Genomic DNA, 60948 nt, shown 5'->3' on the forward strand with positions numbered 1-60948 from the left:
TCCCTTCTTAAATTCTTGGTTTTCCACCAGGCTCTGTGATGTATATGTGTGACAGAGCAGGATGGAGTTGCCAGGCACAGTCTCTTGGGAAAAAAAAAATCCAATTCCTTGCCTTTTGTTAACCTGTATGATGTTTTTCAAACAGATCCCTAAGTATTTTTTCTAAATTTCTCCTTGAGTAACTTATTCATACCAGGATCCATTCTGAGGCACAGAAAATTCCAGAGAGGTGTGGCCTGTCATCAATGAGCCAAGGCCACCCTGCTCAAAAGTACACAACCCCACACCAATTCTCATATGTTGTTTCATTTTCTTCCTAATTGTCTAGTCCAGAAAATACTTCCCAACAGCTCAAGGTCAAAAAGTGGAATGCAGCTTATAGCCAAGACCCAAACCGAGAGAAACCAATGGGTCTTTTGTTCAGGAAATGTGAAATGCTGCATGGTTCCTTCCCTAAGTAATTATCTCTGTGAACCCAGTTGTGTGATCCCTTGTGATATATATATATATATATATATATATATACACACAAATAGATATATACACATGTATTACTTTCAGACAGAAGTGATGAGATGTGAACTTTTGGGGGAATGTGGGCAGGCAGACCTCTAAGACCTACTTGAGCAGTGCAGACAAAAGCTGGCTCTCAAAATTCATGTTATCAGCTTTTTCATCTGGAGAAGCTTGGTCTCATTCTGAGGTAGGTTTTGAAATGTTGTTACATTAAATGTAGGGCTCTAACAGTGGTGCTGAGCTGATAATCACAGAAACCAAAGAACTCATCCAAAAAACCTAGCAGAGGGCAAACAGCAGAAGTGGATGCTTCCCACCCTGGACCCCTCCTGGGAGGGGACACCATAGCTGCCTCCCTATTCCCAGTGGGCACCCTGCCTGCAGAGCTGCTAGTAATAGAGTATTGACTCACTGCCACTCGAAATATCTCCATGCTGATGTGGCCCAGAACCCAAAGTGTATTAGCTCTGCATTAATTGAAATGTAGCTTTCAGCAGCCCTTCTGAACGTGCTGGAGTGCAGTGTGAAAGCATTTGTTTCCAGCAGAGATCCTGATAACCAGCGAGAGTCAGGAGCGCTGGCTGACCTTTGATCATCGGCTTTCAGCTTGGCTTGCTGCCGAGCGGGGAGGAGGAAGGGAAAGCTCTTCCTTATAAAAGCCAGCTTCATGTCAGTGTCTCCTGTTAACATTTGGTTTTTGTTTACCTAAAAACACAGAGCTTTGAAACTCCCTTTGCACTGAATTACCAGTCTCCTTTTCCTAGTGATACTCATAGCTCAGAAGTTATGTCTTCATTTTCAATCCATATGTGACTTAAATTTTGATGAATATTGCAGCTGCTGCATTTCCAAGTTTGCCTGTCTCCTAGCTTTCCACTCATTTCACCTCATAAACTCCTTTGAGATTTTCCTCAAGGCTGCCAAAGTCAACTTTACCTTCTCCTCAGAACCTCCTTAGCCCCCAGTGTTTAGGGACAAAACCTCATGTTGGCTGCTGCCCAAGGGCAGCCCTGGCTGTGGTCCCCCAAGGGCTGGCACAGTAAGAGCCAGCAACCCTGCAGGCTGCTGCTTTTGCAGTCCTTGGACTCCTGAGAGAACCAGGGCCCCCATGCCTGCAGCTCCTGCAGGACTCAATCCTGCTCATCCTGCCCTGGTGCTTTTTCTGATCGTTCTTCACGGCAGGAGGGTCAAGTGACACCTGTTCACATCTAGGTTTTAGATTGCTGTCTGCTATATGACCTGGTTCCTCCTCTGACTTTGCAGCAATTTGTGCAATCTGAGCTTGACTCCATGCATTTCTCTGAAATCACTCTGATTTATCCTGATTAGACAAAACCCCTGTAGCCCATGCTGCTGGTAATGTAGCTCAGTACTAGTGGAACAACAGCAGATAAGTATGTTTGGCTTCCACCACACCCAAAACCAATACAAAAATGAAAAATTACTAACACCCACTAAGGCAAACTTAGAAAAATGAAATGCAGAAAGGTCACAATATTTAAAATAACAAAATTAATGCATCCCATGATCTGCAACGGCAGCTGCCCACTTTGAACTTTCATGTACGCTGCACTACTACACTGCAGGTAAATATTCTCAGTGCTACATAAACCACGTAAATGAAATACAACACACAGCCTCAGGTCAATGGCCCATTCAGGAGTATGCTAATTTTATACTAAGCCATTGTTAACAGGCAAGATTTAATGGAAGTGACTTTTGTTGGTATCTAGTCTCCTAAACAAATCTTAAAGCATTTTGATTTCCTTGTTAGAGGATCAGTTCAGTGTTTCTGACACTTTTCTTGTTGGAAAATACATCTCATCTTTAAGAGGGATGCTGGCTGTTGTTGCTGTTGTTGTTCTCCTCCTCTGCTTTAGTTAATTGTTTTCAGGTGTTTGACAAGGTCTGTACCAATAGATATGCAGAAATGGGGGAAGGAATGACTGAGATAGCCCTGGGATGAGTTCAGGAATGTAATAATTTTCCATTTGTGTAAATATTTTTACTATCAGCTTTAATGGTATGTACTGAATCTGCTTTGTTGTAACACATCAAAAGACACTTTGCGTTTTTCCTGAGCCAGGGATTCTTTGGCAACTTGTGTCTTCAATTAATTAATTATATACCATGGATATATATTTTCCTAGAGAGCACCACATTTTGATCTGGTGGAACTGATACAATTCTATTGACTTTACCACTGCTGCTTAATTGTTACAGTAGCATACCTTAGGGATATTTTGTACTTATGAGAAGAGGCTTGCAAAGGTCACCTGGCTGAGAATCTACTGCCTTTGTGGCCCTTCCCTTGGATTTTGCCATCTGCCTTGGGCTGTGGATCTGCTGAAGTGCATCAGGAAACATCAGGGCAAGCACCTTTACACATGCCTGTTATCTCTGAGGACTTCTGTGCCACAGCAATAGCAGCCAAACTGTGAAGCCAGAGCGCCTCGCTCTCAGAAAAGGAAAATCCAAGGACATTCAAATTCTGGATTGAGAAACATGTAATAGGTCAGTAAGCCTGCCAGGACCTGACATATTGCATATTTGTGTGTTCTGGTGACTTCACATTTTAAATGTGTGCTCACCCCAGCTTTGGTCAGTAGCTCACCAGGCTCCCCCATTGGGCTGACACCCAGCCATGTCCCATCCTTGCCTAAGTGGGGCTCTGAGCAGAGGCTGGAGTCTGACCTGAATGGCTTAAGCTATGGTAAGGCTCGGACTAAGAGCCACTGCTCTTCCAGTTGGCAAGAACATTTTGAAGGTCTGCAGCAAGAGAGCATTTAACAGGCTGAAATGAACACCAGCAGATTGTGGATTGCAAAGTGCAGTGTAATTGAATCTGATCTCTGGCTTTTACAGACTGTAGTAATTGGAAGTTGCCTTTCTTTTGAATGCATGCCTTTCCAAGGATGGCTCCTTCTTGAAACTGTGATCTGATCATTTTTGAAAGCATAAAGAAGGGAATAGTAGTGTGGAGTCCCCTTGGTACTGGTGGAGCGCGGTGGAGTAGGGACTTTGGGAGCTTCCTGCTGTGTCAGGGGTATTAGAAACTAAGTCCTGCACTGTAATTAACAGCTTAGCAAATATGAGCTTGGTCCTTGAATAGCCACGGCCTGCAGCCCAAATATCAGTGCCCTGTTTGTGTCCAAGCAGGTGACCCACAGCAGGGCAGGGTGGAGGCAGTCCCTTGGCAGTGGGAGGCACAGAACCCTTCCAGCCAGCTCCAGGCAGCTCTGGCTGTCCTGGGTACACTCTGCAACCTCCTTAATCCCAGCCTCTGGCTGAACACTGCCTGCACAGTGCCTGAGCAGCTCTCTCTACAATGCAGGGGGGTCTAAAATTCATCCTCAGACATGAAAATACAATGATTTTCATAATTTTTTGTTCCTACATGTCTAGGAGATTTAAAGGTAAGGTTGGAACTTAACAAAACAGAGTAAAACAGATGAAGTCTAGATCTGAACATTGTATTTTTTAATGTTGTAGACTTGCTGTTTAAAGTGCACACTCCTACTCCTCGTATGCCCCTTTTCTGTCTCAATATCCTTAATTTTGTGACAGGTATTTTAATTGCCTAGGTATTGATTAAAGATTTCACAGAAAGCCACAAACAGATTTGAGGCCTGGAATCTTTAGTGGAGAGCCTCAATAGAGAGCTGGTTTAGCTTCATCAGGAAGATTAAAAGCTGACTTGCTCAGTATAAAGTACCTTCATGGTAAGATGATGCTACCAAAAAAGTATATGAATGGCTCAAGAGAATGTGTGGAGACAGGAGAAGTTTGTCTTACCCAGAGGGTAAGTAAGTTCAAACTAAAAATTTGGCTTAATTTTGAAATTATTTTTATTACTAAAAAAACCTCCTAAGGAGTGACTGTTCATAAACTCTTTGTAAGACAATAATTAATATATTTTCAGAATACATGTTTTAGCCAGATATTTACTTAAAAAGATGGTTATGTGGCTCTTTATGGAGAAACTGAATTGAAATTAAATACACTGGAGATCAGAAAGGGTGATTGCAGTTGTCCATTCTTGCCTTTAACTCTCTCACTTTTTAACAGACTAATTTCTCACCTGCATGTGCCAGGTAAGTGAATACTCAAAACTGGCTTTAGGTCTATGAATTCAGTGGCCATGAATTCTAGAAATTTCAGAGTAGAATAGAGGGCAAGGATTTCTGTGAACTTTTCTCCACATCTACCTATGTTTTGCAAGGGGGGAAGAAACACTCACAGTGCTCTTACATGGTGCTGCAGGTAGATGTTGGTTATCACCTTCTCCTTGTCCTTAAAACAGTAATAAGTTAAAAGTTGTTTTGTTTTCCTGGTTGTTGATGAGGCCGTGCCACCACTTCTGTTGTTGTGCATAGTGAGTAAAAGGAAATATCCTCATTGTGAGGTGCTTTGGAGGGTCACCATGGAAGGGGCTGAGCAGCACCTACTTGTTCTAGAGGCAGAGTCTCTTTTGTAGTTTCCAAGCAGCTCAAAGCTGCCATCCACCTTCTCTGTCTGCCAGTCAGGATGATCATGTCCTCAACTTTCCATTTCATGGGCTGGGAAGTGCAATTATTTGTGGGACTGTGAAGACAATTATTACCTGTAACTGCACACTGCCAAGATGCAGTTAACAAGCTGGGTTTCAGTTTCACATTTCTTCTTTACTATAACTATTTGGACTAGCTAAGGCATTTTGCTCCATGCTTTTCCTTCATGAAATCCATCTGCTGGTATCTTCTTACTTAAAAAACATATTTTGCCTGCAAGTCTCCAAATAGCCAATGCTTCCCCAACTCCCACCTTTTTAAGGAAATACAGCTTGAGCAGCCATTTGTGCTGAGTAGTGGTGTTTGAAAAAGTGGGAATGTGTTACTGCAGTCATAGGGAAGGAGAAGAGACCAGGTATTGCCCATTGCTTCCATTATCTCAGCTGGAGTGAGATGGAGGTGTGCAAACCTCTAGCAGCTGGGTGGTTTTAGTGAGGCACCTGAAATTAGAAACCACTTTTAATAAACACTGTATAAATAACATTAGTATCAGGGATTAAAGGAAGGGCACCAAAGGAATTTAAGGGCAAGGGGTTGATGGGTTCTCCTTACAACCCTCCTTCAGACCTGTGACCAAATCTCACCATTTACCCTGCAGTATTACTTACTGTGCTGTGCCAGGGCAGTTGTCTCTTCTGGAAGAGGTAACAGTTTCACATATGTACCATATTTTAAGAATGAGTGACTGGCTTCAAGGAATCAGAGTTTTAGTTACACCTAGGTAATTCTGCTAGCCAATAAATATAGTTAGCACTAATTTCCTTATGGGTATTCAGAAGTGTCTGCATACACAGTCAGAAGGATTCTCCCTGTTTTTTTAACTGATTTTTTTTCTGTGCTCATGTCAGTGTTGGGATTCTCTGTTCTCTCAAAAAGGTAGAAGTAGCATTTGTTCTTCTTTCTAGGACACAACATTCTGCCTGCATATTTGTACCTCTGAATTCACAGCTAGGCTTCACCCAGAAGGCACTGACATAAATTATTTAATTTTATGTTTTGAAGGTTCCCTGTGATCATATAAAACACATTCCATTTGAAAGTGTTTTTCATAATCAAATTTGCTTTTAGCTTTTAAGCCATAAAGCTCTGTTGAATGCACTTGGATAGAGCATTTCCTTTCTAGTAACTTTTTTGTTAAGAGCCTTAGACCAGCTGTGTTTAAGGAATGTTCAATGAACGTGGTCTCTGCTGCTTCTGTGGTAGTGCAGTGTTGTGATATTCTATGGAAAGGCACACTGCAAACAGTTTGGACCTGAGAGTGGTGAGCAATCTGTGGAACACAAGTCAGGGGCTCTGCTGTGAATTCCTCTACAAAGCTGTTATGTGATCCTGAGGAAGCCTGCTCATTCCTGCCTCTTCCCCATGCCTCATCTGCTGACAGTACTCTACTTAGCATGTTTCCTTTGGGAGGCAGTAAATATAGCATTTTAGGGTCCAAAACTGTAAATTTTTCAACGCATTTTATACTCACACCACGCCAGTTGGATTAGACAAGACATAAAGAAGAGTTTGGTCTTCACCTGTTGGTGTCATACATTCTGAGCCAGACTCACAAAGGAATTATCTCATGCATAAACATAGGTATATAACCTTGTGAGTGTGTTTGCTCAACGGTGTGGTTTTGAAAATCCAGCTCACTGTCTGCAGGCATTGTGTTAAATGTCTTGCTCTAAATTATCAAGCACATTCAAGTGGACAATTACAAATTCCCATGAGAATATAAAATGTTACATCTTAAAAAATTTCCTACCATAAAATTCCTACATTTGATACTGTTACTACAGTCTGAAGGATTTTTTAGTTGGCCACTGACCAATTCTGCTCAGAAAATTAATTTTAAAGTACTGCTTATTTATACCTTCTGTTTGTGTGCATGATAGGAGGTAAGTTTTATTTTGACTAACTATACTGCATGTCTTGTGCTGCAAAGCAGTAATTGTGTTGATAAAGCTCCTCAGAAAAAAATCCACTATGTGCAACTTTAAAAATCACGTTGAATGATTTCAGAAGTGCAAAAGTTCGCTTTTCCTCAAGTTTAATTACAGAAACCATCTAACTGCTTGAACCTCCCCCAAATAAATCTTCCCCTAATAACATATAAAGATTCTGCTCAGTATGTATGCAATATATATGTGTGTGAATATTTGTTTACCTAAGTTGTTCATGGGAAACCTTATTTTCCTTGTGTAATGTGACATGAAATATGGTCACCAACATGTGCCAGTAGGCTGTGCAGTGGAGGCAAGGCATTGATAGCTGAAATTAGGTGGTATGCACTGCATTAGTCTATATCTGCACAATCTGCCACAGAGAGCACAAAGAGCTTCATCTACAAAATGTATTTTACAGAGATTTCCATGGGGAAGGAAACATCTAAATATCTTAGGAGCTCTGGAATCAAACATATGGCAATTCTGAGATTTTTCAAACAGTGCTGTATTTGCTTCCCTTGGAAAGTGTAGCAGGATGATGCCTGTGCCTGTCTTTCAGACAAATGGCTATTCTCTCGAGCACTGCTGATCATCTGGGTGTGATCCAACAGCAGCTCTCCCACTTGGCTCTGCTGTGCCATGCTGCAGCCAGTGATGGACTCTTCTGGCTGTGAAACCTCCCTTCTTCCGATCAATGCTGTCCCACTAAGCAAAGAGAAATGCAATATTCATCAGGAGGGAGAGAGAATGCAAGGAGCTGTATCTGTCTTTATCAATGATGCCAGCAGGCAATCAGGAATGCAGACACCAGGATTTTGGTCCCCACTTTCTTTTTCTGTATGCTACGCATGACCCAGCATCTAACAGAAAAAAGGAAATCTCTTTTCTGAGATCAGATCCTATATTTAGAAATTAGCATCAAGTCCTGTTTCTGTGCCAGGCAGCTCCTGGCTAGCTGAAGAAGCTATCTCATTACTCCCACCTGTGGATTTTCTGTTATGAAACTAGGTCCAGATTTCTTTAATGGTCTCTTTAAATGAAAAAAAAAATCTTCTGTATCTCCTAGAGAGACTTTGGCAGCTCAAACGTCATTTTCCATGTAGGATTTAGCCGAGACATATAATCTACTGCCTGCAAAGTAGTGAAAGCCTTGGGGCCTTAAAATGACCATTAAATAGTATCTACAAACTTCAATTTTTGTCTGAGATAAACATCTGTGGATGCTGCAGCTCCTACCATTTAGCAGCACGGTGAAGCACTGTATCAGAAATTTTACTGTTGCATCACCTCAACTGAGCTGCAATTGCAGAACGAGCAAGAAGGAAAGCAAAGCTTCCTCTGCAGGTTTTGCAGCTCATACACTATAAGCTTTGTGAGGATAAAATAAATTGGGGGGGAGGGGGGGGCTGGCAGTGGGGAGGGTGTATGAGGGTGTCAGCAGTTAGTGTAGCTGTAAGCTTGCTTTCTCTGTGCATTTTAATAGAGATTTCCTGCTAAGTGAAGCCTCTGTGTGGCTCGGTAATAGCTTCCTCTGTGCTGCCCTAGCCACAGCTCACCCTTTGCTGCACATCTAGTACTGAGGGCTGGACCCTGCTTCCTTACACAGAGCCTTAACCTTGCCTTGCCCTTCCAGCCCACAACAGCCGCTTTGTTTCCTTTCACCAGCAGTCAGACATCACAAATTCCTTCCCTCTAAAGCCATTAAAACAGAACCGGCACCACCCCAAGTGGTTTCAGAACTAACTGATTTAGATGCTGGAGTCTGCTGCAAGGCCAAAAATAACTCCCCATTTCTTTCTCCTTCATTGGTGAAAGTAGGAGAGAAAGTGGCCAATGACAGAGACACAAATCACCCGTAGGCATCGGAGACAAATCTATTTTGTGGCAGGAAAAAAAAAATAATGCTCCTGAAAAATGTTTCTTTGCTCAGGCCAGTAGATACCGACCTGCTGCATGCAATTTTGCTGAACCGATGGTATCACTTGAATGGCTCACGGACTACATAAAATGCATTACATAATTATATTTTTAAACACTGTCCCCAGCTGTGCTGATGCACATAAAAGCTGTGTTTACAATGGGCTCCGTACATGTAATTATTTTGTGGCACTAGCTCTGTGCATTTCCTTGATGGATGCTCCACGGTGCATAAAATTGTAGCTTTTATCATAGATTCTTGAATATATTCTTTGGCTGTTACAGCTTTAAATACTCTGTTGTCTCGCATGGGTGAGCAGGACTGATGCCTGGAAGGGCTAAATTATAGCAGCTGGGGGAACACCTTTAAGTCCTCTGGGAGGAGCAGGGAGGGAAACATGATGAGTGTTGGAGCTGAGGCACCTGGGTCACGGGAAGCAGGGAGCAGCAGAGCTGGCTGCTCCTCCAGGAGAGGCTTGCTGTGCTGCTCCTGGGCACAGAGCAAGGGCCCTGCCCCTGCCTGGCCTGCACAGATTCCTCCCAGGCTGATTAATGCTGCACCAGCCTAGCTGCTCTGTGGGACAGAGGCTCGATGATGCTCACACCTGGTGAGTGCAGGAGCAAAGGGGCTGCTGGCTGTCAGTGTGGAGTCAAACAGAGCATGGCCCGGGCTGCTGGGATCAAAGAACAGCTTTGATTTATCTTCCTCTCTGTTTGTTTACAGCCAGCGAGCTCCAGGCATCTCACTGGGAGCTCTCCCGTCTCTGTTCTCCAGCCAGTTGTGGAATACCAAGCATTTCTTTATCCTGGTGCAGTAGATGATGCATAGGAGCCAGTGAAGAGTACAGTGGGATATTTATTTTTGATCTGTTCCTGTGTTCTTGAGTATTAATAACACTGTGAAAACCTAGATGCTGGAAGGATTGGTACATAACATAGTCCAAGAATTTTGCCTGCCAAGCAATAACACTTGGAAATGAACAGAGACAAAAAGTAATACAATATCCTGAAGAACAGCTTCAAAATGATGGAAGAGCAGCACCACAGGTGCACCTTTCATTTATTTTTATTATTGCTGCAAAAAACTAGCAGACTTTTATTGTCAATAAGCAAAATGGTTTGGCATCTTACCTCTAATCCCTGGCTAGATATGAGACTCCACAAAGGAAATGAGGGAATCTGTGGGAAACCATTTTTTCATGGCAGGTGTTTGGTTGCAAATCAGATTTGCTTTCTGGTAGTAGATAACTTGAATTCCTTTGTTATCATTCCTTGCCCTTTTCAGTCCTGTGTTTAGTCGTGGAAGCTGGAAGCCTATGCTTCCCCAAGCACAGTTGCACCATGTAAACTATTAATTGGTCTAATGCCAACAGTGATCAAATTATTCCAAAGCAAACAGCCCGACTGTCGGTAAACCAAGTTTTCCACCCTCACATGAATATGGGCTTCTCCTGTCATGGAAACTCTTCAGCTATGGATGTCCTGAGCATTCCCTATGTTTGGCATGTGAAGTTTACATACCAGCTTCTAGCCTGCTGATGCATTTTGCACCAAAGTGTCAGGTGATGGAAGAACAATCTTTGGAGTGGAAAAAATGTGGAGCTGCCTAAGTTTATTGTATGTTCGTTTGCATAGCCTGCCTTTCAGATAAACCTTATCCCTGCAAGTGCACTGGTACTTGAAAAAGGGTCCTTGAACAACCTGCACAGAAGCTGACCCACCAGGGAGCTGCTACTTTGGAAAAGCAAGCAGAGGAAGGTACCAGAAGCAGCACAGAGGAAACAATTCTGATGCAAGCCCCTCCTTGTATTGTTCATGTGTGTCCATCCTGTTTCTGCAGCACAAGGAGCTGTTATTTCATTAGAGATAACATGGCTTATACATATGAAAAAAGGCTACATTTCCCACTGGGTAGGACATACTCTTTCTTGCTCACCTTGTTGAAGTATGTGATTATTATCTTCTAAAAGGGTTTATTTCCTTCTACTGCCTTACTCTAGTCTACCAGCCATCTAGGCCAAAATGTGTTTTACAAATATGTGATCATTTTATACCGATCAACATAATTCCATGTGCTTTGATATAGAGCTGTAACTTAAGCCAGTGGAGGGTGCAAGTCCCAGTATTTTATGTAACACAGATAAGCCCCAAAATTTGTGATAAAAAAATAAATATTTCTAGGTATAACATGTTTGCATTGTTAATCCTCAACATTAGTTACAGTCCTTTGCTGCAGCCACTTGTGCAAGACTTTTTGTGTTTATCTTTATGTGCATGGAGATAAGAGCTGCTCATATTTTGCAAGACATTAGGTATTGCATACAGACAAGAGTAGGAATCCACACTGAAGCTAGTGCAAGTTTTGCAGTTCAGCATGAAAAAAACAGTCCTCTTAAGACTGCTGTTTGAACCCTGATCTTTGCCTTTTGTGTCTGTGTCACCAGAAAGTTCTGTTTCCAAAAGCAAAATAATGCTTTGAGAAGTCACAGTTCAGTGTAAATTATGTCATGGCTATAGGAGTTGAGGAATCATCTTTGTTGCATTAAGTCCATCTTGGAAATGTCTGATAAAGCCAGAAGGAAAATGGGATCTATTTTACCAATTTTTGGAGCATTTAATTCCATTCTTGCTATATTATTATCTGTGAGAAGCTTTTTTCTTTTTACATTCTAAGAAGTTCCATCACTATATTATCTAAAGCAGCTGAGCACTCAGATTATGTAAGTTGTACATAATAGGATGTCTGTGAAACTTTGCTCCTAGCAGCTTTGGAAATTTCTATATTGCTCTTCTCTAGTGACTCAGCTAAAGATCTCCCATATGATCTAGGAGAATGTGTGGTAGAGTGGGATTTCCACCCTTTGAGGGAATGTATCCTAGGCCTCAGGTATGACCACAGTTGCAGCATTGCTCTCTTCCCACATCCCCTGGACTTTTTTGGGCAATCTTTAACCAGTGGATGTATGCTGTAGTCCCTGCCATGCATTTAAGGTCTGTCTTTCTAGGAATATTTACCTAATGTTTTCAAAGAAAAAAAAATCCACCTTTTGATTTGCACAGCAGGAGCATTTGCCTGTTGTGCCAGATAGCAACCTCAATATGTACTTTCACGGTCTGTTTCTTCTAGAGGGTATTTTTGGCCTATAAGAGGTGTTTTAAGAATATTTCTACCAGTACTATTTTTATGACACGTCTCTCGTCATGGTGCATTACTAACCATATGGCCAGGCACAGTATATGCAGCTACATGGTGAGGTTTACTGCCCAGCAGGCATCAGAAGCATTTATTTTGAATAGATGTGTATTGAGGGAAAAAAACATTCAGCTTCAAGGGTAGAGGCTTAGGACTTTTATTTCTTCTCTTGGTTCTCCCTTGGTCTTAAATGAGGTTCAGCATCTCTCCCTTGGAATCTCGCTGCAATAATGTGGGCTCAGAGCAGCTGTTTTTACTTTGCCTTGCTGATGGCTGGCAGGAGATGAAATATGGAGGAGTAAATTCTGCCTGGCTGCTACAGGTTGCATCACAGAATCACTGACTGGTAGGTCTCTGAGAATTGTTACTGATAGCTAGATTTTATCTTGGTAGGGGTAAGAGCTCATGAAACAGGATGATTCAAGGAATGACTAATGAAAGCTTTATGATGAAACTCTGTCCTAAGGCGGATCAACTGTGACCAAAAATTATAATCAGGATGTTATTTGACAGTCTAGGGTGAGTGAGCAGATGCCCTGAGCCCAGCCTCTTGTGGAGATGTGTCTTCAATGTAAAATCCACTAGCTCAGCTTGTATCAATTAATATCAGTGGGGAAAGGCACAAATGGTGAACTATGCTGTTACTCCTCAAGTGGCTTCACCCCTTTAGAGCTGGGCCATTTAATGAGCAGATGATATTGCCATTCCTTTGTGGTTTTTTTTTCTTTTGTAAGTAAATCACTCCAGTCAGATGTATACACACAGATGTGTACACACAGCTTTGTGTGTTCACACAGAAATGCAGGCTCCAGGTCTCTCAGGAACAGTTCCAGCTACTCAACTGGTAGCTGGACACTGATAACATAGTCATCATCAGTACAGGCATGGTAATATTTAGGCGGGCCTCCTATGCAAATGTCATGGGGAGTCCCCCTGCCTGACTCTAGTTTATGCCTCTACCAAAATATCTTTCTTCAACTCCTTGACCCCAGGCCCTGGAATTTACAGTGTTTTACAAGTATCTTTGCTTTTCTTGTGACACCAATAGCTGCTCTCCAATCCCAAATCATTAGTCACACACCTAAGTCAAAGTGAAGGTATCACCTCCCACTGTGATAGCAGTAGCTCAGTAAAATTACCTCCTGCCTTCTTATGCCAGTGGTCACATTTTCTCCACAGCAACTGATTTCCTCACTTCTGCCAAAATGCATCATTTCCCCTGGAGAAGAACAAACTCCCCCTTTTGGGCAGGGTACAAATGAGACAGGATTTGCTCAAGGTGCAGGGGCGTAGAAAGAGGTCATTTGCAAGTTTTGCTCTGGGCAGTCAGGAGATGAGATGGGGATCTGGGAAGCCAGAGGTTTAGCCTTGGCCCTGATAATGATTTTCTGTGTGGCCCTTTGTAAGTTCTTTCATGTTTCCACCTCATTTTTCCCAATCCTAAAATGGAGTTCAAAATCATCACTTCTCTTACACCTCCCCCTTCACACACACACACATACACACACACAGAGTTGTGAGGAGGTTTAATGTTTATCTTGGAGGCTTTGAACAGTATCATATACCCAGGCAGTATATACAGGCATTTAGACCCAGAATGAGCTTTAGAAAAACATCAGTAAAGAAAACAGCATTTATATTTTAATCATATTAATCATAAGTTTGGGATTGGAACAGAATAAGTGATTAACAAACTTGCAAAACAATCTTTATTTCATTGGCTTGAGCTGCTTTCTAGTTCTGTTTGTGTACGTCAAAGTGATGTTCAGTCTTTTTAAATGAGTCACAGGACTGGAAGAACAAAAATATTTGATGGTAACATATAGCAGCAAAACAATTACCCTTTTTATTCTGACAGGCATTGTAACCAGAATAGCAAGCTAGAGCTAGAGGTCTAGGCTGGTAGTTTCTCTGCACATATCAGGGATTTTAAATCAGCTTGCAAGACAGTGAAACAGAACAGAAATGTCAGAAAAAATTAAAAGATAACACCAGATTGAAAATAATAGCAAGCATGCCAGTTAGGATGCAACTATTTACATTTATAAAGGTGTTACTGATCAGTGAGTCCATGCAGTACTCTCACACAGCACAGCCCTGTCTAGCAGCTTTCTGTACCTTTATCCAGAGGAGACTCCTTTCCACCCTGCTTGCTGCATTGCACCACTGATTTAGTGAAGACATCATCCTCATAAGGATGCTCTTCTAACTCACCTCTGAAATCCGCTTGCTTTTCTCCTCTGACAATTAGGTTTAAATGTGCTGCAGTAAAGTACTCATCCTTAGCAGTCGTATGGCTTTTTAAGTGATAAACTGCATTAGCAAATTTCTTATTAGATAATCTATCAAATGAGGTCATACATAATTTTAGCAGTCTCATCTTGATTTATAGCATGATCACAGCAAATTGTGCATACACAAACCAGCATGCTGGCTGTCAAAGTCAGGTATTTTTTCTCTGCTAAAGAAGCTATTCCAGGCCAGCCCAGTGGCCTACTGGGAGGGCTCTGCATCACCACCTTGCCCAGTTTGCAGGACAGCCCTCAAGCTCACCCCTCACCTCTTACTGGGACTGACAGGTCTTGGAGGCAGTAGGCTAAATCCTTGCTTCGTATTCACAGCAATAATCCTGACGTGTTTATTCTGACAGGTTTCTGCACTCCCCTTAAGTAAGGACATAGGCTGGCTTGGAAGGATAAGCTTATGCACGGGGAAATGTGTCTGCAGGGTGCTGATCTGCTGCCTGGCTCCCTTCTGTGTTCCCAAGGGAATGCAAAGGAGTTGGAGTGAATCATCAGGCAGCACTGCGCACGGATCAGAGCCTGCTCCCAGCCCGGCTGCTCAGGCCAGCAGAGGCTCGGTGGCTGCTCCCACTGGCACTGGAGGAGGCAGAGCTGCATCTCCTGCCATCTGCACTGGGAGCCATGGCACCTGCCTGGCTGCCAGCACACAGGAGGAATGGAGGGGAAAGGGAAGAAGCTTCAGGAACAAAGGCAGATTCTGAACAGCCTTTCGCTAGCACTGTCGCTCACTGTACAGTGCTGCTCACTGTACCCGGGGTCTAAAAGTAAATTGCTCCTGGGATCCAGAAGGGACATGATTCCTATTCCCTGGCTTCCAACTTCTGCAGATAACACCTCATCCATTGAGACCTACCTGTATCTGCAATGGGGGAGCTGCAACAGGCGATCTGATCTTGCCTTTCTCTTCACCTTCTCTCACCTCACATTGCTGTTTCCAGGGTTTAAGCTGTGCAAAGAGATGAGAGTACATGTCAAAGTGTCATCTCCATGGCTCTGAATAAGTTATGTCTTTCCCACTGGACTTGTGTTCAAAGCCTGCCCATGAAGGACCAAGCGTGATGGAACAACATGTATTCCTCAGCATTCCAGCATGCCCCTTAACTGTAAAATAAAAACTAAATGAAAATCTGAATAAAGTTTCCCCAGCGAATGTAATATCTTAGAGGCCTAACTATTACATGAAAACTTGAAACAATTAGTACATAGATCTCCATGTTGTCTCCACAATAATGTTCCTGGAGTGAGAGACTGGAAGAAATCAAAATCATTTATCAAAATGAGCAAGCAAAGGGCATGCTTTCAGTGGATGGCACTGCTGTTTTGCATATGCTCTGGTAATTTTGCCTAATCCTGCTGAATGAGCTTTTCATGCATGTATATGTGTGTGTGTGCATATCTGTCATGAGTAAAATCTATCGTATCCTCAGTTGACAAGCTGTGTTTGACAGATTGCAGCAGGGTTTGGGGAAAGAAGTTCATGACCCAGGCTAAGAGTATGGGACTTCCCTCCGGAGTTCATCACCCAGAACAGCAGCACTGCCTCCCCACGCTGGTACCAAAACCAGCCCAGGGTCCCTCTTCTCTTCTCTCCTTTTACCCTGACCAGAGTGGCTGAAGATGGAGCAGAGAGGATGATGAGAAGGGGCTTGTTTCTTCAGGGCACAGTTTTACAGTGAAAATTTGGTGAGCGATGGAGCTACCCAGGCTGTGCCAGCCCTGCAGCAGGGCTATGCCACAGGATGGAGAGGGGTGAATAAGCAGGAACAGAGCTGGAAGAGGCACAGAGTCTCCTTTGGTGCAGCGGGCACCGGGCAGGACGCTCGGGCAGCCAGGGAAGGGCCCAGCACCATCTCCCCTGTCCGGGGGTCCCGGGGGCAGCCTGGCCCGGGCGGTGTGTCCCCCCAGCCTGTCCCCCCAGCCCGGCTGGCCCTGCCTCTGCAGAGGCGCTCGCAGCCACTGGCACGGGCGCTGCAGAGCCGGTTGCCTGGCAGCGGGAACGCGTCCTCTTCCCATGACAAACATCATCTTTCCATCGACCCAGAGCCCCTCCCGCTCCAAATGTCTGCCCGAGCCGGAAAGCTCAGCGAGGGGAAAGGCAGCCCCGCTTCTTCAGCGGGATACGCAGGCACTGAGCAGCCGCCCCGCAGGTGAATTCATCCAGCACCGCAAGCTAAATTCCGTGTGCTTGCCATTCAGCCCGGATTAGCACTAAGGGAACAAGCTTAAAGAAACACGTGCTAATTACATGAATATTTAGCTTTATACAAAACTGTCAGAGGAAAAGTAAGTGTGAAGCTAAACCCCGGGTCTGCCTCTTTGTGTCTGGGTTTTTGGGTCCTGCTGAAAACACACCAACGTGCTTGGTGTGCTGAAAGAAGGCAAAGCACCGTGTCTGCTCAGGAGCACAGCGCTGCTCTGGGTCTCTGTGCCTCACAAAGCATGTGCACCGTGTTTATCTGCCTGTGTGCCGCTGCATCCAGCTGCTGTGCTGTAGCAACTCTGCTGCTGATACCGCAGCAGATGATGATGGGATGATGAATTTGAAAGACACAGAAATCACCAACTTCAGAGAGATCCGTCTTCCTTAAAAGAAAGCAAGGCATTGTGAGTCAGGCAGATTATCTGCCAGCAGCCCACTGTCTTCTGCAGAGGGGTGGAGGACGGGAGGATTCCTGATGAGTGCAGCAAGGGCGAGGGCACGGCTGGCAGTGGAAGGGGAGAACACAGCAGCTGCAGTCTCCATGCCAGGGTGCCAGAGCTGTGCATGAAGCACATAGGAGAAAAAGTTAGTGGGCTCTTTGCCCAGAAGACTGTGATGTCCTGCAAGGATGTGGATTTGGGCTGCTCAAGGAGAAGTTGGGTTTGATGGGAGTGCAAGGGTGCCCAGCAGTGCTGAGCTCCACACCACCACAGCTGACCACTGCCTTGTGGGGTGGATTCCTCTATGCTGGGCTGCAGTTATTTGTAGAGACAGAGTACAATGAGCCTCTCTCTTCCTGCCTGCAGGAAAGCTGAAATTGGCGTGGCCTCAGTTATTTTCTCAATCTACTTTGAAACAGAAGATTTGTCTTGAGGAGGCTCAAGCTACATGAAAGCAGTCACACCAGGTGCAGAGACAGCTCCCTTCTGATTTGACATGATCTGAGAATAAGTATCCTGCCAGCAAGGAGCTGCAGCTTCATCCTCAGCAACATCAGCATCAGCCCACCCCACCTAGAGCTGTGGCTCCAGGGAGCCAAAGCCAGGGCAAAATGAGAGGGGCAGAGACCAGCTGCAGGGAGGCACCTGGCAGACGAGCATGGCTGCTCATCCATTTTCAGGTGAAGAAGGAAATCCTTGGTGGGTGATGCACGAGAGGAGCTGTGGCACAGGGCTAGAGCTGTCGAGGTTGGAGGAGGGTAGGGAAGAAGGGCTGCTATTTAATTGCCAGCCCTGGTTCTATCAGCAAATAGGAGGCCGAGCTGTCACTGGTGTGCAAAGTAGCAGATGGCCTAATTGTGAGATTTCTCCCTTGCAAGAGCAAAATGCTATGCTGTTTTTAACATCTTTGCCTAGAGCTAGCTTCAGATACAACCAAGATATATCGTGCTAGAAATGTGCTCTAGTGATAATCAGGAGAAAACTGTGCTTGAAGTGAGATTTTAAAAATAATTACTATGGCCTATTGCTGTTAGTCACGCGTCCCAAAAGCTGATCTGGCTAAAAGAGCTTTCCAAAGCATCTTCTGCTCGACAGATCATCTGGAAATTATTCCATCATTGTGCCACCATGTCTCGCCTTATAACCCCCAGGACACCGTCTATGTATGCACACCATTGCTTCCCTCTTCTTGGCAGAAAATAATTCTCTCCAGCTTCTGATTTCTCTCATGCAGCTTCAGCAGGTTTTGCGCAGTTTCTTGCCTTGCCATTTGGCTGGAGAGCACAGGGCTTGCTTCCCCAGAGAGAGCTATGGAGCACAGCCACCTCATCTTTCTTTGGGTAGGAGCTGGGTGCTCTGCAGAGCCCCAGGCTGCAGGCAGAGACAGCAGAGCTCGCCAGTGTCACACTAATATCAGGTGCCTGAAACTCTATATTGAAGGTGCAGGGCTGCTGCTGGTGAGTCGTTATGGCAGGTGCATTTGGTCAGCTTCAGCTCTGACCTGAAATCAGGGCAGAGGGCAGCACTTCTCCCAGCTGGCTCAGGTTTGCAGAGAAAATTCTGGTAAGGACTTGTCTTGTGTGGAGAGAAAACTTTCACTAACCTGTAAATCTGCTTAATGTCACTATTCAGTGAGGGTAAAACCCAGGGCAAGGATCAGCTTGGAATGGAATCAAGTGAATGCTCTGTTTGAGGACAGCAGCCCTTGTTGATTTTTTTGCAGGGCACTGACCATATTTTTAAGGACTTTTTTCCCTGCTGTGTATAGCATGTGCTGCCTCTTTCTGAGAGGCCTTTAAACTTTGTGATGTCTGTTGGGGTTTTCTGGTAATAAAAGGGATTTAATGGGCTATCTGTAAGCTTTGTCTCTGAAGTATGGGAATGTATTAAATCTTCTTTAAATCTACCTTTCCCTTACTGCCCATCTTCAAAAGACTCTTATCCATGCAGTAGATGCCTGTGCTGCAGCAGTCTGTCCTTCCCATCCTCTCCTCTGACTTTCTTCCCCTGCTTGCTCAGATATCTCCTGCTAAAAATCCAACAGCTGTGACACACCAGCCCATCTTTCAGTTCCCACTGATTTCATGTCTCTCTCAGCCTCCATGTAAATCTCCCTATCTTTCCCTTCAAGGTCTTCTGTAAGTTACTTTGCCTTTAATCTCATTCCTCCCACTCCTCCTCCTATTCTCCCAGTCATCTCTCTTTCTGCTCATTTTATCTTGTTCTTGGATGGTTCAATCTTGCTTTTTTTCCTTCATACTCCTCAGACCTCAATCCATCTCCCATTTTCTGTTAGCTAAACACTTTTCTTCTTGTTCTGTCAACTCTACCTTAAATCCCTTTTTCTTCCTTGCTAGCACTAACACACCACATGCCCTCATGCAGAGTCATCTGAGCTGCTGTCCCACGTGGTTTTCCTGGAGTGCATGTTCTTCACACCAGGAATTTGTGGTTCTCCTCCAGTGCACACCCCACAGATACAAACACACAAGGGTCTTTTGAAGCACAGCAGTTGCTGGAAGTGACCATGCATTATTAATCCCATTGCTTATATGGCACAGAGAAAACTTTCTCTAGCTGGCTAATAAGAGGAATCTTTTCTGTTGATGTGAAGGCACACTTTGAATGCTCCAACTAGGTAAATGCATAAAAATGAGTGTTATTAAACTTAGAGTGACTGAAACTTCTTATAGGTGGCAAAGACATATGACGGACATAAGAAGCAGCCTATTAGAAAAGGTTTGGGGTCTCACTTCAACATTGTTTTGCACTAGCACATCATCATCAGTGGCTGCATTCAAGTTGCCTTTAACATCTTTACATTCCTGCACATGACAAATAATAGGGACTAGCTCCCACAGAGCAGAGGAAATACAGCAGCAAGTGTCTCACGTCCATTTCTCAACTGTCATCAAATAGCTTTTATTCATGGCATAGCACAAGTGTCAGCCAACTGGCAAAGGCAGCCTATATTAAAAATGTTAGGGATTATTCATGTCAACAGACACAAGGGAGCTTTACTCAAGTCAGTGGATCTGCACTAGCAGAGGTAAGAAAATACAGCAGGCTCTCTACAGTAATCTCAAATCTGAATAACTTGAGAAGGAGGCCAGCAGCAGACTGCCATTTCCAAGTACAATTAAAAAATTAATCTAGCACAGTTAGATGAGAGTTTGGATAGGTGAGAGGTTTAATGTGTGGTTAGACAGAAAAGGCTATACCATAAGGATGTTATCTAGAAAGACTGAGGTGATACTTTTTAAAAAATGCTCAGATTGAAGGTGGTCTGGGTGTTGTGAGCTGGTGGTGGCTCTTCAGGTTTGCTTCTAATTACCCAATTAGCTGTTAGGTCCTTAGCCTGTTTAACTGCAGGCATTTCCTGCACTGTTTTGAGTATAATTTCTGTGAGCATGTGATTTGTCTTTCATGGACAAGGAGCAATTTGGAAATTGATTAATTCTTTCTCCTTTTTAAAGTTTAAAAATTAACAGTGTTGTAATCTGAAAATAATGTTCATTAAATGTTTGAGACTTTTAATGGGAAAAAAATAAGGTGGACATAAGCAGTAAAATTGCTTATCTTTAAAAACATCATGTAAAGGTGGAAAAGGATGGAGGTTTCAGATGTCTCAGGTTAACTATTAAAGACAATTCCCTGACTGGTATTTTGAGTCCCACTGTATTTGCAGAAGACTACTATATTCTGTCATCTCGCATCTTGAAATGGTTGCTGTTAAAACATATGGCCTGCTTCTTTTTCCCCTTGATTATTTTTGACTAGTTTAATTCTCTGAACTCCATGATGTTATGTGGATATTAAATAAGGAACAATTTAGGTGGAAAGTAAAAAATTAAGGCCTATGCAAGTCATCATGAATAAGGTGACCTGATCTGCTCTGACACAGATCTATGTTCCACTTATGCTTTGGAAAACTTTGGATACTGTATTTTTGTCAAAACCTAATTTCTGTACAAATGTGTGATGCAGAAGAAACCCAACCAGCAAAACCCTGAGATGAATCCCATTGCATCTCCATGACAACATATAGATGCATAGTCTGCTATATACATCCTTACTGGCAGACTGACTGCTCCTAGCTTTTTCCCACGCTGAGCTGAAAGGCAGACTGACCAACAGGCTGCAGAGGATGTTGCTGGGATTTAAATGTGGAAACTGAAGATCATGTTTCATTCAGGGTAAACCAGAGGCAAATGGAGCAGCCTTACAGAAGAGGTGAGCCTTGCACCACAGCTTCCCTTGTGGAGGCTGCTTGGTCTAGTAAAGGAATGGGCACTGGCAGGTCTCCACTGAGTCTGAAAATTCATGTGCAGGACCTTTGCAGGGATCTGAAAGTCTTGCCAAAAGCTTGTCAGTGTGACTTACAAGCATAATGAGATAAGAATGGAAGGTAATTTGGGTTAATAAGTTATCCTGAGAGGGTAGGTTTTTTTTCCTGCACATGTAGAAGGAAAGGGGGAAGTGATCCAGTCCTCTCTCCCTGGTGAAGAACTCTGAACTCTGCGGCAAGAGGCTTTTTTTGCACTCCCTGGCAGTGGTGTAGGAGAGCAGGGGGCCAGGCTGGTGGCATGTTTCATGTCAAACCCAACAGTGAATATGTGTCATTTACTTGCCTCCCAGCAGAGTCAGGAGCCTGTCCCTAGGGCAGGGAGTGACCCCGTGGGCTGCCAGCGCTGTCCTGCAGCTGCCCGGGCACTGCTGCTGCTCCAGCTGCGCCCCAGCTCCAGAGGCGCGGGAAGGACACGGGCTGGGATGGCAGAGCAGCATGGATTCAGCAAATCCCCCCTCCTGGCTTCCTTCCCAGCCTGTCCTTCCCCTGCCCATGCTCCTGTGCCAGGGTGGGTGCCAGGGCTTCCCTGCAGGGCGAGCGGCCGGGCCATGGTAGTGGCAGTGACGGTGGCAGTGGCCGTGGCCATGGCAGTGATGGTGGCAGTGGCCATGGCTGTGGCCGTGGCAGTGACAGTGGCCGTGGCAGTGTCAGTGGCAGTGGCCGTGGCCATGGCAGTGATGGTGGCAGTGGCCGTGGCTGTGGCCGTGGCAGTGACAGTGCGATGGCAGTGGCAGTGGCAGTGGCTGTGGCCATGTCGGTGGCAGTGGCCGTGGCGGTGGCCGTGGCCATGGCAGTGATGGTGGTAGTGGCCGTGGCAGTGTCAGTGGCAATGACAGTGCCATGGCAGTGGCAGTGGCAGTGGCTGTGGCCATGTCGGTGGCAGTGACAGTGCCATGGCAGTGGCAGTGGCAGTGGCTGTGGCCATGTCGGTGGCAGTGGCCGTGCTGGTGCTGCACGGCGCTCCTGCGCAGCAGCTGAAGCGCTGTAATTTCACACTCCAGCTGACGGGGCAGGGACTCCTTCGCCCGCCTGTCCCCGGCCCGGGGCTGGCCCTGCTGCCACAGGCACTCCCAGTGCTGCTGGTGCAGCTGTATTAGTGTTTGGGAAACATTCCTGCTGCCAACGGGGCAGTGTGCATGGAACCACCCAAGCAAAGCAGTTGGCCCTTTCACACTTCCCACTGCTGGATGGAGAAGACTTTTGGACTCCTACAGCTTTCCAAGTAAGGCTCCTAAGGCACCTTTCCCTCCACTCTGCTGCTCAGCTTTCTGAGGAAGAGAGATAGCAATATTGACCTTCTTAGCAGAGCACTTTCCCATTTTTTTAATGAGATATGTTACATAAAAACTGTTTGTCAGGTTTTGTTCAGCTATAAAAAGTCCTTAACAGTGGGGCATGGTATGTTATCAGCCATAAAAAAGCCCTTATGTTGATCTTTAGCATTTAGGGATAGACCTTTGTTCTGCTTAGTTACTTATAATCTTTGGAGTGGTTTGGCTGTGGGGTTTTTTTTTGCTGCTTTCTGTGTGCATATATATTGTGTACATTTGGTTGACTTTTGCTTCTGCTAGGGCCAAAGATCACTTGGTTTGGTTTAATATACAGATGTCAGCTGGCATCTGTTGAGTGACTGGCCTGTGATCCACCACTCACATTTCCTCTGAAATATACGGGAAGTTAGTTTGCTAACAGACAAGAAACTGGGTAAAAACCCCACTGAATAAAGGACTATGATTCCCTAGAAATAATCTGCCTTGGCATATTTCCATCTATGTATCCTCTGAAATAGAAAAGGAATCCTTTTTTTTGCCCATAGGGGCAAAAGCTTTGTTCCCATCCTGGATAGCATGGTGCAAGCATGGCAGTGTTGAGGAGCACCAGAGTTCATGGAAGATGACATCTGGACACAATGGCACCCAGAAGCCTTAGGTAGGTTCCTATTAAATAGAATTTCCAGTGCAATATCTAGAGAATATCGAGAATACCAGGAAGTTGCATATAGACAAAAAGCCATCACAAATAACATTAGCTCAAAGTCATAATCATAGGAGCAGCAAAGCCAAGCCCTAAATAGTTCCCATGGCCTAATACTTCTTGTTCTGAGAAGCTGTGTCTGGAAAAGCCAAAGGGATGTATAAAATGTGGAGAAGCCCTGGTGCTGGGCTGGGTGGTACTGGAGCTCTGGCTACAGTCCTGGGAAGGGGCAGCAGTGGTGGGACAGCGTTGACAACAGCAGTGATTGAGTTTAGGGTGTTGACCATTCTTGTCTTAACAGATGACTGAAACAATTGGAGCTGGGCAGGCTCCCTGTCAGGCTCCTCAGGAATGTGAACTCTGCAGCAGGGTGGTTTTGCTAGGGACTAATCTACCCATTCAGGCAGAGATCAGCTCAAAGGCAGCAACTTCCCTGGAGGGTAGAAGAGAGGCAGAAATAGAAGAGAGCCAAGCAGGCTCAGGGGTAGCTGGAGGAACCGTGTGACCCCAAAGAAAATCTGAGGGAGGGATTTTGGGCACAGTGCTTTCCAGAAAGACATATAATTACAAACAAAACCCCTTCTGTCTGGTTTGGCCTTGGTTTTAAAAGTTCAAGGACCAAAGAGCTTCATGCATTTGGTGTTAATCAAGAGTGCTGATATGAGGAATTACCAACTCCGATCAGCATTTTCATCCCAATGGAACCAACCCAAAATAACTCTCACTCCAAATGACTGGGGCTGCATAACTGATATGAGTTGAAAATAATAATGGTTTCTATATTTCTTAAGAAAAAGTTCTTATTTTAAAGAGAGTTGAAGGCATTCAAAAGAGTTGGATAGGCTATTATTCTCCAATCAATTCAATTTTTAAGTCTTACTTAAAGAATGCTAATTTTAAATGAGATATTCCTCTGATCATTTCTACAACTGAAGGGATGTAAATTCAGATTCATAATGAATGCTTTTTTTTTCAATATTTGATTGCAGTAATCCAAATGATCCTATTTAATATCAAGGACAGAGCTGGTATCTATTTTTTGATAGCTGCTTTGCATAGCATACTCCATACAGTTAAAATTTTTTGAGAATGGTTTTAGAAGACACAACTCTTTGGTAGGACAGCCCTGGTTGGTGGCATGAACAGGCTTCTCCTGCAGATTCCAGGTTCTTTGTCCTAATAATGTTTTACTGCCTTTTCTAACCTCCAGCATCACCTTCTTGGACTTCTAAGAAAAAGATGTGATCATTAACAACTGTCTTCACTTTTAGTTTTCATTTTACCCTGTTGTCAGGTCTTAGTTTGGTTGCCAAACTTCCTACCCAGTTGTACCCTCTCAAATCTGAAAACAACTTGCTTCAGCCTTGCAAGGTTCATTTGATTGGCTTCCCATCCTCAAGGTGATGAGTTTAAAACACCACAATCTTTGGAAGCAAAATGAAATATTCAGTTCTCAGGACTATACTTAGGAAATCCTGGGAAAACAGTTTTGGAGGGATTTTGACCAATGCAAGTCAGTCTGATGAAATTCCTTAGAACAATGCAGGTTTTATATGGTAATCACAATGAGTCAATGAAAAAGCATAAGAAATGCTATTTGTTTCTGTGTCTAATATAAATAATTGCCATTATTTGACAGAATAGGGAAAAAGACAAAAAGCAGATGTCATAGATATGTTGGTGATAATGGGCTGTTCATAACAGGAATATTTTTGTGTGTTCCATGAGGTAATATATAAATATTTCAGTCAAGCAGAGTTCTAGGTCATATATAGCTTTCTTAGGATGTATAAAAGATCAAGAATCAGATTTTCAGAAAAGCAGCAGTTGAAGAGTGCAGATGAGAAGCAACACTGTCCTTGTGACACCTCCAGGTATCCTGAGCTGAAAGTTACAGCTAGCCAAGGTCACGTGGAGTTATAGGGCAGTGGTCTACCTGCTAGCCACTACAGTGCCTTATCATGAATTATTACTGTTCAGATACTATGTTGCCTGCAGTTGGTAGACACTGAAAGAATTTTAAGAGGGACATAGTCAGAATTTCTCAGTATAACACCAGAAGTCAAGCATTTCAATTCTAACAGGTTCACGGCTTCAGACAAAATACCCACTCTCCCTTCATTCCCTTTTTAAATAAGGGCTAAGATTTGTGTCTCATGGGATGTTGTGAGATTAATTTTTTCTTGTCTGCATAAACTGTTTTGAAGGTGGAAAGGTTCAAGTCTCACTTCACAGCAGCCTTGCATTTACAGTACAAAAGGAGCAGACCCCATCTCTCCCCGGAAAAGGACAAACAGCTTGGAACTCGGCAAGTACTCTATCCAGCTAGAACAAATACAATTTTGCAGTCCATTGATTTCCATTTACAATGCCAAGTTTTATTTGATTTATTTTTTTTAATATCTATATGCCACAACACCAACCTCCTTTCCCCCCTCACCCTTTTTAAATGAAGTGTGACTGGCACATGGTCCTCATTAGCTGGGAGAGATTTTGGATAAGTTAAGGATCAGCAGACAGACAAAACAGGGCCATTTGGGGAAAGCCTTGATGATGCAGCCTGAAATTGTTTTCTGCTTATGTGACAGAGTTTAGGATTTCTGAGTGTAGTGGACTACTATGGAGCTGCATGCACTATGTAGGGCAGCCTCACACATACATACATAGGGCCAGAGTTACACACCTGCATGCTAGGTGCTGGTTTTATGACTCTTAACAAATAATGGTAGCAAATACAGGACTGTTACTTGCAGGAAATTCTGTCCTCCTGAGTGACCCTCCCTGCACTCCACTCTGTGCTGCCCAGCACAGTGCTGCAAGGCATCAAGCCAGAATCCTCCTGGTGTTGAAAGGCAGGTGCTGAGAGTGGATGCTGGCTTGGGATCCTCTCCTCCCACAGAGCCTGCTTTGGGGCCCTTACACCAAGTGGGCATGCACCCTTCCAGCTTCCCTTCAGCTGCTGCATGGGCTGCTGTGGCTGTGACTGTGGCTAAGCAGTGCCTGCACCACTGGGTGAGCAGAGGAGCCTGAGGCAGGAGGGCACAGGTGGAGGAGTCTCACCCAGAGAAAGCAGGCTGCTGCTGCTGCTGCCAAGGAACTGGGAGAGCTGGGGATGGCACACAGGGAGGAGGGATGTGCTCCTGTCAAGGGGAACCAGGCACTAATACCTCTACACTGTTGGAAGAAGGAAAATTCTGATTGATAATAGAGAGTATGCACAATATTTATGGGTTACAAAGAGAATTTGACCTATCAGTGAATTAAATATGGGGAAACTTGCATTGTCACTGCTCACTCTGACTGGTGCTTATGGGTGAATGAATGGAAGATCAGACTGTCAGGCTGTCAGCTCCTATGAGTCCTAACTTTCCCCTGAAAGGGAGATGGCCATTTTCCCAACAATGGCCCCAGCTCTTTCAGTTACAGCCAGTCAAGTCCCATGACATCAAATATTAATCTGGCACAGAACTTGGGCTGTCCGAGTACATTTTATAACCAACAGCATATCAAATCCTTTGGACCTGATGACATTTGCTCCTTTGTTGTCACATCAGTCAGTCACTTTAACCCAGATTCTCAGTCAATTCAAAGGAAAGGGAACCGCACTTCAGAGAACTGACTACTGCAAAAGTACTCTAAAAAAATGAACAGAAGGGAGGCAGGGTTGAAGCTCATCACAAAAGATCCCACCATAAAATCGGGAGAGAGCACAAGAAGCCTTAGATGACCTCGCAGCAAGAGGCTGCATTGCTGTCTTGTGTACAGTTTCTCTGCAGGGGCAGGCTTTGGATCATCCCAAATCTAGTCTTTGGGCTCCCAGTTGCTTAAGAGCCCTGGTCCTGATCTTTTCATAACAGCATTTATATTCATTTTATAACAGAATTTCTGTCAGTATAACAGACATTTCTAATACTGTGAAAGCAAACAAAGCTCAGAAATCAGATTTCCCAGGTGGAGCCTGGGAAGACAGGGCCAAGGCACTGGTCTCTTCCCGTTTTCCTTGCCTGACCACAACACCTCTGATATGGCAGAGATGCTACCTCCAGAAGAACTCTGTCAGCTTCTGCCTATGCTTTCTCCAGCATTCAGAATTGGCATGATGCTTTGATCCATTTCTAGTTTTGCAAGGAAAAGCAGCTCTTAAGACAGTAAGCAGAGGGCTGAGCTTACAAGCATAGCACATTAACAAAACCATTCCAGTGAGCTGGGGGAGGGGGCAGGAAATGACAAAAATGAAAAGAATTTTGCTCTTCTCTACACAAGCCTAGAGACGGTCAGAGAAAATTATAACTTGACCCTAAATTATTCAAAGGAAGCAAAGAAATAAAATTTAGGCTCAAGAAGATTCCTTCCTAATGACTTGAACCAAAAGCTAAAGCACATTAACATATGAGGACTGGAGGGTTCAGAGAAATAGCTGGAAATTGCATGCCTATAGCCATGGAGGAAAATATAGGAACTCTCTTAATTCAGTAATGTACCTGGCATGCCTCAAGAAAGTGAAGGTATTGGCTCTACTCCTGACCTTGTCATATGCAGAATAGATGCTCAGGGGGCAGGTAAGGAATACAAGACAGCTTTCTAAATGGTCAGAGGGATTTTGCCATAGAGTTTTCTTTCAGAAGGTGTTTCTGAGTGAGCTGAAGTGGGAGAAAGGATCAGAAGCCCAACATGATTGTTCTCAGTTGCAGAACCACCTGTTAAATTATGGTTAGAGGCATAAGCTACCCCAGCTATGCACAACAGTGTACTTCAGGGTGTTCTATGAAAACAGGTATGAGCCTTTGGTATTTCCAAAGTTGGGTACAAGCACCTGAGCCTGAGCTGTTTATATTTAAGAACAAAAAGTTAGCAAATAAAGAAAGAGACTTAAACACGTTGCTTAAGGATGTGTCAGAGAACTCAAAGCATCATGTGAAAAGCTACTTCCATGGCAATGGAGTAACAAGTCCTAATGAATTGCTAAGGTTTAAAAGTAATTACTGTCTGGAAGGATTGATAAAAAATCTTGTGTCTGTTCTAGCAACTGTTTGAACATCCATGTGGACACACTCATACATCCACAGCCCACATTAGTTGCTACCCTTTGAGGCAGCTTCAGCTGCAAGGGCAAAGGCAAAACAAGACCAGGGATGGGAAGACCCTCTCAGTCCTCAGTATTTCCATTACAGGAGTTTCAGCATAGCAGTCAGTGCAGCAGTTATACTGCAAATGGAGAGCTCTGGTCTAGTGCTGTCAGTCTCACACTTGCTGTTCGTGAACACCTACATTCCATTTAAAATAGAATCGTAAGACCTGTGAATACAAATGGGCAGAAATTTACTATTTAAAGGGAACTTCTGGAGAAACTGTGTCATAGATGTAGCTCTTTATAAAATGCAAACAGCACACATGATTACTTGTTCTGCAACCTCTGCTTTCTGTGTCCAGGCAGTAGATGGATTAAATTCACATCCTGTGTGGGACTACCCTTCCCCCAGCTGCCTGCCTCCTGCCCTGCTCCACTCCACTATTGCTTAGGCAAAAGCATTTGCCAAAGTTGGGAAAGGACTGGAAATCACATTGGTTTGCAGCTGGCAGCCTTAAAGGTTGCCTGAGTGATCAAGGCTGGTGGCTTGGGGATGAGCAGCAGGAAGTGCAGGAGGTGTGCTGGCTGCCTCCAAGGGATGCTCCAGCAGGACGGAGGGAGAACACGGAGGGCAACACCACCCAGCCCAGCAGCACAGCTTTCTCAAACTCTGGTAGCTGCAGACAAGTGAGATGCAGAATGCCACGTGTTGTGAGGAGTTATGGAGGTGTGAAGGGAGCAGAGGGAGGGCAGGATGATGGAGGATGACAGTGGAGGCACTTGGCTGGGTCTGTGGTGTCCCATACAGCGGTTCAGGTGTTCCCTCAGCCAACCCTTTGCTCAGTGTACGTTGGCCAATTTTAGTGGGTGTTAGCACAGTTCTCAGCTTCCTGAACAAGTGAGATGACTTCCACTTAAGCATTCCTGTTATTTAAGGGGGAAAGCAGGTGTTTAAACTGGAATGAAGGCACCAATACCTGATACCCCTTTTGCCAGGTAAGCCAAGAGCATGAATGGGATGTTCTGCCAGTCTCAAGGCATTAAATATTTCTGCTTTGACTTACACCAGCTCTGAGCTGCTGTCAGAAAAACCATTAGCTTACATCCAGACATTAAGCCAAATCCTGGCTCCAGTGAGGCCAATCATAAAACTCAAATTGATTTCAGCAGCAACAGAAATTAGTCTCCTAGGCAGTGGTCAAGAGGAAGGAGTTGGATGGCAGTTTGCTATCACCTAACAATGCAAACTTATGTTAAACTCACCCAAGGTTGTGACATAATTGAAAACTGGTGTGTGGGTGTGCATACAGCACCAGGGCATGGCAGTGCAGCACTAGTAGACCTAGTGTTGGCAGCTACTGAAAGTGATTTCCAAACTTTCCTGCAAGTACAGATGACTATTTTAGGAATTGAGAGACATGGACATCCTGGCTCCCAGCTGTGCATGACTGACAGTGTCTTGTCTATCTAATATCTCTTAGTGCTGAAAATTTGATCATTTAATTACTCAGCCAGACAGAAATATTAAATGGTGTTTCAGAATTCTTTATTATGGTATATGCTTTCCAGTAACTGCCTCACTTGTTCTCTGAGAGCAGTGGGGGTTTTAAAAACTCCCCCTGGGTTTTTACTGCCTGTAAGAGGAAACACCTCTTAGAAAGAGATTTTCTTTATCCATTTTCTGTTTCCGGCTGCATTTGCACTGGTCTCAAGAAAATGTGCAAATCACTGTGGATGCTCTTCAATGTCCATGTAGATTTTCCCCTTACTTTTATGGATATGCTCACGGACCATATTTTTTTATTTCCTCTTTGCTTTTCATTTCTAAATAATTTCCCATTGTGACTTTTTAAATGCTTTATTTTCAGATTCCATTTTGCACACATATGAAATAAATTACATTTTGTTCCATTCTAGACCTAGATTTCGCATTCATCATTAACCTTAACCGTTTCCTCTTAGACTGCATTAAAAAATCTGCAATTCACAGTCCTGTCTGCTGTCCTGTGGTAATTCAAGTCCTAGATTTATTATATTTGCCAACAGTAAATACTGTATCCATTTTTAGAGAATGATCCAATCTGCTTGTATTTCCTGATCTTTCTTCTCATTCCTTTGTTATGATATGCTTTTTGCCTCTTAATTGTTTCCATATGAAATGGCCTCAGTCAGAGTGGCTGCAATGAATAATGTCCATTTCAAACTCTCAGAGTGTTGATCACAGCAGATAACCATGAGCTGGTTACTCCCTGCTTTCAGTAGCACCCCTTAAGGACAAGTAATAAGTTCTGCAGCATTGGTAAGCGTAAAACACAGAAGACCAACCATTGCAGGCAAAAGGCAGCTTGGTTAATGTGATTCTTGCCCTTTTAGCCAATAGTCTTGATTCCATTTTAAAGTTCTGAACAGACATGAAATTTTATTTTCAGTATGGCTGAATAGCATTAGGAACCAGCTTTGGTTCTCTCCCACTAACTGTGTTTAAAATGTCTTTTTTCTAATAACTTGGGGGGTCCCTTTTATGTTTTATGTACTGAGGCTGCTTTATGGAAGTATAAATCTGAGCCCCTTCAATGAGGCAGAAAGCTCTGCTGGTTCTTCTGCATTTCATGGCTCAGTACAGGGCTGGATGCACTACACTGGGAGGTGTGAAAGAGCATCCTGGAAGAGATGGAAGCTAAATATATTCTGCTACAAGATTTCTTCCATTCCACTCTCCACCCCCAGATCCCAGAGACTACAATGGCTTATGCAGGGTTTTACATATGCAGCTAATGGTGTAGGGAGGAGAATTCCCACGGATAGAGCTTTAGCCCAGTACCAGCACAGCACACAGCCTGAAGTGGTGCTGGGGTGGATTCTGAGGAAAAGCCTCCCATCGTTGGACCAAAGAGAGATCCTACACAATTATTTTTAGGAAAGGATTCCTGGGTAGAAGGATATCCTTTCCTACAGCTTTGATATAGACCCCTGGACAAGGTGCAGAGGGGATGGGATTTCATCTAGACCCCCTGCACCCCCTCTTACTTAGCTCCAAGGGGCCTCCTGGTCTGAGGAGTTTATTTTGTTTCAAGCCACCCTCTGACAGTCAGCTCTTGTGTGCCTCACACAGCTTGCAAGGTTGGAGTGCTGTGGTCCTCCCAAGGCCAGGTGCCTGTCCATCCCGTTTTCCACCTCTTCCAAGAGGATTGCCTTGTATGTAAGGAGCCCAACTCCACAAAAATAAAAAAGAGCAAATAAGAGTTTCCTCTCATTTGTCCCTGATTTTATGCTTATATAATTCCACTAATTATATGAGAACAAAACCAGACCTCTAGTCTCTTGGTAGAAATTATTTTACAGGGCTGTTATCCAAACCAGAAGGCCGAGCTGGAGTCTGCTTCTCATGCACAAACCACGACAGCAGAAGTGACATGCAAAGTGGTTATTTTATTCTCACTCCATGTTTTTATGCACGTTTATGTATGTTGAGTGCAGTGGGATGGGGGCAGAGAGCAACAGCCAAGCAGCCTTCCCTCTTCTGCACATGAATGTCTAGCTCATTGGTTTTATCTCCAGGTACACAAAAGGAAATGAAACCATTATAAAAGATACCTGCGAGCTGTAAACTCTGAGGGGAAGAAATTACTGTCGGTTTGTCAGGTTTGTAAGTGAATTACTTATTTATGTAGTTCAATTGATTTAATGTTAATCACAGATGAAAGACACAAGTTAAACAAGTCTGCTTTGCAAACACACACAGTGCCCTCTAATTCACTTGAGAACAGGTCAACTTAAAATTGCTCCTGGACAGCCACAGATAATTGAGCAGAGGAGCAGAAATGAGGATCAAATGAAAGCAACCCAAATTGCTTTCAAAAGTTTCAAATGAGTATGCTGCTGGAAGTGCTATAAAAGATAACACAAAGAGCCAGCTAAAAATTGTGGCTCAAGCTCAATTTTTTGCAAGTAATCATAAATCTTAACTTCAGCAGCTTTGTGTTCATCTAGGGGCACTGGACAAGCGAAAAAAAGTTGACCTCATCATCATGTGAAGTTTCCTATTCCTGTCCTAAGTTGTCATTGGTAAAAGCCTGCAGCAAAAATTCCAGTTGTAAACAGTGATGTGCTGCCAATGTTTCAGCAAGGGTAGCCCACATTTTTTCCTCTCTGCAGCTGGAGCACAGCTTGTGCGTAAGGGGCTCCATGGCTCTAGAGCAGAGGGATGCAGACCAGCCCTCCCAGCCCTCCCTTCACTTGTTTCTCTGGTGAAACATAAAAAAATGCCCTTTCTCAGGTGTAACTTAAGAGGGAGATGCTGTAATTTGGCAAATGGACTTTGAGAGTCAGAAGGTCCTGTTTCTGTGAAGCTGCTCATGGAAATAGGAGCAAGAAGCCCTTACCCTCTCTTGCACCCACTCCAATTGTACAGCACAAAGATGTGTCTGTAGGTTTTACACCCTAGTGACACATTCTCAGAACTTGTGGCACTTGTCCATACCATCCTTCTGGGAGACAGGCAGGACCCTTGATTTTTGGGTGGCTGACCAAGGACCATATGAGTGCTGCGGCAGCCCTTCCAGCAAGCAGGCATTCCTGACATGTGGGGTGAAATTCAGCTCACCCAGACAGCTGTGGGTTAGACTTTGCTGCAGAGCTGAAGGACGTGATGCAGCAGAACAATTAGTTCCCTTCCAACACATCTGCCAAAGGCAGCAGGCACGTGCCTCACCATGCAGCTCCCACTCTTACTTGGGGGATGGCTCCCTCAAATTTAGTTTTAAAAACATGGGGATTGGTGACTACTTATTAGCTGTCTCACTACCTGGCCGACAGTTTTCCTTGGTGCAATTAAAAATGTCTCCAGAATGTATAATAAGAGTCAACTGAATTTTTAAAGCATCATGCAGACAATGTACATGATGCGGAAAAATACACTTGGGATCTGGCAGCCCATGACTGAAACAGACAAAAAGAAAAAAGCTCTGGGTAAAGAAAATCAGAGGGAAAAAAGAACTGTGGAGAGAATTTCAGGGATTTCAGGGAGTAACGTCTCTTTGAAATGTGTCTGTGCAGTCGGCATCTTGGAGAACCTTGAAAATGTTTTTTCTTTTTTTTCCTGCTTTATATCTTTAAAAATACCCCACTCATTTTTTCTTCCCCTCAGGCCTAGTCAATATTGTCATTAAAAAACTGAAGGACCTCTTCTAAACAATTGGAAAAAATATGCTTGTAAACCTGTGCAAATACCTGCTTCCAAAAATAACTAAAACTGCTGTGGTTTCAGGGACATAAGTGATGCATTTTGAAATAGGACTAAATGTTTATTTACATGAGAGGGCATGCTAGCTCTGGACTACTGAGAAAATAATGGGCATTAAACCCTATGCAGCACACAGTTCAGTGAATCAAAAGTAGATTAGAGTGATTTAGTGATCTACCTTTTCTTTTTAAGAAAAACAACTCACTTTGAGGCTGAGGAAAAGAATAACTATTTTGTTAACAATTTATCACTTTTGATTGTAAAACTCTTAGGACTTCTTTTACATAAGGAAAGATAATGAGAGGCACAGCAAGAAGCAGGTTTATTGTGCCCTATAGAAAAGTGTCAATCCAAAGGTGGATTGTCATCTCCTTAACTTGGTCTTCTTTGTGTCACTGAGTTGATGCAATGAGGCTTCAGTAGGGTCCTACCCAGCCAGTGGTGGATTTCCTTCGAGGCAAAGGATGTCCTCAGAGGTAAGAAAGCTGTCCCATGTCTCCACCTGCCTTCATTGCCCAGCGAAGGAGACGGCACGAGAGGGAAGAGGCAAAGAGCTGCAGCCTGAGCACTGTGATACTTGCCTGCTCAAGCAGCTTGCACTAATTTGAGCAGCCCAAAGGTCACGACTATTTATGCAGATAAAAGGTCAATGGCAAGCTGGCATGTGGCTGCAGGCTATCTTGGTACGCACTTCACCCAGGGCCCTGGTGCAGGCTTCTGATTCACAGTTTGTCTTTCTGCATGAACTTTCAGGCCAAGCTTTGGCTGGGAAAAAAAAATCTCTGCCATGGGAATTGACATGGTTAGGATCCAGATGCAATTTTTTTTGTGGCTGAAGCTCATCTGTAGCAAAATCAAACCTCTGAATCATTATTTATAAAAGCAGCCAAATTCTGAACTGTTTGCTCAGTATTTAATCGGCCCTGTGTTGGACAAACCCCTCTGAAAGCATGACTGATAGAGGAAAAAGTGAGTAAGATGCTCAGGATGTGACCTGCTGAAAGAAAGCCAGTGAAAAGCCTACTGAATTCAACAGGGGTGGATTCTTCAGCTGTCAGTGTGTGTGGACATAAATCTCTTTAAACATGCAGGATCTTAGAGCACAGGACTAAATGACAGGGTTTGAATTTCCAGAGTAGTTTCAGATAAGGTGAAACAATGCCTGTTTGGGTGAAAAAGGGAAGCAGATATACTATGTTAATCTAGTCAGATTCTACAATGTTTTTCAAATTTTACAGTCAATAAGTGCTGTAGTGAAAATTAAAATATATTTTAACTTTCAGTTCCAGCAGCTTTTGACTTTTGCTGTAAATCAGTCCCATATGCCCTGGTCCCCAGGAGGAAGTATAGAAAATATTTTGTGACATTTAATTACTCCAAAAAAAAGATAATGGGAAAGCATCATTTGTTTTTCATCACAGAGGTATTTGGCACCATGCCCTAATTAAGGCTGCAGTAATAACTCTATTATAAGCAGTGCTTTGCCTCCCCCATACATTTTTTAATAGGAGTTACCTATTATTCTGTCATTTTTGTTTGTTAATAAAAAAAATATACGTTAGGATGAAAACCTTCCATGTAGAAAGCCACCAAAACTAAGAGCCTTCAGATCCAGAAAAGCATATTTCCCCCTATTTCTTCCTGTCAAAATGGAGAATTACCAAGTACTTCCCTGACCACTGAATTACTAGATCTTCACATGAGGGGAAGTTTAAACAATTGCTTGGATGCATTTTGTCAAGTTGTGATGCTAATAACTGGGTGGTGCTTCTGCCTCACAGGTGGGAGAGCTGGTGACTCTTGATGACTTTCTCTTACAGCTTGTCAAAGGAAAGAAAAGGAAGCCTTTGCAGAATCTGAAGATACTGGAACGCATTCTGCAATTTCCTGGACTTTATGCTGCCTCTTGTAAGTGTTATGATATTATTTCCAGTCCCTGGAAAACAGAACTGTACAAAAGATGATGACGACCGTGGGATTTCTGTTATCCTGGAGTAAATATGGGGTTTATGCTTTCCCTCCTATTAAGGTATTTTTAGAAAAAGAAACACAGAAAAAGCAAGATCTTGCTCAGAGTCAGTGTGAGGGCCATCTATTCTTGTACTTCAAGAACACGGTTTAGAAATGGGATCTCTTACTGCCTCTGCCCAGGCAGCATTCTCATATTCTAGAATGATACACTGGTGAGATGAAGACCTAGAGCTAGGTTTTCCTCATAGCAGCACAGAAAATACTGCAGGTTTATGGACAACGTTCCATCAGAAATCCTCATAAAATGGAAGCAGCTGTCTATCTCTTTAAAATAAAATAAAAATAAAAATAAAAATAAAAATAAAAATAAAAATAAAAATAAAAATAAAAATAAAAATAAAAATAAAAATTAAAAAAAAAGAAAGAAAAGAGTCCCACCAGCCTTTAAAAATCTTAGTCTAGAGCCTACAATTAGATATTGTGCTTTCCTCTGGCCTCCCAGTTTTATGAGTGCACCTATCTGCCTTTTGGACCCTCCTGTCTTGTTTTGTGTTAGTGAAGGGTCACAATATATTAAAGAGTCAGTTTTAGGTCACCGCAATCATCTGTACAACATCTAGCCTCGATGAGGGGACGGTGTAATCCTGACAACAGAGCTCTGTATCCACTGGCTGAAAACCTGCCTGGCTGCTCGAGTGGGTCTGGTGCCCATGGAAGGCACCATACTTCTAGTGCTGCCTTGGTATTCCTGTCTGAATTACCTAAAAGCTGATTGGGACATGCCTGGGTCACCTTCAGCACTGACACAGCCATGGGTATATTCTGAAAGCGTGTAATGCAGTCCCTTCTGCCAGGTACTGCTCTTGTCTGTGCACTTCCCACAGAAAATGAAGTGTGGGAGGAATCATCTGTCCATACTCCCTAGAGGAAGAAATGCTATCCCCATGATTTATGGGCACTATGCAGTCCAGGTGTGAGTGCTCCAGGGACCAGGCACAAAGGAAAGGACAAGGCTTTCAATATGCAAGGTGAAAGTGCAATTATTCCCACAACCATGTTTATATTAGAGGTGTCTTTCATCTAACACAGCCAATGAACCTCTGTCTTTTTCTATCCACTGCTGCCATCCAGGTGAGGTGATGGTAACCTCCTAATTCTCAGCATTCTGAGTTGTTTCATCAATAGATGCTCTCAGAATACCAGAAACCCAGATGTCTCATTTAGCACCTTAAAATTTTGTAGATAACTAAGTTCTTCCTTGCTGAGGGCTGAATGGGCCTTCCAAATACCTCTGGGTGGATAAATATTGATTTCCACCTTAGTTTTATGCCCATAAAGCTGGAATTGAGGATAAAGGCCTTTCTCAGGGGGGCAGATTCTCTGTTACAGAAAAAGCTGAAAAAATCAGACCCATTATGGGAAAACAGCCATGAGCAATTTTCCTTCTTATGCAGCAGTTAAATGCTAAGTGTTAGTACTTGTGATAAGTAGAGAACTTTTTTCTTCTTATCTCAGAAATTCACTTATAAAATTTGCAGTTAATTCCTAATTAGATTGTTCAAACTATTACAATAATCTTGAGGAAACAGCTATAGCATTTTATACCATGGTACAACATTCTGTATACATCAGTCCAAATGATCCACTAAAGTATTATTAAAACAATAGAACAAATTGCATTTACACAATATTAAATATACCACAAAGAGTAACTGTGAAAATTGCTGGCATATACAGCTCATCTAACCTTGGAACTCAAATTGCTTTTTTAATTTGCTGCCCTAATCCTGAAACTGGACTTCTGTAAAACTGTATTTTTGTGTTGAGGCGGGGAGTGGGGGGAAGCACAGATCACAAACATTGACAAATCTATTAAATTACATAGCAGTGAGAGAAATTATCATGTGAAAAAGACTGAGCTGGTAGAACTATACCTGACCATTGCAACAGAGAAATTACTGTCATTTCCCATTATTGCTCTGTCAGAGGTGTCACGGTCGCAGCCCACAGCTGGGGCTGGTCATTTGCTGTATTTCCCTGCCTCTCATGGCACATACAAGCTGCAGAGAGTGTCAGCTAGGCTCCTGAAAAGCAATTCTGCCTCTCTAGGCTACCCCAATGTACCTGAGGATCTGCTGGTTTACCTGCCTGAGGTTGCCAACAACCCTTTTGTGCAGGGGGAAAATTCCGCCCTCTCCCATTAATTTCAGCAGGGTGTTCGCTTTAATGCTCAGTAATGCCACTGGAAGTGTTGGTGTAATTTCACGGGGAGTGTAATTGCAAGTTAACTTCGTGGCTGATCTCTTCAACAGATGGAAGCAGGGTGGGGGTGGTGATGAAACCCACAGGAAATGGGTGCTGCTGTAGGAAAATGCAGATGGAAAAAAGGAGACACATAAGAACAGAGAAATGGAAGAGAGAGAGAAAGAGATATCAAGGAACCAGGGGGCCTTGAAACATATGGCAGAGGGAGGATCCTCTGAATGACCACTTCTGTTACTGACTGTAACTAAAAAGAGTATGAAGAATTTAATATAAATTACAGATACCAAATCATTTAAGAGACAAACACAAAAACATACAGTGTGGTGGTCAGGTTCTCTGGGACCCTTGCATCCAAGTCCCTGCTCCTCAGCAGATGCTTGGGCCATAATCAATGTGCCTACATCTTACCCGTGCTGTGGCCCTCGTTTCCTAGAGACTCCATGCTTGCTATGGCCAGTGGCAAACTCCAGGAACAGGACTCAGAATTTGCTGTCTCAATACACGTACTTCTCAGCAAATCCCTCAAGACCAGTTTCACAGAAATGCAGATTTACAACATCTCAATAGATTCCTTGAGCCTGGGCACCTCAGCAACCTAGGTGTCACAATGTTTTGCCTCTCTGAGGTAATGTGAGGATAAAAGACAGGTACCAAGGAGAGGTCTTGGCACATCAGGCCCAGCACCGTGCACCCATGGGCGTTCTGCTGCCAGGACACAAGGTAAGGTCTCCACAGGAGATGGTTTTGCTCCACAAAATGCACCAGCACTCTGCTCTTCTCTGCTCCAGATTTGAGGGTGTGACAGGCATGCACCCTGAGTGCTGCTATGCCACTTTTATCCCAAATCTAGAGCAGGTGATGAATTTTTGGTCTATAACTTTTCTGCATGGATTCACACCTCTAGAAACATAAAGAAGTTGGGAATGTCAGAGCAATCCTTAAAACTGAACCAAAGGGGGCATCAGGGAGGTGGAAAATTTGACTGAAGCTCAGCTGTCTGCATCCAGCATAGCCTGGGATTTGCTCCTGCTTCCTGTGGCAGTGGTTGGAGGAGGCGTGCGTAACAATAACCTTGGCAGTCATTGCCTGCCCTGGGAGCATTTTATTCATCTAGGTACACATTACACATTGAAAAAATTTCATCAGAGTTTTAACAGACAATAGTTCAGATGTGCTTGATCTTGTAGACTATAAATACAGGTGAGAGGAAAGGAGGCCTAACAAACCAGCGCATCACCAAACAATAACTGCAGATAGATTTCAGGGCTGAAGACCAGCTTTAAGTATATGGTGGTGTTTTATGTATTGCCTATGACCACAAAGTGAGGAAGCAAGGATGAGAGGCACTGTACATAATAAAGAGGTCCTCAATTATTTAAGAAACTAGGATTCTTCTGGGGTTTTTCCCCCTATTCTGTTTCTGAACTCAGTGGATATAAGGTCATCCTGAAAAGAAAGCAATCCTGATAATTTGAATTAATATTCAGGGGGGAAAACTCACAGACTTTTTGTTTTTGGAGGTTTTTCATGCCAGTCCCCTCCCAAGCACATCCTATTTCTGTGGCCTATAAACCAAAGACTGCAAAGAACTGAGATGAGTATTAGTGTGCAAAGTGAGAGCTATTGCTCTAATATGTGTAGTGACAGTGCACAGATATGTATAAAAAACTATTTGTTTACATACTGTGTAAATATCAACTAAATAATTCTTTCAATAGATGTGGAAGTAGGTAATTTTTCATTGAAATGTGATTGGTACTGTGATTTGTGTTCAAACTTAGGTTAGAAAACTTGAACTTAGGCCTCCAAAGTTTAATAGTGCATTTATGGTCCCAAAAATGAGTGTTGTAGTTTTCACAGAGAGCAGGTAGCTCTGCTGCCACTGGACTCAGCCAATATTGCAGCTCTGTTGAATTATCTTTGAAAATACGTGTGCAAGTTTGAAAATTGCACCTGGAGCCGTTTGTCCAAATGCATCTTATAGAAAAGCTTTGTAAGATTCCGGATTTTAGCTCAGAATTGCCGGCCACCTGTCCTTAGGTACGGGACCAGGGCGTTTGCGATTGCCAGCAGGGGAAATGACTTAACTGGGGAGGTTGAGGTTGGACACTCGGAAAACTTCTGCGCAGAAAGGGAGATGAGACATTGGAACGGGCTGCCCAGGGAGCTGCTGGTGGAGTCACCGTTCCTGGAGGAGTTTAAGGAAAGTCTGGACGTGGCACTCTGTGCCATGGTCTGGGTGGTGATTGATCACGGGCTGGGCTCGATAAACTCAGAGATCTTTTCCAACCTAATTGATTCTGTGTAATCTGTTCTTTTAAACAACGCTACCAAGCGACGCAGCATCTCTAGCTTGCAGCGCGAGTGCGAATTTTTCTGGACTGTGCTGGAAGCAGAGCGAGCCTCATTCGCTAACTCTGCGTGGGTGAGGCTTTCCGGAGCCGAGCACGGAGATAATGGCTCCAGCCGCTGTGGCAAGCGCGATGCCGGGGCCGCTCTGCCGCTCTGCCGCCCTGGGCCGCGGCCCGGCTCGGAGCAGCGGCGGGGCCGCGGGGCCGCTCCGGCCCTCACGCACTGCGGGCGGGGGGAGGGGCGCCCGCCTTCCCGGCCCAGAGTGTGCATGTCCGAGTGACGCATTGCAGGTACGAACCCACCAATCAGCGCCCTCCTCGCGGAGTCCCCACACTCCTCGGCATTTTTTCCTAAAATCCTCTTCCGCCCAGAGAAATAGTCCCTAGCCTCGGCCCCCGCCCCCCTTCTCTACCTCCCCCCGCTCCCCCGCCGTTTCACAAGCGTTGCTTGCCCCTATTTCCCGCACCCCGCTCCTTCCCGCGGCGAGGCTCTGGGGCAGGAGCAGCGGCACTCGGGGTGCGGGGTGCCCTGCCGAGGAGGGCGCGAGGGGCCGGGACTCGTTTCTCAGCGCGGTTCACTGTCACGGGAGGGGGGAGGGAGCGGCGCGGAGCGATCCGGGCGGTGAGGCGGTTTATGAGACGCTGCCGGCGGGCGGGCAGGACTCAGTGTGAGGCGAGCCGTGCAGCGGGCAGGTAGCGCAGCGTGCGCCCCGTGCAGCCCTCAGCTCCCACCGCACCCCGCAGCCAGGCCGGGCCACCATGGTGAGTCCCTGGGCACGGGGCAGCTGCGGGGATCGGCGGGCGCCGCTACGGTGCGGAGGGATGGGGGCGGCTGAGTTCGGCGCGGATGGGGGGTGGGGGGGAGGGGGGGTTGGCTGCTGTGGGGCGAGGTCGCCTGCAGAAGGGTGTGGGGGATGAAGTTGTCCCTGGCCGCGGCCGGCGGGCTCAGGCTGGGGCGGAGGGTCCCGCTCGGAGGCGCCATTTGCGTGGGAGGAAGTGGTGGCGGCGGCGGCGGGTCCCGCCCGGGTCCCTTTCCCGCCCTGGGGCGTTGGTGCGGATTCAAATCCAAACGGCCCCTGGGTCGGCGGGAGCGCCGTGAGGCGGCGCCGGGCGGTGCCGGGGGGAGCGGAGGATAGCGGTCCCTCCTGGGGGGGATCCGCGGTCCTGGGAGGAGGGGGAAAAGAGCTTGCCACGATGGCACCAGCTCTGCTTTCTTATCGCTTCCTCCCTGCTTTCGGCGTGTGCGGCTGAATGAGGCAGCCCGAGCTGTCCGGCTGGCTAGCGAGGTGTGCTGCGCCTGGTCATAATAATGCACTGCGGAGCCCTGCAGCTTCTGAGCAGCATGATGATGAGGGGCAGGCTGTGCCTCACTGCACCATCGCCCTCCTCGCTAGACCTGTTGTCAGCTCGCGTTAGAGCCCCTGTCGATTCCATGGCAGCGCCATGCTGTTGGTGTCTCTGTTGGACAAGGGATTATTTGTGTTCTTTTTTTTTTTTTTAAACGATTTTTGCTTCCCGTTATGGTCATTGCAAAAGACGGTCCTGCGTTTTTAATATTACTAGCGATGCGTTTATAATTGTAATCCGCTGTCGAAATAGAACATATTTTGTGAAATCGGAAAATTATTTCAAATTCAGTCTAAAGGATGTAAGTTTAGCATTTGTTGGCTTTTTAAAGTTAAAACAGGTGGATACTGAGAAACGTACTGAAAGGAGCAATTCTGTTGCAATAGCAGCGCCAGTGACCACTTAGTGCTATCTCTGCATTAAGAGAAGATGCAGTAGAGTGGAATTGTCTTTTCATTCATTATGTTCTGAGGAATCAAATGACTGTCAGCTCATCATGTCTTATGTGAACGATGGCTACTTAAAATTTGGGGTTTTTTAAAATGCTGTCTCTGGGCAAAGATATTTGGTGAATAGAAGCCTGAATTTATTCTTTAGCTTGAATTGCGAACTTATACAACAAACCATCCATAAAGCAGGAAAATAAAAAGAAAGCAGTGAATGTAGCAGCAAAAGACTTGCTGCATTTAGTCATCATCTGTACAGAACCAAAAATGGAGTATCTTCAAGCAAGGTCTGTGTAAAGATGGGTGTGTCCAGGAGGCACAGTGACACTTTAAATGTGGTTATAGTTCATCCTGACAGACCAGAATGGCTCAACATGTGACTGTCCAGTGTTGCCCATACTAGATGAGACTGAATGATTTGCTCCCAAAACAAGCTGACCTGCAGTAAACCTAATTTTTAGTCTATATAATCTAGCCTGGTGGTCGTTCTCGAGTTAATCCTGCCAGAACAGAAGTGTTCCCTCAGACCTGATGTCTGTGAAGTACACCGCGGAGCCAAATTTCAGCGTTGGCCAGCGCTGTGGAGCTCCCAGGCAGGAGCTGCAGAGCAGGGCGGCTGTAATGGAGCACTACCTCTAGAGGCTGCGTGTGCCACAGAAACACAGCGCACAGCAGCTCCGGCTCCCCCGCTTTCCTAGGATTCTTTGTCAGGCCCTCCGCGCAGTCTGGGCGTGGGGGGATGGGAGCTGTTGCAGTGAAAATGAACGTGCTGCAACGTGAATCACAGAAAGCCACGTCAGAGCGGTGATGCCATCGAATGGGGGTTTCGGGTGGGTCTCGGCCACGGTGAAGGGCATGACAGACCTTCAGCGTGGGCACCTCGCAGGCAGCACTTGCCCGCCGGGTCTGGAAGTTGCGTTGCGCTGGTGAAGGTGTGCACACTATCGCGTGTGTGGTGCACCATTGTCGAGAGCTCCGGGAGGCCCCTCTAGGAAGGCCACAGTGGCCTGTCTGTAAGCGCAGGCATGGTTCCAGGCTGATAGCCCTCCACCTGGGTGGCTCGGGAGGCAGGGAGCTGGCAGGGAGCTGGCTCCGCCTTTTACTGCTGTTGCGCAGCAGTGCCTGCAGAGCCCAGCACTGCAGAGTACAGATGGTGTTTGTTCAACCTTGCCCCACCTCCCCGCTTATCTTTCAACTGCTCCATACCTCTGGCTTCTAATAAGCTTTGTGCTCTTCTCAAACACTGTACCTCTTACAGGTATTGTCAGAGCTCTTTCAAATTCATGGTTAGCATGTGTTAAGTTCCTGAAAGAGCTTCTCTTTATAAAGAAGGAAGAGTTTGGGAATGCTTAAAAACATACATACTGCTATGTCACGTCTCCATATAAAATCGTTTATATAAAACAGTATGTGACTCCACTTGGTAATCCAAAAGTATTGACCTAAATAAACTAGGTTCTTACTGCTTAAATCTGATCTACAGTTTTCTGTGGATATAAATATCTTGCGGAAATGCAGCACATCATTCTCTTCACTCAAACAATAAAAATGTAAATAGCATGCAAAGGTATGAGTCTGTTAATGATACTCTGGGCTTCTGCTAAGTGACCAGCAGAACACTTCCATGCTAAAGCTTAGTTTTGGTTATGTTCTCAGCAGTGCTGCTGCCGTGCTAGTCTTTTGTAACAAAAAGTGGAGCTTCCATGGGAATTCTTCCTACAGCAGAAATCTGTACCTGCCAATACCATTTAGAAGTTCCTCAGTTGTGTGTTCTTGGTTCTTAAAGTAGGTGAGCCCCAGCCAGTCTATTGCCTTTATATTGGGCTGTTGCTGTGTTGTGTACATAGAGGGTTTTGTAAGCAGTTTAGCTTTTGTACAACTGCTGGAGCAGCCACCTTTGCTTCTGTCACAGTAAGAATAACCAGCAGCTGGCAACTTAAAAGTTCACATGCTGTATAAAAATGTAATGCAAATTGAAATTGGCAAAAACTAACAGGTATTGTAAATGCGTTTTTTCTAAGTTTTTTCCTGAGAGATGCTAATGTGTAGAGAGACTTTACTGGGTAGTTAATGGCAGAAAATTTTTCAGTCAGTATTGCAGTAATTATAAACAGGTTGCTGCTTGAATGATCACAACAGGAACAAAACCGAAAAAGCATTGGTGAATTTCAGCAATCAATATACCTTTTCTGTATTTTAGTGTTTTTACTTTTCAGTAAAGGGTTCAAGAAGCTTCCCTGAAGGAAGTATGTTGTTACTGCATCTGAACTCAAGCTATCCAGAATTTGTTTGAAGAATCAGCTGATTTGAGACTCTAGGGAGAGAATTTCTACAGTTCTCCAAACATCTTGGTGTCCTTTCAAGAGCAAAGTTCATTTTGGGTTTGGCCTTGAAAGACTGATGGTTTTCATTGCTATCAAATCTAATGGATTCAAAACCTGGTGAGAGAGCAAAATGAGGTATAAACTGGAGCTTACCCAACTGATACAGAAATTTCTTAGACCACAGAATCTTCGTCTAGCGGCCCTGTTACCTTCTGCTGACTGAGTCAATGTAGACAATGGTCTGAAAAAAGTGTAGACAGCTGTATGTCAGTGAATGACCAGTTTGGACTGAAGCTGGTATCTTGTCTTTTACAGCCAGGTCTTGGACATGAAAGCTTCATGTTAATCAGGGGATGATTTCATTCTAGTGAAGAGTATATTTTTCTGATTTTAGCTAGTCTGCCTTAAATTTGGCATTTGGAGGTTACTGCTGCATTACTGAGACCTAAAGTGCTTAGTGGTGAAGCTGAAGCTAATAGTATGCTGTGTAAATGAGGTTTTTTTTAAAACCAATCTGTTTTTAAAGGGACCTGTGTGCTTTGAGCTTGCTAGTGCTGCTTGGGTTATTGATTGATACACGTGATAATCTATTACTTGGGTGTATGGGATATTGGCAGGGTCTGGAAAGGATGATAGGCTGCTAGTTCTTACTTAGCAAGCAATCCTGATGACTTTTGAGCTTTATTAGAACTATTTCAGAATGCTACAGATCAGTTCTGAGGAGCAGCTACCATACTCAGAGGCCTCTACAAGCCTGTCTTACTTTGCCTTGAACTTTTGCTACAACTATAATCATATTCTCTTTTATTGCAGGCTGATCAACTGACAGAAGAGCAGATTGCAGGTGAGGTTTTTATGTGTTGTGTTGCTAGTCCTGCTTGACCTGGCATATTTCTTAATCCAATGGCAGTCTGTGTTACCCAAAATGTTTAGCTTTCTTAGATACTAAAGTAGTATGGTGGAATTTTAATCTTGTTTTAATTTGTCACCTAATTTTTAAAGGTTTATCTATTGTAAATGCACCATGGATATAAAGAATTTTAGTTACATAGTTAACCAGTCCCCGCAGCTTTTCTGGCTAGTAGATTGATGATTATTCTTCTCGCATGACTACAGGATTGTCCCAAGTGCAGACTGAAAGGGGAGGAGGGTGGGGCACAGGGGATGATAACAAATCTGGTGAAGGCTTGGAATCTGCAGTGTTTTTTTAACAGAAGGCAAAAATAATTTGCTGTCTCCTGTCATCAGAGATGTTTGAGTGTCTCTTGTTGATGACAGCAGAGACTGGCTTCATGATGACAACTCTTGATATTCCATATTTGGAACTGTATTGTGGACTTGGACACAAGTGTTGTGTGTGCTGTTCTGATGGTCTGGCACTTGCTCTGAAATGCTTAAATAAATATGCATCTGTCATATTTTGGCATTGGGCCCCTAGAAATGGGTTATGTACACTGACAGCCATCTACTAATGGCAAAAAGTTCTGGTTATTGTGTCTCCTACTCATGCAGGCTGCACAAACTTACCTGTCTCGTTGCTCTCAGTAGACTGATCTTAACTTGAATGCTAGATGGGACTAAAAGCTGGTAATACAGAATTCAGTTTTGCCATAGATATTCGAGAACTTCATGGTTTTGATCTGACAAGTGTATAGTATTAATGCTGGAAAGTCTTAATGCGCATAACTGTCATGTGATATTATTTTAGAGGATGTTAGGGCTCTGCTAATCTAATAGTACCAGGTCAAGCATGCACAGAACAGCCTCTGAGATACTACTGTTTAACTACGGTGTAGCTCTTGAAGACTCTATATTAAACAGAGGTGTCATTATAAGCTGGTTTGTTTTTGCCATAATTGCCAAATCTGAAGTGTTAAGGACATTCTTCTGTAGCTTTTAGGCTTTAGAGGCTTTCTTTTAATCAAAGGAGACTAATTACAGTTTTGTGGAAAGTCCTTAGTCTATTTACTTGTTGCCATGGTAGTGTCTTACAAGTAAGCACAAGCCAAATTTAGTTCAACTTCAATTTTTTTTTTTATCAGGAACTAGCCTACATAGCTTAGGGGTTTTGTTTAGTTAGAGCAGACTTTATCAGTTGTCACTGCTGTCTTTCCAATAACAGTTCATTGTCCCAGTTGTTAATTGTAGAAGCTTTATTAATTGATGTAGCTAATTATGGAATATAAACAGGAAGCTTACTAACACTACCTTGAGATTCGTGTAAATTTTAGCTATACAGTAATGATTGTATAGTCCTCAGAGGCAAACGTAAGTGTTGATGAGCCTGTTGTACTGGAATAGAGGCTTTCAACTGCATGGAATGAATAAAAGTGTATCTTAGTAGCAGTGTAAAATGGCCTGCCACTTTCTGGGCAGCTGTGCTGTTTTGTTAAGCAAATGTGTTTACAAGTAAACTATGAACCTCAGATGTGAAGACATAAGCCCACTGGTGGTGTGTGGAGGAATCATTCTCAGTACTGGTTAGGAAAGGTTGCATCTTAGTTTTGCTGTTGGAGGCCAGTGGTCTTGTATGGGAAGATTCTTACAGGTAGAATTAGAATGTTTTACAGAGGCTGGCTTGAAAAACTTGAGCCAATACCATTCTAATTGAACTTCCCTGGAGGGATACATAACTTTTGTTTTGAAGGCAGATGTAGCAAATGGTACTGCAAGATAGAGACAACATAACATTGCAACATGACATTGTTGCTAAAATAGGGACCAGAGGACTTAAAGCAGCCACTTCCTTCCCCTGCGGCTTAAATCCTTCCCCCTCTGCTGTGAAGCATCACGATACAGTTGTTAAAGGTTCCACATGGCATTTCCTGTGGAACACATTGGTCATATAGGGCTAAAGCTTCTTGTCAGTAGGTAGGGGTGAAAACCTTCCCAGATTTTGTTCATATGAAAGACTGATACTGAAAGCCAAATAGCTGCAGAATGTGAATGCTGGCTGCAGTTTCATTCAGTAGAATTAAAGCTGCTAAGTCAAGTGGCTATCCCTTTGGTTAAGTGTTGTATTACCAAGGTGATGGGGTTGGGACCACCTGTGTGGTCAGATGGGAGAGCAGGCTGAAGATGCTTTTGTCCCAAAGCCAGCTGGTCTAGTGAGCTGTCCTTCCCCTGCGCTTCAGAGTTCCAAATGGGCTCTGTACAAGCAGGCCTATGTATGGTGTTCACCGTCTTGTTCCTTTAGCGTTCTCTGTTGGGGATTTGACCGCAGCAGTGATTTAAAATTTGTTGTAGTGGAAATAGGCACGTTTAAGTGTTGAGGTCCTGGTAGCTGTGAAGAGAACAATTGACATTCTCCTATAAAAGTTCCAGACATAGCTGGCTAAATTGTGTAGGAGTGGATATGGTAGTCCTGGTTTACTGAACATATTAGGTCACTGAAAGCTGCCACTTGATTTGAAAAGGTTATGGGGGGCACAGATGCCTCAGAAGCTGTGGTTAAAAGAACATTTTGACCTAGGTTGTTAAAGTTTACGTTGTTGGATTAGCGTATCTTTCATGGGGCCTGGAAGTAGTCTTTTTCTCACAGTGCAGGATGCTGTTCACAAGGGTGGAAAGGCTGAAACCTTGTAGCCTTAGAGAGTTTCCATTTGCAGTTTGGTATGGAGAAGTGTAAAATAAAGAGAATTTGCTTTACATGCTATATGGAATCAGGATATTTAGGTGTTTAAGGTATGTTTTACAACCTTATGTTGCAGGATGTCAGGATTGCGTTGCTCACTAAACTTCAGTTTTCATAGGTGCCTTCACTGGCCACGGCTGCAAATCCTCCAAAGCTATGCCAGGTTGTTCTTGTTCTAGTCTAAACCACCTCTGCGTAGGTTGTTACTCCTTTGTTCTAGTTACTGGAGGTGGTTCCTGGAAGTGGTTAGAGAGATATTTTAATGGTATTCTGAACTTGATTCAGCATTTCAAACAGGAATATACTGCTAATTTTCAAGTTGTTTTATTTTCTTTATGATTTATAGCTGGTTGCTTCTTAGCCTGTTGCAACTTTTACTCCAAGAAGGGTAGAGGTGTCCCTTCCAAGTGTTGAGAATACACCACAGAAAGCAAGTCTTTGAATTTCGTGTAAGAATTAAGTATTGCCCTTTTTAAGCAGGGTCACTGCAGCACTGTGAAGTCTGCTTTATGTTTGGGTTGACTTTCACATGAACGATGGATTGCTTAACAGTGAAATGTTTAGAATAACACTTGAGCACTTGACTCTTCATGAAAATGCAACTTTCCCCTTTTGAGATTCTTCCATAATAGAATGTGAACTTCTCTACTAGGATTGACCCAAAAGGTTTTTTTCCCTGGTGTAAGAGCTTAGTCCTAAGAAACCTGTTTGTTTCCTTCAAGATAACTGAAGCTACTCCCTCCAAGGCCATTTGGAAGGAATTGTAGGTGCAGGTTGTAGCTGCTTGTTTCTGCTTTGTAATTTGACATACTGGCTTGAAACGGTTTCTACTGGTCCTGTGGTAGCTTTGCTCTGATTCTCATGGGCTAAATAGTGGGGTTGGCTCTTTGAACACTTCAGACTTGAATGTAGAAGAATAGTGGGATTTTTTTCCTGGATGGGATTTGACTGTGTGACTGTGGTGTTGTATCTGCATTCATTAACTATAAGAAACTTATTTTTATAGTTAAATTTTTAACATTTTCCAGTTTGTACTCACCTCAAGAGTTTCAGAGTATGAAGTAAAGGCTTCATTCAGGTCATGTCAAAGCACAGCTTTTACTGTGTCTAATTGTGGTCTGGGAAACCCACCATCTGGAAAGCTGGCTGCATGGAAATGTTGAAAAAAAACAATTCATGGAAGTATTTCTGATGAAGGAGTACCATTGAGCTGATGGGTTGTCCAGAGTCAGGATCTCAGATGGCTTGAAAGCTGTAAAGGGATCTGAAGTGTGCAAGGGAGTAGATAAGATACTCATGCCTTACTGTTATGTGTATGAACTGCCACAGTCCAGTGAGCTAGTTTAAGGACTGTGGCCAAAGACAGATGGCGTGGATTAAAACCAACTCCATTTTTGAACCGGACAATTAAACATGTTATGCTTGTATTAATATTCCTGGCTACAATACAGCCATTGTAGGGGGGTTAAGAGGTAGTGTTGAAACACAGCAAAGGTGTCTTAGAGCTGGTCAGAAACCTTTCTCTGAAGGCTGTTTCAAGATACAGTAGGGCTGAAGCCATTTTGCAAGCAGCTTTTCAGGAATGAAGGCTCCCATGACTTCTCTGTGAACACTTGTGGTAGCATACAATGTTCAGACATCTGTGTCCAAAGGAAGTGGCTTATATTGAGAAACTTGGGTGTAGTTTGGTCTGATTGTACCTTTTTCTGTTGACTCATCTCCTCTATTAGCAATAAAAGTGCTATTAAGTTGTAACGTGTATTTTTTTTTTTCAATTTTCTCATAGCAATTCCATATTTTATTTTGAGATGCAGTTCTTACCAAGGATGTGGATCATTGTAGTTGCAGATAGCTATTTCAGCTCCATGTTAGGAACCCTTATTCAGGATAGGGAGTAACAAATCCCTGAGTCTTTTGGAAATGGATGACCTTCCACCCTAATTTAGGTCGGCATGTGGTTCATCAGTAGACTGGTGGGTGTGTTTGATGCTGCCATATTGCCATTGCAATTAAGCAGTATACCAGAATTTTCTTAAAATATTAAAATGAGATTTTGTAACTTGCAACAATCAGTAGTAGTGAATTTTTTGATTGTTAACATTTTGAAGCATAAGGGATTTTTTTTTTTTTGTACAGAATTCAAAGAAGCTTTTTCACTATTTGACAAGGATGGTGATGGTACTATAACTACAAAGGAGTTGGGGACAGTGATGAGATCACTTGGTCAAAACCCCACAGAAGCAGAGCTACAGGATATGATCAATGAAGTAGATGCTGATGGTAAGAACTTTTACTAATAAGTAATTTAATAAAGTGCCTAAATGATGGTTTTCTGACTAAATGATTACCTTTCAGGCAATGGCACAATTGACTTTCCAGAGTTTCTGACAATGATGGCAAGAAAAATGAAAGATACAGATAGTGAAGAAGAAATTAGAGAAGCGTTCCGTGTCTTTGACAAGGTACTGTAATGCCTACCTGGAATATTTCTGTTAAGAAAACTGGGTCTGATTGTAATGTGCTTTCTCGCAGATCTGAGAGGTAACTGCAGTTCTGTCTTAGAGAGCCTCTAGGTTGGCCAGTCACCCTAAAGCTCAGTCTGTAAGGGAAAAGTCAAATGAGTTACCAGGGATAGTAATGAGTGACATGATTTAAAGTAGTGCTCACTGTGATACTGATATACACTCAGCTGACAGGAAATTGTTTCAAGTATTTAAAGTGTTCATGTTTTAGGTCTTCCATGTAGTCTTTGCTAAGTAAATTGCTAGAAGAGTCTAAAGTTACTCAACTTATTTAAGATGCACCTTGGAGTGGAAAACATGTGAGGTGCCTTGGGGTGGGGAGGAAAACATTGCATTAGTATATACCAGCACTTCAATGTTCAGTGTCCCAACTAGTACTGGAATATGTAAAAGTCATCTCTGAAGGCCTTGTGGCTTTATGCTGGACTCCCATGAAACAGGCAAATCAGATAAGTAGCTTCTGTTCTAAGAAATCACCACTTGAACCACAGTTATGTGATTTAATAGGCATCCATCACCTAAGAAGTCGAAAAAGGTGCTGATTACATTGTTTGTGGTTTCAAAATGTGTCAGAACAGGACAGTCAAAGGTTGTAAGATATTACAATGCCCAAATACTTTGGACAATGCTGGAGGTATTCTTACAGCTCTCATTTACCTTGTGCAAATGCTGCTAGTGGTTAAGTCTGTGTTAACTTGTAAATGTTCAATTTGCTCTGCAATGTTCCTAAGTTATAGTTAAGTCATTGGGCCTTAGGCAAGTGTATTCCAGTGTTCCTTTTTTCTCCTCCCAGGATGGTAATGGTTACATTAGTGCTGCAGAACTCCGTCATGTGATGACAAATCTGGGCGAGAAGCTAACAGATGAAGAAGTTGATGAAATGATTAGGGAAGCAGACATTGATGGTGATGGTCAAGTAAACTATGAAGGTAAGGAGTTGTTAATTGATTCTTTTTGTGTAGCACTTTTCATGCTTGTTCGTGTGTGGGTGCTGATAGCCGCACCAAGTTTAAATAAGGCAGTGTTCAGACAAGTTCATTTGAACACACTGTTCCTTTAAGCTAATGTTCAATTACTATGTACATTGTGTACCTCTCAATGGGTTTTAGTTTGAGTGTTATTGCTGCCTTCGTGCCAAAGGCAGAAAAGAACTATTCAGCTGTACAGTGTAAGAAATGACTTGGTAAATCTAATGATATCTAATGACCATTAGAATAAGCAAGTTGTCACAGATGTTCACATACTGTTTGTACTGTTCTGTTCACTAACGCATGTAGATCTGTCTGACTGTAGGATGTCACTCATTTGTCATTAATGCTTTTAAAATTACTTGCTAATCAAAAGGGGAAAAAGCCTCTACAATATGCAGATATTTCAAGACCTTCAGAAGATATTTTAAATACATTCATTTCACATAAATCTGCTGAAACAGTAATTTTTCTATTTCTTGCTTTCTTCCTGACATTGAACCATAAATGAAGTCACGCAAGGAGTTCCTTTAGACAGTTGTTTGCAGCTGAGACACTAAGCTTGTTCTCATTTTGATTTTTTTGAACATGTTACAAAAAATATCTAGGGCATTTTCAGATAAGATCTGTGCTCTTTCTGAGATGTAGGTATGCCTTCCCTTTGAGGCCCTTTTGGTTGTGGCCTAAGGGTATGCAGACATCTGTGAGTGAAAAGTTATTTTTATGTACAAGGCTGCTGCTTCATCACTGTGTTTGAGTAGCCTGTTCAGAGACTGGCACTAGAGAGGGTCTGTGTCCCTACTGTTTCCACTTGCCTTTCAAAACTTGGGCAACCATTTAACTCCTTTGAGGTTCTGGGTTTCCTGTCATTATTGCACCTGAAACTATGTTTCAGGAAGATGAATGAAGAATCTTGTTTTGTGGGTTCTAATTTTAAGTGGTTATGAGTAAGCATTGAATTGGTTGCTTAAAACCAGCCAGGCAAAATAAAGTGGTCATACTTAAACTATTCTGTTCTGGAAAACAAAAGTTCAAACCAACACAATGTGTTACTTGTACACTTACTTAGTTGATTGTCGCTTCATATTTGTACTGATCTTTTAGTCATTCTTGGATATCTTGTCCCCGTCTGTGGGCACAAGACCCTTTAATGTTTTACCTTGGAAGTAAGGCTGTAACCCGGTTCACTGAGAGACCAATTTTTATGGAAAAGTAAAGGCCTTTCTTTGGCCATTAAAAATAGGAGAAGTTTAGGTGTGATTAGTGGAAAAGGGAACTGTCTTGAAGATGCTTATTTGAATGTAACTGAAAATGCAGTTTTGAAATAGTGTTTAGCATTAGTAAGGCCGCTTCTCAGATCTTGCAATTCAGATTATATTTTTTCCTTCAAATAACTCATGCAACTCTTTCCTTTTACAGAGTTTGTACAAATGATGACAGCGAAGTGAAGACGTTGTACAGAATGTGTTAAATTTCTTGTACAAAATTGTTTATTTGCCTTTTCTCTGTTTGTAACTTATCTGTAAAAGGTTTTTCCCTTACTGTCAAAAAATTATGCATGTATAGTAATTAGAAGGCCATTCCTCCATGTTTTTCTCCTTTATCTTACTGTCATTGTTCTGATTTTTGGAAAATTGATCTAAGTAACAAATGTTGCATGTGGCTTACTCTGGATATTTAAGCCCTTCTGCACATCTAAAGTTAGATAAAGTTGGTTAACTGAGGGAACATCTGGATTGTCTATTAAAAAAGTAGCTTTCTCTAGGAGACTTAGGTATGACTGGTGTGACAAGTTACATAAAGTAAGCTAGGGTTTACCAGGCATTAGCTGTTCCTTAGTTAAAGTAACATGCTGGTTCTAGTTCTCAAGTACATAGGAGTTTTTCTATAGGAGTTTTTTCCCTTTTCTGTGATGGGAGGATAAGGCTCTTGCAGCTTAACTGCGGGATGAAACAATGTGAAAGAGATACATCATGCAGCTAATGCACTGTAAAAGTCATTCTCCTAGCTTACTTCACAGTAACTTGTTTGTGGCCATACCTGTAACATGTTGTTGAAATGTGGAGTCTTAACGTTGTAGACGATTGACAGTCAACAATATGAAACTTAAGTTGCACTAATGCAAAACGGGTGATTTATCCAGGTACTCGTACACAAGTTTTTTTTGTACTGCTGGTCCTGTGCCAGAAAACATTTTCTCCTCTTGTTACTATGCTTTTTAAACTTTGTTTAGCCACTTATTTTCAAAAAAATCTGCTTATGGCACGATTTGCCTCAAATCCATTCCAAGTTGTATATTTGTTTTCCAATAAAAAATTACAATTTACCCATACTGTTTCAATGTATCCTTGAATTATTTACAGGAATTGTTCAATGCAGTTGCTGCTCTGTGTTTCAGTATGTAGCAGTTTGGTTTGCTTATGCAATGGATTGGCTGTCTTAAAATAGCTTGGAAGGTGAAAACTTAGTCCTTAAACTCTGGCCCTTAATAGTATTGTTGACTTGAAGAAGCTTTCTTACTAGTAGTTTAAAATGTATTTTACAGTCTTGTGTGGAGCTTGGTGCTTCAATAAACTTACCGTAGTGACTGGCTATGCCCACTATCTGTAGACATTGTGAACTGGATGTTGACCTAGTTCAATAGTTGACCTAAAATTAAAATTCCTTGTTCGGACAACTAAACCTGTTTGCTTTCTTTTAATTATTTTGGAGTTTATTCCCTATCAGCTGCTACATTGGGGTAACTTAGTCTCACACTTGGGCTTTTCTGAAACTGCCATGTCTGAGTTGCCATTCAGGGTGCAGTCAGCTCAAAGTACAGAAGGGAAACATTCTCTTCCTCATTTGTTATTGAGCATGACTGTGCTTTTAGCACTAGTTTTTTGTCAAGGTTTAATTTTTTTTTTTTAAGTGGAAGACAAACCTGGTTTCTACCAAGGACAAATCCAAGAACTCGAAAGAATGCCAGAGGCTGCTCGTGCCCCATTGCCTCTCTGCTCTCCTGGCAACAACTGCCTTAACTGTACATCTGCTATGTGGTTATCTTGTTTGGGATTCTGCTGCCTTTAAACAAAGCATTGGCTCCTGCCTCTGGATACCCTCACTGCTCCCAGCTGAGCAGTTACCTAATGTTTTAAAACTGTTCCAGTCATCTTTGATGTATTTATAATGGCAGTGAGCATCTAAAATTAGGACAGTTGTTTAATCTGAATTCAGGAACACTTAATCAAGTGTTTATGGTCACTGATCTTAAAGCTCTGCTCTCGCAGGATTATGAATAGCTCTATCGGTTTTCCAGAGGAGGCTTGTCAAAAGTGTTTTGATAGCCAGCATCAGAATTCCTTAGAACTGTTGTTTGTGTGCTGGCAGTCTGATTCAGGAAGCTTTTGCAGTCTAAATTTCCTCGCAGTTAGAATTTGCCTTCTACAAAATAAGTCATGAAACTGACACTTCCTACTCAGTCTTCATCCTGTGCTCTAAGAGCTTGGGGCAGGATGGTACAGGTTGAGGACAATTTTTCAGACCCATCAGAACAACCACTTGAGATCCTGAATTACTGGAGTATTGGAAGCCTCATTTATATAGGTAAGTAATGCAAACAGGGATCTGACAAGAGTTTTTGGTTTAGCCACTCTGGTGCCTTGACTTTTGGTAGGCTGGGAATCACACTTAACCCATTCAGTCTTCTGCTACAGCTCAGCATGCATGTGGAAACCTCTAAGGTGAAAAGAAGAGATCCTTCTCCACAGGATATCACAATATCCCAATATTCTGAGTTAGAAGGGACCCACAAGGATCATGAAAGACTGCCTTGGCCAAGAGAACTGCCTGTGGTCAAATGAACATGTAAGAAGGCCACTTTTATTTACAGTCACTTCAGCTGCTCCCTGCTTGGGGTGTTTTAGTCTCAGGCATCAAAGCTTCTGGTTTTATTTAGGGTGAATGTCCATGTTGCTGTTACATAAGTGAAATGGCTGATTTCTGGGTCAGTAATTGAAGTCTTACAGCCCTGTTTACTTAATTCTTTAACTGCAGGATGGGAGTGGTAGATTTCAGTACTTTCTGCTAATGGAGGAATGACTTCTGAGATACAGTAAGTCAAGTGTGGTGGAAGCTAATGGCATTGGTCATGAACCTTTCAGCTGAGGTGTGCTTGCAGGGTCCTTCTGCAATTGTAAAACAGGCCTTGGGTCACTCTAGGCAGTTTCCTGGAGGGGTGTGTGTGCGTAGGAATGCTGACATTCCAAGTTCAGCTTTCTGATAGCTTTACAAGAGATAATCCATCATCCTGTCAAATAGCATGGAGGTTCTCATATTCTGTTCCAGCTAAAACAAAAGCCTTTGTGGCACAACAGTGCAGTAAAACAGCTGGTGGTGTTTTAGTCCAAACTGGACATTGAGGTGGGAGATCTGGGGCCCAAAGACTTAAGGGCATATCCTACTGATCCCTGATGGGAGAGAATAAAGACAGATTGATCTTAGTAGCACCACTGGCAAGGGGAGATGGGCATATATTTGAAAGTACTCTCTGAACAGGAGAAATGAAGTGGTAAAATACAGATGTGGAATCTGTGCATATTCAAAACCTAGCTGATGACATGCTGGGCAGATGTCTCCAGCAGATCCTGCTTTGATCAGGCAGTTGGCCTAGGTGGTCTCAAGAGGTTTGTGCCAAGCTAAATGATTCCCAGAAGTGCCCCTGCTTGCTTCCTGGGCTTACCATTGTGTCCAGCCCTACCTTCATCTGGCGATCCTTCCAGTGAAGGAGGATGAACAGTTGCATGCCACAGCCTGGTAAGTCAAAGTAGTCTCAAACTCATCCTAGTAGTGTTAGGAATGGTCAAGCAGGACTAGGACACCACCTCAAAGTTGTAGGTGAGCTGTCCTGAAAAAGCTTCCCATAATCACTTGTGGCTGTGGAGTTTCAATGGGGGAAATACATGGCCGGATGAGGTATAGTAGTAGCTGGTGAATTTGCAGCCTGTTAGGATAACATTTACTAAATTAATGATAGCTAATGGCTAAGGGAGAAGGTTAGTGAGGATTAAGGGCCCGCTAATAAGATCAGTCTTATTATTTGGGTGATACTATAGCTTAGAAGGTTGCTGAGCAGGTACTGCAGGAGTGCAGCTGATGGCCCCACTGCAGGCAATGCACACTGGGTGTTTTGGCTTTCAGCCATCTGTCTCCAAAGACTGGGCTCTCAGGGCTAGTGCAGCTGTGCCTGCTGCTCTGGCAGAGTGGGCTGCTCTCGGAAATTGCTCACCAAAACAACCTGGGCACCACGAGTAGTAAAATTACTGCTTTCCTGCATTTATGTGTGTCACTTCTATGACTATTCTGTGTTCATTGGACTCGGTCCAGTTCAGAGAAAAACTGGTTTGCTAACTGTTGAGTAACTAAGGGGAGTTCCCATAATCTCCTTGCCAGCCATTTCCAGTGGAGGTAGGTGGGAAATAGTAGAGACACTTGAAAATTTCTCTTTCAAATACTGCTTTTAAAAATGGCTTTTCTATGGAAGTGTTCATGTTGTAGTGGACAATTAAGGAAGTTTAATTCAGTTTTTAAAATCAGACTTTTCAGTTAAAACATTCAGCTCTGCAAAACTTCTGTAAAATTGAGTGTCAGAAAGTAATCTTTTTTTACCTGTGAGAATAATAGGTATTTGAGATGGCAACGTACATATTAATATTCTGGGGGATGCAATGTAAGTATAAAGGAGAAAAATGTCATCTTCAACCAAAATTCTGAACAATTCTGAAACTTGCGTACTACATTTTACACCTATGCTTAACAGAACCTTGGAAAGGAGATTGAATCATCTTTGGGACAGAGAAAGAGATGATGGAGAATTTGAGAGATTTATATATACCTCGCTTTATTGTTAGTACAGTTTTGTGATTGGAATGAGGAGAACTAGCTTACATCTGCTCCAGTTTCTGGTTTTGAAAGAAGTTCTCCCTTCCAGGGATAGGTACAGCTTGTCCGGTTATCTACTCTGTTTTTGAAGAATTCAGTTGTTGATAGCTATGTATACACTAAAGAAAGGAGGGTTTTAGGACTTAGACTGCTTGTGAAGAAAATACTGAAACTACTGGAGTAGAGATGGGGACCTTGGTTGTCCAGTTTCCTGTAAGGGCAAAACTGATGCCATAGTGTCATATTCAGATGATGTAAAATAGCAGGTTTGAAATGGCTAACTCCCTTTTAGCTGCTCCTTTGGAAAATTATTCCTATGGGTTTTTCAAATAAGAACTATGGAGAAGAGAGCTTTTATTTCAGTGTCCTGAACTGAAGGTCCTGGGATACTGATCAAGAAATTGTGCAAAGATCAACTGGGACACCTTCAGACACAGAAGATTCAGTAAAGATGACTTTAACAGTAATAGCCTAAAAATGAGGCATATTCCCTGCACAACTCTGGGTGATGTGACACAATTACTCCTGATGGCATTATTGAGAGTTTCAGCTTCAGGCTGTTGAAGAATGGGTCTGCTTTCTACTGGGTGCTGTATGTATGCAGAGTAGCAGATAGTTCCTGCTTCAAGATCCTGCCATTCAAACAGAATGTCATGCAGTGTTCTGTAGCAACTGCACACTGATACTTGGCTTTTTTAGGAGGAGCTGAACAGGAAATTATAGTGAAAAAAGGAGATGGAAAAGAAAGGGAATGAAAGAATATAAAATTAGCAGAATAGCATGAGAGGAAGACAAAAGTTTAATGCAAATGTCTAATAATTGGTGCAAGATGAATCCACCACTATTTTTGAATAATACCAACACTCCAGGGCTGGAACCGCTGCCTTGTTCCTGCAGGATGTTCTCAAATGGCAATGGTTTATACATTTCTAGTGGCCCCTAAAACAAAACTAGAATAGAGTATTTAGATTGTTCCAATTGCATAATTAATCTTCATCTTGCAGATCAGACCTTTGAGTAGGCATGTACTTTCTCAGGAGTTAAACTTCCCTATTAGTAAAACAGTATTTTTATCAATAGTAATTGACACCCCGATGAGCAAACAATGCCATCTCTCCATTTAGTCATTTAGGTATCACTATCTTGTGCTGGCTGGTTCTTTGTGACAAGACAACACTCAGAGGTCAGACAGGCTTGAAATTTGGGTAGTTGCTGACTGTATCATCACAACAACGCATCCCTGTTCCTGTGGTACCTTCTTAAAAGGCACATGCTTTTTGGCAGACAGAAAAGTGCTACTAATGGAGAGAAGAAATTTCTGCTAGCTTTTCCTGTGTCCAGAATTTCAGAAAAGTTGTCTGTTTCTGGACTGAATGGTAATTTTTTTTTTTTTAACCGGAGAGGTTTTTTCACTATGCTAAATACACAGCTCTTGAAATTAAAGGGGAAAAAGAGGATCAGCTCTGTCATCTTCCCACTCTGTCATGATTTCTGAACCATTAGATGGTTTGCAACCCCAGGAAGGCTGTGGGGTTTCACAGTTCCCTCTATTTTTAAGGTATGTAAGACAGACTAAATTCTTTTTCTATTCAATAACCACTGGTTTTTCAAATACTAATTAAACCTCTGGCCTTCGAAAGACCTGTGAAGCTCCCTGTATCTGAAGTGGAAATGCAGAGTCTTTTATTGCTGCCAAATTAGTCACAGAGACTAGGAAAATCATAATTTAAGGTCTACTCTAAAGCTCTATGGTCAGTGTAGTCTTTACATTGATTCAGAAGGTCTTGAATATGCTTAAAAGTAAAGCTTAATGAATTGGGATGTGTGACAATTTCCAGTAATTTGGAATTGATTCACAAAGCAATGTAATATGTCATTTTAAAGATGGTAGAACTAAGGTACTGCATAACTGATTTGCATTTTCAACTCTGAGAATGCTAGGCATTTTTCCATGGAGTTAATAATGGTGTTTATTTATACATACATTGCACTTTAAAAGGCTGCCAAGATAAAAAGTATTAGAGGATTGTCTTCTGTTGATTCTCTGAGCAAGTCATCCCTACCAGGCAGATTAAAAGCCGGTTTGGAAGTTCATCTAAAAACCAAGAGCAAAGAAGCACTTTAGAAATTCTTCTTGTCATCTTAATCATTCATTATTCTGCCAACAGGACAAGTTTCTTCATTTTTGAAATGGACTGTGATGCCCAAGCTAATCATGAAGGGAAGCTATGCCTCCCTGCCAGCTTTTCCATCCCCTTCCACCATAGCATACCTGGATTGATGCTGTGGGCGTTTCTGCAGGCAGTAGCTTCCCTAAAACCTTTAAAATCCTTTTGTGGTTCTTTGCTGGGTTTTGGAAGGAATGCTACAAAATAATCTCTTCTGTCAGTTTTTTTCTTTCCCTTGAATTTGCCTGTGTTCGCCTTTCCCCAAGGAAGCATTAGCTAAGGAGATGCATCTCCACATACTGTGAAGAAATCTTCATGTGGTTCAAGCTGGAGGTCCCTAAATTGCCATGATGTAGATACATCATTTTTCTGGTATAATTTATACTTGAACATGGGTGTTATTGCCAGGATTCTGATAAATTCTCTTTTGGCTACTGAAGAGATGTATAAAATGGTTTTGATGTTTTTGCTCTTCTTATAAGAGAAGCGTCACTACACAAGCGTTGAAATTGAAGAAAACAGGAAAAGGGGTTCATACATACGGTCCTTGCTTTCTGGGCTGCTTCTATCTAAAGATAAGTCTGCTTCCATGTTAGTAGTTGAAAAATAATTAAAGTCAATCATTTGCTTGTGAAGCAGATTGGAAGTATTATCAAGCCTGAGACCTTATTCCTCATCTGCATTTGAGAGAAGAGTACCTCCTTGCATTGTCTGTGAAGTGTAGGCAAGCAGTTATTGAGCTGAACATTCTTAAGCAAACCGGCAGTTTTCAGAGAACATCTGATGCAATTACATTATCTATCAGAAGCATGGGGAAAATGCATCCCATATTCAAATGTGTATGTTTATGTCTTAAGCCTTCTCTTCTGCACCTAGCCAGAGCAGCGTGTTTTCACCAAAAATGCTGATAGTTACACCCATTCACTCTTTGCTTAGTAGGATGCAAGGAGTCCTGTAAGTGGTATCCTCCACTTAAGTTGGGCCTTTTTTCCTCAAAGGGGAAACGCAAATTTTAACTTGCCAAGGGGCAAAATTTCACTGCTGATCTAGTACAACTCTGAGGAATACTCTAGCCAATTTGGACAAGAGGCGTCTTTTAGCTTTTCATAGCTCTGGATTGTTTTGCTATTTCAATAGGTTTTGTAAGAATCTATTTATAATTTCACTGACAAAACATTTAGGATGATGGCATTGGTTTGTGCTTTCATCAGCTTTTGACTAATTAAAATAAAGACAAATAGAAAGTTTCCATTTCCGATCTGCCTTTAGAGAATAAACTGCTCAAGAAATCCAACTTACCTGCTCAATCAGCCAATGTTATTAGTAGTTATGCTGTGTGACATTGCCTGCA

At 43.1% G+C, this 60948-nt stretch overlaps 1 protein-coding gene across 1 annotated transcript; it reads left to right on the forward strand.

Moving 5' to 3' along the window:
* The first annotated feature begins 40691 nt into the window (after positions 1–40691).
* On the forward strand, positions 40692–53842 carry CALM2 (calmodulin 2). Its single transcript, XM_056486424.1, has 6 exons — positions 40692–41031; positions 45200–45230; positions 50157–50300; positions 50376–50482; positions 51336–51471; positions 52930–53842. Exons 1-6 carry the CDS (start codon positions 41029–41031, stop codon positions 52956–52958), a joined length of 450 nt encoding a protein of 149 aa, XP_056342399.1. The 5' UTR covers positions 40692–41028; the 3' UTR covers positions 52959–53842.
* Positions 53843–60948: the final 7106 nt, after the last annotated feature.

The sequence above is a fragment of the Oenanthe melanoleuca genome, chromosome 3 (assembly GCF_029582105.1).
Source record: "Oenanthe melanoleuca isolate GR-GAL-2019-014 chromosome 3, OMel1.0, whole genome shotgun sequence".
NCBI lineage: Eukaryota > Metazoa > Chordata > Aves > Passeriformes > Muscicapidae > Oenanthe > Oenanthe melanoleuca.

Excerpts from the sequence above, each read along its gene's own strand:
- CALM2 (XM_056486424.1), top strand. Across the intron at positions 50,301-50,375 it reads CAATGAAGTAGATGCTGATG|GCAATGGCACAATTGACTTT; the intron begins GTAAGAACTTTT and ends ATTACCTTTCAG. Across the intron at positions 51,472-52,929 it reads TGGTCAAGTAAACTATGAAG|AGTTTGTACAAATGATGACA; the intron begins GTAAGGAGTTGT and ends TTCCTTTTACAG.